At 40.3% G+C, this 72,089-nt stretch overlaps 2 protein-coding genes and 2 non-coding genes across 4 annotated transcripts in view; all 4 read left to right on the top strand.

Moving 5' to 3' along the window:
* The window catches only part of LOC124289889 (codanin-1-like), a 53,752-nt gene extending 25,361 nt beyond the window's left edge, over positions 1-28,391 (top strand). Inside the window, exons 12-28 of the mRNA XM_046726561.1 lie at positions 6,265-6,424; positions 7,403-7,477; positions 8,747-8,890; positions 10,071-10,237; positions 11,481-11,562; positions 12,064-12,156; positions 12,458-12,512; positions 13,660-13,784; positions 15,222-15,422; positions 16,837-16,919; positions 18,117-18,262; positions 18,742-18,905; positions 20,349-20,450; positions 20,806-20,869; positions 26,239-26,384; positions 26,918-27,025; positions 27,696-28,391. Of these exons, the coding sequence (XP_046582517.1) occupies positions 6,265-6,424; positions 7,403-7,477; positions 8,747-8,890; positions 10,071-10,237; positions 11,481-11,562; positions 12,064-12,156; positions 12,458-12,512; positions 13,660-13,784; positions 15,222-15,422; positions 16,837-16,919; positions 18,117-18,262; positions 18,742-18,905; positions 20,349-20,450; positions 20,806-20,869; positions 26,239-26,384; positions 26,918-27,025; positions 27,696-28,358 (2,578 nt within the window). The 3' untranslated portion in view covers positions 28,359-28,391. The remainder of the gene's footprint in view (positions 1-6,264; positions 6,425-7,402; positions 7,478-8,746; positions 8,891-10,070; positions 10,238-11,480; positions 11,563-12,063; positions 12,157-12,457; positions 12,513-13,659; positions 13,785-15,221; positions 15,423-16,836; positions 16,920-18,116; positions 18,263-18,741; positions 18,906-20,348; positions 20,451-20,805; positions 20,870-26,238; positions 26,385-26,917; positions 27,026-27,695) is intronic.
* Positions 1,174-1,366, top strand: LOC124289899. The gene has a single exon (XR_006901780.1). It is a non-coding gene; the product is annotated as a U2 spliceosomal RNA (small nuclear RNA).
* On the top strand, positions 5,397-5,589 carry LOC124289900. The gene has a single exon (XR_006901781.1). It is a non-coding gene; the product is annotated as a U2 spliceosomal RNA (small nuclear RNA).
* A 17,585-nt stretch (positions 28,392-45,976) lies between the features above and the next one.
* On the top strand, positions 45,977-61,215 carry LOC124289886 (circularly permutated Ras protein 1-like). Its single transcript, XM_046726558.1, is given in 17 exon segments — positions 45,977-46,083; positions 48,476-48,577; positions 48,967-49,152; positions 49,353-49,535; positions 50,941-51,169; positions 51,760-52,045; positions 52,245-52,270; positions 52,273-52,464; positions 53,063-53,141; positions 53,633-53,836; positions 54,219-54,405; positions 55,287-55,532; positions 56,371-56,487; positions 57,294-57,389; positions 58,129-58,220; positions 59,294-59,417; positions 60,512-61,215. Coding segments are annotated over 16 exon segments (2,511 nt in total). The 5' UTR covers positions 45,977-46,083; the 3' UTR covers positions 60,674-61,215.
* The last annotated feature ends 10,874 nt before the right edge of the window (positions 61,216-72,089 follow it).

Here is a 72,089-nt window from a genome sequence, read left to right as displayed (position 1 = left end):
CCTCAATTAATGACGCAAAGATTCAGGCAACCCATCTTGTCTGACAGATGATCGGTACCAGAATGATGCACCTAATTACATATGATTACAACAACTATTAATAAACAAAATATGGAATTCAGGGCTATGACATAGACAACCCGGAACCCTATGAACTGATGTCAACATATATTTAAAATTTAGTTCAGAACATTATGTACAGATGCTACAATTTTGAACAAAGAAACTTTTTTAAAAAACATGGAAAAATTTGGTCAAACATAGCAGGAAAAATAATATTGTATACCAAAATGGAGTCATTTCAACTTCAGAAAGCAGGAAATTCCATCTTCTGAGAGCATCTAATTTTTAAAGATTCACAGCATCGAATGTGACATAAATGAAGCAACTGATTGGTATCTGAGTAATTCTGACTGGCGTAGCAGCAAGATTTTAATTTCTCCATGATGTTGGTGCCAATTAGTATTTTAAGGATTTGTGATTTTAGGTTTACTTCTTTCATTTTCCATGGGGTTGTCTCCCTTGAAATATTGCTATATTTAGAATTCCTTTGTTTGACTCGTCAACAAACCAAGATAGAATATGAGTGTTTGATCTCAAATTATTTTCTATATTTAATTTCATACAGATATACATATCTACAGTCAACATAACAATACATTGCCTTCACAAATATAATGTCAGAAGTTATTTTAAGTTTAGCTAAAACACATATAATTTGAAGAAAATGTATTTAGTCAAACTCTATCACACACTTGCATTTAAATTTCAGTTTGTTATTTATTATAAATTACACAAAATATATTCTCAATTTTGTTCTGGTTCAGTTGGTATGAAAAGAGAGGTATTATTTTTCCAGCGTGGTTGATGTTAAAGTAGGTCATGAGCTATTTATAACACAATGGCTGCCTACGCTGTATGCTGTACGTCCAAACAAGTTGGCCACAGTCAAGCAAAGATTCATATATTTCATTAATTTTTGCCTTCTGTGTGAAATCCAAACATTTTCAAATTTGATCATAATTTAAATATAATTTCTGACAATTTAGGGTATATATATTGACCAGTTTATCATCCTTTGCCTAATTTTAAATTTGAAGAAGAAAACAGGAATGTACCCACGTTCAGAAACATTGGCAGGCAGTACAACTGTCAATTTCGCCATATCTCGGTATCGCTTCTCGGCCTTTTGGCTAAGATCAAAGTGTAGTATCTGTTCTTATCAGCTTAATATCTGATACGTCCCCCATTGGGGGACATCGATATTAAACTGATTTTTGGTACTCGGCGAAGAGTCAGGGGCTTGCTCCGCCTTTGCCACGGGTTGACCTGGTATTGCAGTACCTCCAGGACCGGCCCACTCCCCCTGGGGAGAAATAAATAAATAAAGAATAGAATATCCCCCTCCCTAAGGATATTCATTCCCCTGTAAAATGGTTAAGTTGTCTCACAGAGAAATCTAAGTCTGATAAAGACTTTTCAGGAGAGGCACTTGGTTCAGAAAAACTGTTACTGTGGCATGAAGTAATATATTCTGTTCAGAGACAATTTCCAATATTTCTGTTCCTATGTTTATTGCGTTATTGTAAGACTGTCTCAATGTAAGTCATAATCTAAGTAAAATGTATTGAATACCTGAAAAAAAATCCCAACCCTATCAATACCCAAAGTAAATGATCACGTATTGGTAACTACTCAATGGTTAAAAAATATGATATGGAGGCCTACTGTACTTATGAATACTTGAAACCAAATATTCTGCGGAAACAGTTTTATGAGAACCATGTTACAAGTGGAAAGAAAATTAGAAGGTAGTGATTAAATGGATTTGTAAATTTTGAAATATTTGTCATACCATAGCAGGAATTCATCAGGCCATTTGTAAAATGTCAAATTGCATTATAATGCTAAACCTATTTCAGAGCTGCCTTCATGTTTGACATAAAAGATGGCATTTGCTAGATGTTTGTGTTTTTAAATTGATGGATAATTTACTTCCACGTTTCATTCAGAGGTAGACCCATTTGGCAGACGACTTACAACATGGTATACAGGACATTGATTGTATTAAATAACACCCTAGATTCGATGGGGATGATGCGAGTGATGTCATACTGTTTGTTTGTTTGTTTGTTTATTGTTTAACAACACACTCGTCAATATTCCAGCTATATGACAGTGTCATACTGACAGTTCTGTACCATATATACAGTAATGTTGGTTGTATTAAACACAGCCCCAGCTATATGACAGTGTCATACTGACAGTTCTGTACCATATATACAGTAATGTTGGTTGTATTAAACACAGCTCCAGCTATTTGATAAGAATCACTGTCCCACCTCAGTTATTCTCTGTAGTCTATTTATAGACATTGTTGTTGACGTTCTCACTACGTAATCAGCATGGCTTGTGGGTACAGATTAACTTAAACGTAGGGTGAACGTTTCACAGATTTAAAAGCTGATCTCAATGACAATATCTTACTGTTGTTTTGGTTAAAGGTCACATAAACCCTAGGGGGTACAAATACATAAATCACTGACTGGCATCGTTATAAATGAAACCCCGTCATTAAAACTACTCATTTCGACCTTTAATTGGCTTAAATCGACCTTTTTGACAACAGTGCACAATTCTAACCCGCGAACGAAATTTCAACCAATCAGAGCGGCGCGCCTCTGTGACGTCATATGAGGAATAGCTTTGAGGGCCGATGCAGAATTCATCTACATTTTAGGGGTTAAATTATCTTGTTTACAGGCTTGTATAAACCTGAAATCGTGACAATTGTTGTGGAAAATTAAAGCTGTATGTTCTCACAATCTACTGTCATTTAATTTTGTCTCCTGCTTTGCCTAGTTTCCAAGTTACAACTTGTTTTCATAGACGATTCTGTCAAAATCGATTGGTGTCGTTAGGCCCTATTTGTATAATGACTGATCCAAATTGATCCCATTTCTGTGTTTTTTTACCTCGATAATTAATCATGTCATGTAAAAATCTGTTTGTATTCTCAAAACAGTGTCGGCCCATAAGTTTTCACATGCAATACAGCAATCAATACTCCCTTGTTGTAACCCGTGTTAGGTGGTATAAACCTACACATGTTATTTGTCATCATTCATTTGATGGTCAGTTAATGAATTTATAACAGGTATAATTAGTGGTAACACACTTAGATTACCCGACAAAGGTTCCCATTTGGCATTTCTTGTGTCTGGAGTAAATATTCAACATTATAAACATCGATCAAAGGATTAACCGATAACACCCGATTGATTAATTACTTTTATCTTACACAGCGGAATTGTCAAAAGGTAGTGTTTATGTATGTAGATTTACTAATCTATACTGAATACACTCTGTCGTGTCTGTGTCTAGCGTAAAAACAACGTCCTTCTTTCAAAGGATTAACCGGCAATACATTGATTGATTGCCCATTATTGGCTAACTAAATTACTGTTTTTAAGAAGGCGGACATTATGCAATTAGTTGCCAGGTGTGCTATCTTGGGTGACCAATGAGACTATACACCAATACCTGAAAAGATTGATCACTTTTTGTATATTAAACTGTTAAAAGACACATCATTTGGAACAGTTTTGTGGATATTGATGGATACATTCCTCGAACAAGGTAATGGCCTGATATTGTTCCTATAACTTTAATCTGTTTTAATTTTAATATTTGCATTTTGTTTTATTCATTTGTCGTAGCATTCAACAGAATCATTGTTTTCGCCGTGAAGTGTAATGAGACAGACAACATGCACTAGGGTGTGTGTGCGAATTATGATTCACATTGGCAAACTATAAAATGTCTAGATATTACAGTTCTGTTATAAATTCACTATAAGTATCAGCAGATCGTCTGCTTTTATTTAGTTTCAAAATGCATACAAGTATGATAATAAACTAATTAGGATTATAAGACCAAATATACAGACGCACATTGACTATTGACTAGGTATGGACATTAACCATGGGAATGTAGAAGGAATTTGTCTACATACCTGGTGATGGACAAAATCCGTTAACCATACATATTTAACTACTTGTGGAATGTATTTTCTATCTTGATGAAGGAATTTGTCGCCCTGTCGGGAACATCCGCCAGTCTGAGGATATTATTTAGGTGACTTACAAAATCAAAACTACTTTCCTGGTAGTAAAATATGTATTTTATTGATGGCCAATAGGATTTTGCAGTGTGAAGAAATCGTTATCGTTATAAGTTGTGTCATGCAAAATCCGTTTGGTTATGATTCCAATACATATTTAACTCATGAGTAGAAAGTAGTCTTGATTTTCTAACTTGATGAAAACAAACTACAATCTCATTAATTCTAACAGATTTTTTATTTTTAAAATGGCGGTACTTCTGTCGGGAACATCCATCCAGTCTGAGGACTAATGGTATTTAGGTTTGTTTTCACCGAGGTACAAAATCAAAACTACTTTCTACTGGTAGTAAAATATGTATTTTATTGATGGCCAATAGGATTTTGCATGACATAGCGTATAACATAACAATTTCTCGTGGCAGCCAGGTGGGTGTGAATATAATACTACTTACAATATTATTGTTACTTCGACCACAAACTCACTTCGAGGAAGAAATCGTTATGTTACAAGTTGTGTCATAGAAAATTTTTATGGTCATCAATCATATGCATATTTTACTAGAATTAGTAAGTAGTTTTGATTCTTTAACTTCCGTGAAGCGATCTGAACACAAGTAAGATGTCGCTTCAGGCTTCCACAACGCCGCTTAGCACTCACAAACATAACCCATTTAGCACGAACTGCGGGGTCCTGTGGAAATCTGTGCATGGGGACACCATCGCCCGACCCTAGGAGCAATTGACGACAAAGCAACGATTCGGCATGTTGTCGTTGATGTCGAGAAATCATCAAGATGATGAGCGTGCTACACATTTTCTGTACAACTAACTGAAAATCGTTCCTCATATGACGTCACTGCAGTGCTCTGGCGACAGAGTTACGTAACCTGTCTGTGGTTTCGTTGGCGGGCGAGAGGGAGGCAGGCGACTTTTTGGCCACTTTTAATCGCTCGGTATTAATTAACCACAAGTTTTTAAAGAATAAATTTGGTGTTCCGCATAAGACTAACCACAAATCTTTCATATGTAATGGTTAAAAGAGTAACAAAAAACAAAGTTTAGTGGTTCTTTAAACTTTGTTGAGTTTGACCAAATTCTTCCAATCTGATGAGATCACATTTATTTCTGACCAGTTGTCAAGGTGATTTGACAGGTTAATGTCATGTATCACTGAATAGACATTTATAAACTTCATTCTGATACTACGAATACACTGCAAGTGAGGTTGCCTGCCATTGACAATATAGATGTCCATTATTTTTGATTGGGTTTCGCTTCTCGGCCTTTTGGCTAAGATCAAAGTGTAGTATCTGTTCTTATCAGCTTAATATCTGATAGGTCCCCCATTTGGGGACATCGATATTAAACTGATTTTTGGTACTCGGCGAAGAGTCAGGGGCTTGCTCCGCCTTTGCCACGGGTTGACCTGGTATTGCAGTACCTCCAGGACCGGCCCACTCCTCCTGGGGAGAAATAAATAAATAAAAATCAGAATATCCCCGTCCCTAAATGTATCACAGAGTAATTGCCATATTTGCATTATATTTTTCTTTAAGTATATTTTCATGAGTTTATAGCTTTTGTATATGGCTAAAAGTAAAATACTGCCAGGACCTTAAATTTGAACTCAGTCACCCACTTGAAGGAAATTGATTTGTGCCATGGACTATAGATATATATGTGCATTACCAATTGATTGCTCTTAAAATGTGGGGTTTTAGGCTCATGTTCTGGAACACAATGGAAAACAAACACAGTATGTTTATCTAATAAACACACTAAGGCCAGACCAATTTAATTTCTTGTTTTACGGATTCGCCGGTCATATTTTTCAAGAATACCCGCTGAAACAATAAAATCTTCATGTTTTTATTGGCCAAAAATGTAAACTTACAAAAAAAAATTGATTGTTTTTTTGTTCCATATACACTTCATAAAGTGCCCAAAATAAAATACTTTTAGTATTTAAAAGGAATATTACTTTGACTGGTGATTTTTATTTTTTTCCCTCCTCCCTTTAGGTTTTCTGAGGACAAAAATCCATAAAACAAGAAATGAAATTGGTCTGGCCTAAACATAAGTCATTTGATCTGAAGATTGCAAGACTTATGAACATATTTTTTGTTTAATTTTCCCAGACTACAGGAGCGTTTCATCAAACCCTTCAGTCTGGGTGGCCCATGTCCAACACCAAGTTTTACAGGGTACCAGGAGTTTTTCCGGGATTTCATCACGGCTGCTGGCAATGCTGTCTTCAACCAGCATCTCACTAACACCCTTGTTGCCAAGGTTACTGAGGTATGATCTTCTAATACAGAATTTCCTTACCATAAGAACATCTAAAATGTTTCTTCTACTGCTTAAGCTGAATTTTGTGCATATTCTGAACAAAGACCCTGTTTGACTTGTGTACTCTGCTTCAGTAATTCTTGTTTTAATATAGAATAACAATGCTCACATCACATCTCTCAATGGAACAAAACCCAGAATGGGATCCCATACCACTATCTGTGTCCATAGAGGGCATGGCAGCCTGGAAGAGACCTGGATGCCGTTGTACAAAGCGATCTTAACGCTAAGGTGACCGTAACTCCCATTCATTAGCATAGACTTAAGGTAGCCTTAGTGCTAAGGTCGTTTTGTACAACGGCACCCTGGTATTTTAGCATGATCTTTCCAGTCCTAGAATACCTTTGGACAACAAAAAAAATCAAGGAAAACTAGTGTTTGAATACCTTTAATATCTATATAGTGATATATCAGCAAAAAATATCCTATTCATGTAAATCTGTTAGAGTTTGTTATTATGTTGTGGCTTTGCTGATGAAATATCATGGAAACTGTCATAATACCCAGGAAAAGTAATGAAAATTCATCACCCATGAAGATCTGGGTTAGAATTGGTCTTGAGTAACCAAAGCTTGTCATAAGAGCGACTAACGGGATCAGGTGGTCAGGCTCGCTGACTTGGCTGACACATGTCAATATATCCAAATTGCGTAGATTGATGCTCATGCTGTTGATCACTGGATTGTCTGGTAGAGACTGGATTATTTACAGACTGCCACCAAATAGCTTGAATATTGCTGAGTGAGCTGCTAAATAACAATCAAACAAACAAATGAGTGTTTTGTAAGATCTGACTTGGATGGTGACAAAATGTAGGCATTGAGGGACTAACTGTATCATCATCATGCTATGATACTTTGCTGGGCCCAGACTTTGATATCCACAAGCTTCAATGATATTGCTGATCTCTCACTGTATTGTGTACAGCTGAACAGTACTGAGTTTGGAACTCCTGGCAGTGTTCGCGCCAAGTCGACCAGCTCCGAGACTGAGGAAGAGGAGGTAAGGAAGTAGACATGAATTTCTCGGGATTTGTTTTGAGAGTGGGGAGTGGGGGATGTATGTATCTAATACTCATGATATGTTTGGGGCGGTGGGGTAGCCTAATGGATAAAGCGTTGGCTCGTCACGCCGAAGACCAAGGTTCGAAATCCCCACATGGGTACAATGTGTGAAGCCCATTTCTGGTGTCCCCCGCCGTGATGTTGCGGGAATATTGCTAAAAGTGGTGCTAAACCAAACTCAGTCAGTCAGTCAGTCAGTCAGTCATAATATGTTTAGTAACATCCAATTCTTATTTTTATATATCAATATTTTTAATGTCATAGCATTATTACAAAACAGTTGGGCAAGTGTCAATAAATAACTTGAAGTTTTCATGTCTCACTACATTACTTCAAGTTTTCATGTCTCACTACATTACTTCAAGTTTCCATGGTAAACTGTGTCATTATCACTTCCAAGTTTTCAACGTAAGGTCTTTATATACTGCTTCTGACCCGTGAAGATCTTAGTTAGAATTGGTCTTCAGCAACCCAAGCTTGTTGTAAGTGGCTACTAATGGGATATGGTGGTCAGGCTCGCTGACTTGGTTGACACTTGTCATCGTATCCCAATTGCGCTGATCGATGCTCATGCTGTTGATCACTGGATTGTCTGGTCCAGACTCGATTTTTTACAGACCACCGCCATATAGCTGGAATATTGCTGAGTGCGGCGTAAAACTTAACTCACTCACTCGGAGTGCCTCCGTGGTGTGGTGGTTAGAGCCTCCGCCCAGAGAGTGGAAGGTCGCGGGTTCGATCCCCGACCGCGTCATACCAAAAGACGTTAAAATATGGTACTTGTTGGTCCCTGTCTGGCGTTCGGCATTTATGGGTACGACAAGGACTGGTCGGCTTGGAGTCAGTATAATGTGTCTGAGTGGGTATTCATGCTTCACTGCGGCATGGTATCTCAGTGGGCTAGCACTATAAAAGCAGCTTAAGTCTGGGCTAGTACAAGCAGCCGCACATACACATACACACGCATGCACGTTGTCATATGAGCGAAATATTCTCCAGCACGACGTTAAACCCAATTTCACCTCACCTCACCATTGCGTAGATCGATGCTCATGCTGTTGATCACTGGATTGTCTGGTCCAGACTGGATTATTTATAGACCGCCGTCATATAGCTGGAATGTTGCTGAGTTCGTTGCTAAACAACAACCAAACCAAACTATACTGCCTCAGCCATACTAATGAAAAGAATTTGATTTGTGATTTAGGATCAACATGAGTTGTTTGCTTCCTGTTTGATGACACTGCGGCTTCTGGGGAAATTCCTGGGATTTCTAACATTCCTGCCATACCAGACCACGGAACCACTGCCAGACTCCATGAGGGTCAGCTATGCTGCTCACAGGAACACAGTATGTTGAGAGCTACTAGTTTTTGATGGTATAAATTACTTAGGCCTGTAATGCCTATGTTTACTGACGTTATCATTAACATGTTATTGTACATGTAGTAAACTTGGACAAAGTACTGTGACTATTTGTCCCAGTCCACCCAGCTGTGAATGGGTACCTCGTAAGGATGAGAAAGCTGCAATAACTTGGTGCGCCTAGTGGCTGCAAGAGTTGTATACTCCCCAGGGAGTTGAGATTGATAATAAGATGTGCCTTTGAGATTGACATCCAGTGATCGAGGGAAACAATACCAGTGCCTTGAGCATGTACTAGTTGCATGGATATGCGCGATATATAAATATCCTATAATAATGATAATAATAGTAACATGATAAATATGCGGACCTCGCCTTTGAAATGTCTCGCTTGCATCCCAAGTACACTGTCGTCAGGCTCCCCATTGTTCTCGGTGCCCTTGGTTTGGTACCTCCTGATCTCTTGGCGCAGATCAGGAGAGTGCCCAGGTTCTCCACCAGGAGCACAGCCCTTCTGACACTCTGGGTAATGCAGAAGGCTGCAGTGTTGGAGAGCCTTCATATTCTCCGGAAAGTTCTTGGTGGGTTCGACTAGGCAGTATTTTCTGGGAGAAGTCCCATTCGCTGTCTGGGCTGCGTGTAGAGGGGGTGAGGGCCCTGAGCTGATGATGAGCCTTACCAGCCTGACTGTGCCAGGATCACCCAAACCCTCTCTGCTGCATTTTCATCTTTAATCTGTTAAAAATAATAATAAATAATACTAATAATACTTATGCTATGGACATGTTACTGGATTTAAACCATGGACATGTTATTATGACAGAGGGTGACGTCATAACTGTAAACCATTATGGCATCATACGTCTAGCGGTGTTACACTAGTGTAATATTGCCGTAAAAATATTACACTGCAGTATCTTCCACGGGTGAGTAATAAATTCTTGTACTTAAACCATGAAGTTGTTGAGTTTGGGCAAAATATTTTTCTTTTCGTTTATTTTATGCAGCTTATCTGGAGCTGTAATTGCCAAGATTGGTGAAGGTGTTCAAGAGAATGTGCGATGTCTCTCATCCAGGTAGAGAGTATTCAGATCACAGAAATCTGTTTTATGTTGTGGACGTTTTTGCTGATGACCACAACTTAAGTCAACAAATTGTTTTCCCAGATTCCATCTCCTCTGGACTTTGTTGCCACAGTACATTGTGCCGTCACCTGCCGGAGACTTGTCTTCACCATTCCATGGCTGGTGGAGTTTGCCTCCCAGATGGACCCTCTAGCCCCCACAGTGCCAGTGTACCAGGGCTTCCTCTCCTGTCTTAGACATGTTCTCAGGTAGGGGAGACAACTCACAAAATTACAGCCAACACTACCATTTTGTTTTGCTTTGGTTATTCAGAAAAATCAGATTGGTATTTTGTTTGGTAAGACCATGTTTTAAAATGAACCCAACAAACAAAACTGGTAGAAACCATATGCCTTTTCTAGTCAATTATTTCAACCATATTTGTTGATACATTCAGCAAACTTTTGCAATTTCTACTATAGTGACTTGTATGGCTGTGAATTGGCAAATATTTTTATTGTAATATATTGTGGTACAGCTGTTTGTGTTGCGATATATTGGGAGCTAAAGTGTATGACAGTGTGTGACGCTGATTGTACACACAGATCCTATTTTCTACATACTGAGGCCGTAATTATCAGTTACATGGTTCTGAAAACTGGGATCTGAAACTTAGATTGGATAGTTAGGGAGTTTTTCTTTCCTTTTTATACAACTTACACTGCATAAAGTATGCCGTTTTGTCAATTGATTACGGAGCGAAACATCAGTGTAGGTCTTAACTTAAACCATAGAGATTATCTGCTATATCAGAGATAAACTTGCCACATTTGTTAACCAATATACCAGTTCATTTGAAAGTCGCATTACGGCATTACTGATAGACCGGTAGACTGGTAATACTGTGCCGTCCTTGAAGCATTAAGGGCGGTAGGGTAGCCTAATGATTAAAGTGTCAGCTCGTCACGTCAAATTCCCGGTTTCGAATCCCCATATGGGTACAATGTGTGTAGCCCATTTCTGGTGTCCCTTGACCCATGAAGATCAGCAACCCCTTCTTGTCATGTCACTGAAGGCTACTATGCTTGTCGTAAAAGGTGACTAACGGGATCGGGTGCTCAGGCTCGCTGACTTGGTTGACACATGTCATCAGTTCCCAATTGCGCAGATCGATGCTCATGCTGTTGATCACTGGATTGTCTGTGCCAGACTCGATTATTTACAGACCGCCGCCATATAGCTGGAATTTTGCTGAGTGTGGCGTAAAACTAAACTCAATCACTTACTCTGGTGTCCCTTGCTGTGATATTGCTAGAATATTGCTGAAAGCGGCATAAAACCATACTCTCACTCACTCACACACTTGAAGCATTGACTTGGGCATTAAACAATATTCACTTAGCCTTTCAGAACATCTGATGGTATTTATAGGGTGATATGTATGAGGATTAATTTGCATGAAAGCAGTTTGTACTTCATCTACCTATGGACAAACTGATCATTGTATTGCAGCATAGCCTGGGAGAGAGCATCCACAAACAAGTGTTTCTATGGAAATCTGATGGTGGTCGTGTTGATAAGCTGGCTGTTTGATGTAAGTTGACCTGTAATGGTGATGTTCTTGTGGTTCTGTGGTCATATTGCTGTATGTAGTCTAAAGCCTTACCTCACTCACATATTTATATGAGATTTAGATGAGTAGTTATGTACCACACACACACACACACGCACACACACACACTCTATCATAAGAAGCCACTTATTGAGTTGGGAGGTCAACCTCGTTGATTTAGTTAACTGCATGTTAATGTATCCATATGGAGCAATGTTCATGATGTCAGTCAAAGGATGGTGTGCTTCAGACAGGATAGTTGGGTAGCCCAGTGGTTGAAGCGCTGTAGGGCTGGGTTCGATTCCCTACATGGATACAATGTGTGCAATCAATTTCCAGATTCCCCAGCCATGATAGTGCTGGAATAGTGATACAGGTGCTTAAAGCTCATCTCTCCTTGTCTGTCTGTCTTAATATAACTTGAATGTTGCGGAGGTTGGCAGGAAACAACAAACTCACTCACTCACTCACTGACACTTTCAGACTCCAATGATGCCTGATGGACTGTTCTTCAAGGAAGTAAGTGAAGAGGAACATGGGACCGACAGGGGAGACACCATACAACTCCTACCTCTGGTGAGTAGCAACACACCTTGTACAGGGATACAGTCTATATTGGGTACAGTAAACGTGAATGTCAGGTTGCATCACCACAGAATGTAACAAAAATAGTATAAAACAATGCATTGTACGAATTGGATAGGTTATGAAAACACTTTTATGTTTTTTCTGTCAATAAATGCAAAGGACTCTTGAATTCTGTACAAATGTAAAACCTGCAGTGATGGGTATTGTTTTAGACAATTAAAGGAACCAAGGGTGTTTTGTATCATTTTACAGCCGTGATTGTTGTGATGTGTTGATCTTTTGTTTTCAGGATGACCTTGACCTTGTGTCTCAGGATCTGCTGTACACATGTTGCCCTTATGTTGGTGAGTAATGGCAATGCAGTTATCTGAAAGAGTTGGTTGTATTTTGTTCAGTTTTATTCTCACTATGTTCTGAAAGTTTTAAATGAAACAACTGGAACTGTTTTCAATGATAAACACACTGTCATCCATTAGTATGCCTGGCCAAACGTCACTTATTTAATGGCTGCAATGTTGGAATATTTCAATCCAAATCATTTATTCATCCAGACCTGGTTAGAGACCAAAATTTGGCCAAATAAGTTTGAAGCAAATATCAGGAAAAAATAAATCTGAAGTTGACTGGTCAACTTGTTCAACAACTTATTGTTTGCATTTGACAGAAAATAGAACCGATAAAACAGAAGTGACTTGAATTTTTAGATTTAAATGCTTGCTTTCTGTGATAATCCTTGGTCCCTGTTCCACAAAGGCATCTTAACGCTACCACTGTCATACGTCTATGTTAAAGTTTGGGCGTTATGATGACCTTAGAGCTCTGGTAACTTCATGGAATAGGTCCTTGAGTAGTCACTTCCTAGTGGACTGGCCTGTGAATGGTGGAGTAAGAGTGTGAAGGTTTCTCAGAAGTGTCATGGTCTGTTATTGAGTAGTCACTTCCTAGTGGACTGGCCTGTGAATGGTGGAGTAACAGTGTGAAGGTTTCTCAGAAGTGTCATGGTCTGTTATTGAGTAGTCACTTCCTAGTGGACTGGCCTGTGAATGGTTGAGTAGTTTCACATGGTCTGTTATTGAGTAGTCACTTCCCTAGTGGACTGGCCTGTGAATGGTGGTGTAACAGTGTGAAGGTTTCTCAGAAGTGTCATGGTCTGTTATTGAGTAGTCACTTCCTAGTGGACTGGCCTGTGAATGGTGGAGTAACAGTGTGAAGGTTTCTCAGAAGTGTCATGGTCTGTTATTGAGTAGTCACTTCCTAGTGGACTGGCCTGTGAATGGTGGAGTAACAGTGTGAAGGTTTCTCAGAAGTGTCATGGTCTGTTATTGAGTGGTCACTTCCTAGTGGACTGGCCTGTGAATGGTGGAGTAACAGTGTGAAGGTTTCTCAGAAGTGTCATGGTCTGTTATTGAGTTGTCACTTCCTAGTGGACTGGCCTGTGAATGGTGGAGTAACAGTGTGAAGGTTTCTCAGAAGTGTCATGGTCTGTTCCAGCTGAGATGCGCAACTTGATGATGGAGTTTGCTGTGGGGACCAACACTCGAGGTACCATCAGGAAGATCACCCCTACGGCTGCCAACACGGGGCAGACGGCAACATTCACACAGAAACAGCTGCAGGTGAGAACTATAACTGAAGGATGTACACACAGGACAGTTCATGCAGATGAATTAGAATCCCAGACTACCCTTGTGATGTTTGAAGCCTTTCCTTCAACATTAAGCTGACATTGTGAGAATGCCCTTCAAGTAAGAGCTGAACTCAAACCACTCATTCATGTTGATTAATGTAACAGTGAGTCAGTGAGAGATGATAAGCCTTAGCATTAGTGGTGATCCGATTAATTGAAATAATCGAAGATTGGTCGCAGTCACTAAAGGACCAAGCAGTCGATCATGTTTTCTCATAATCGAACACAAACAATTCTGGAACACTTGTTTGCATTAACAATATTTTTCACAAGGTTGGTTTTGTCTGTTACATTTCATGACCACTACAAGCTCGTTCCAAGTCATGATTGAATTTATCTTCAAGATTCCAAGAAATTAATGTTCCTAACCTACTACTCATCCTTTAAAGATGTGAAATTTGCAAATGCATTTTGTGCAATTTGCAAAAAAAACACGAAAGAATTACATGTTTTTTTCTGCATTTTTTTGTACATTAACAAAAATAATCAGGAAAATTTCATAAATGACGCTTACCAATTATTTTCGGTGATTGATCGGTTGTAATGAACCAATCATCAATTATGAGATTTTTACCAATTCCCAGCACTACTTAGCATATTTGTCAGTTTTGTATGCACTAAACACACTTAAACTTGTTCTTCCCACCATTTGTAATATCGACATTGATACCAGCCGCCAAGATTCCATACCAGTGATCTGTTAATTAGAAACTATGTTGGAGCAAGAGGACTCCACTGTACCTAGGTCATGATCAGTTGATATTCGTAATTTGTTTATCTGTGCAGGTTGTTTCCTTACAATATACTTTTACTCTTCAGAGTTGCGTCTCTTATATGCACCAGCATGTGCTGGTTTTGTTACAAATATGATCCTGGTTCTGTCAGCTCCATATCCATGGATGGGTTTATCAGAAATTGTAAATATTTTTGCATCACTTTTCAAGGGGAATACAAGTGTTCTCTTATAACCTCCTGAGACCGCCTCCGTGGTGTAGTGGTTAGAGCGTCCGCCCGGAGAGTGGAAGGTCGTGGGTTCGATCCCCGACCGCGTCATACCAAAAGACGTTAAAATATGGTACTTGTTGGTCCCTGCCTGGCTCTCGGCATTAATGGGTACAACAAGGACTGGTCGGCTTGGAGTCAGTATAATGTGTCTGAGTGGGGTATTCATGCTTCACTGTGGCGTGGTATCTCAGTGGGCTAGCACTATAAAAGCAGCTTAAGTCTGGGCTAGTACAAGCAGCCGCACATACACATACACACGCATGCACGCCGTCATATGAGCGAAATATTCTCAAGCACGATGTTAAACCCAATTTCACCTCACCTCACCTATAACCTCCTGACAATCGATACTTAATTACAGACTCAGCTAGAAGAGAATTTCTTCCACAACCACCCGTCCTCTCTCAAACGTACTGTGGAGTTTGTAGGGGAGAGAACTGCATCCAACTTCATCAAACTGTTCCGAAGCTCCATCCTCCCGAAGCAGCTGATGGCAGCTAAAATGAAGGTCAAGGACCTGAAGGAAAGACTAAAACTCCTGGACCAGGACAAGAGAAAAATTGTAATTTGTTCAATGAGTATAATGATATGTGTAATGAGATATAATATATAATTACCAGTGAGGTTATGAATCCTGTTGGCTATGCTGAGTTGCTTCCCTTGAGCGCACAAGAAAGAAATGATTATTGGGTGAAATCTCAGGTTATGTTTCTAGGTTTGTTAGCTCCAAAGCTGTGCTCATGGGTTTTTAATCAAAGTAATCAATGTCGCAGATCTGCATCACTTTCAGCTTTCCTCCCACATTCAGCTGATGTACCTTAAATTTTTACCTTGTCAGACTACCGCCTCCGTGGTGTAGTGGTTAGGCGTCCGCCCGAGGCGGCGAAGGTCGCGAGGTTCGATCCCGACAGCGTCATACCAAAAGACGTTAAAATATGGTACCGGTACTTGTTGGTCCCTGCCTGGCGCTCGGCATTAATGGGTACAACAAGGACTGGTCGGCTCGGAGTCAGTATACTGTGTCTGATTGGGGTATTCATGCTTCACTGCGGCATGGTATCTCAGTGGGCTAGCACTATAAAAGCAGCTTAAGTCTGGGCTAGTACAAGCAGCCGCGCATACACATACACACGCATGCACGTCGTCATATGAGCGAAATATTCTCAAGCACGACGTTAAACCCAATTTCACCTCACCTTGTCAGACTTCTGTTTTTGTGGAAATTTGTGGCTGGGTGGGTTGAATCCCTGACTTTATGTGCTGGCGATTAGGTGCTTTACTCTGAGAGTGTGGGTTTGAATCATGGCTCGCTGACATGGTTGATGCTTGCCATCGTATTCCAATTCTGTAGATCAATACTCATGATGTCAGTCACTGGATTGTCTGGTCCAGACTCGATCATTTACATGTGGCTGTCGTACAGCTGGAATATTGCTGAGTGAGGTGTTGAACATCAACCATACCAACAAACATAGCCTCAACAGGGGTGGATATAACCCATTGCCCGATGTCCGATCCAGTGTTTTTTTTCTGTCGGGCAAGCAAATTTGTATATCACACTGTACGGTGTCAGTTGATATTCCAATGTTAATTATGTTGTTTATTTAAAAAATCAACAAGAAAACGGCCGGTATAGTGGAAAAAATTATCAGGGCAAGTGATTTTACATGTGCCACTGTACTTGTAGCAATTTTAAAGTTATTTCCACCCCTGCTCAATAATTTGGTATTTTCACCCACGCATCACTACTGAACCACATATCATCCACATGTATTTACCAGTAATGAAAGAATGTAGTGTATACAAACCATTGATCATGTTGGCTTGTCGTGATGATGTTGCTGATGATGGCTTGTCGTGATGATGTTGCTGATGTTGGCTTGTCGTGATGATGTTGCTGATGTTGGCTTGTCATGATGATGTTGCTGATGATGGCTTGTCGTGATGATAATGCTGATGTGCCTCTGCCTCTCCAGGGTCTGCAGTCGGAGGAGGTGAACAGACTGGTGCCGCACATCTACACTGATCTCAAGACACTGGTCAATGAGGAACAGAGAGAGTTAGTATTTGGGCAAAATGTCCAGATTTACATGGAGAAATATAAGTGTTATCCTGGTTGTGTGATGGACAACAGGGTTTGATTCACAAATATTGATGCAGTTTTCATCGTTATGTGGCGAATATTAATGTGGCATGGTTAATGTGATGTAAGAAAAGGAAAGCTGCTTGTTTCTTTCCCCAAATAATAATGTTAAATGTTCTTGCTCTTAAATTGATCACACTGAATAATTGACTTATAAATAAGGAATTAACCTATGAACAATAAAGCCAAAATGTTGAATCGTATCGACAGCAAGACACCCACAAATCCATCATTTCAATAAGATGTCAATGTTCATTCACCTATTGACTTGTTAGACGAGGGCAATACAAAGCAATCCTTGAGCTAAAACAATCATCGCTGCCTTTCTTTAACATAGATTTATGGCAATCATACTGCTAAGATTGCTTCGTGGTACAGGCTTAGCAGTTTGTTGCTTTTCATAAGAGGGTAAGATGTGTTAAATAGTATCCCGGTGTCAGGTGTTTTTGACGATGTAAGACAAAACATATTTTTTTTCTTAATATCATTTAAAGTTTATATTTTACTAAACGTGAATGATGAAGGATATATTCATCTATTTCACGCCAAAATATCAAGTATTCCCTACAAAAAATAGAGTCGATAACATTGTATCGCCGAAACTATTGCCGCTCTCCACATCCAGGTATTTTGTAAGGGTTTTCGACGATGAGGCATACTTTTCGCTCCGCACTGGCAGGGAAGTGTTGTGATCACGTGGCTTCCTATTTACTGCCTGTCACAAGCAGACGACTGATCTTACTGAAATTTTGCTTATTATTTCTTTATTATGTAGGCAATTGATTTTGCATCTGAAGTGGTATTGCTGATCTCGGGTAAATAATATTGATGTTTGTGTGCTTTTTATATAACTTAACTTCCGGGATTTCCATTGTCAATAAAACTTCTCACGACAGCAATTAGGCACCTGCCTTACCGATGAAACTGCTTTTGCACTCCGATCACGCACCTACTCCCCCGATATAGCGCAAGCAATGCAATCGTCAAAATCACCAGAACGTCGACAGCTCGCTTTGGGACATGATCTTTACTTCCAGCCCCATGGGTTTTGCTAATACTCAAAGATGTGTTCTTGAAAGAGATAGATTTGAATTAGTTACAATGTTTCCTCAGATTTTGTCAGAAGAAAACACTGGCTGCACTGAAGCTGCTGTTGCCCGAGGAACAGTCAAGTTCAGTGGTTGCCATGGCAGCAGATATCTCAAGTCATCAAGCAGAAAGTCGAATCACACATTGGATCAGCACCAATATCACTCTAGGTGGGTATCTGTGATGGTAGTCAATGAGTTATATCACACATGGGATCAGCAGTAATATGACTCGAGATGGGTATCTGTCAGTACTCAGCTGTATCACATATGGGATCAGCACTTACATCACTCTGGATGGGTATCTGTGATGGTAGTCAATGAGTTGTATCACGCAGGGGATGAGCACTTATATCTAAGTAAATTGGTATCCATGTTGCTACCACACATGGGATCAGCAATTACATTGTGCAAATACTTAGGTACATCTTGTATATTTTGGGGAGCGGTGGGGTAGCCTAATGGTTAAAGCGTTGGCTCGTCACGCCGAAGACCCGGGTTCGAATCCCCACATGGGCACAATGTGTGAAGCCCATTTCTGGTGTCCCCCGCCATGATGTTGCATATTGCTAAAAGCGGCGTAAACCCAAACTCAGTCAGTCAGTCAGTCAGTCAGTCAGTCAGTCAGTTGTATATTTTGTCAATTCCAGGTATGATCCAAACTGAACTTACAGGATCCAGCAGCCGGATCCTCTGTACCCACCTGTTGCTAGGCAACCATAATTCCCAGACTGACCCTGCCACAGAGAAGGCAGACATCAGTCGACACAAGGAGAATGCTCGTGGTCTGTCTGACATCATCTGTGACATCAAGGTATAACTTCCCTACACTGTGAAAAACAGGACGTCATATAGGTGTTTTGTGTAGCAGTACTCACCCTTATACTCCATGTTATGACAACAGCTGGGTTTCTGAGTATTGCATTGCATGTCCAAACATTTGTCACTCCACTGGAGGTCATAGTTCAAATATAGAATATAGATGCTTAATTATGCATTGTACTGTGTTGTGACTGATCAAGTTTCTTTAATTAATACTGCGAAACATTTTAAATGCTTCTATCACAAAAAGAGTGCTTGAAGTACTACTGTAAAATATGTTTTGGTTCAATACATTTATTGTTCCTTATCCTGACTCTTACTTATTGCTTATCTCCCCTTTCTCCCGAAGTACATTGGAAACTTCTGTCCTATGTTCCCAAGAACAGTAAAAATAGCTAACCCCAAATGGGCCTCTCCTTGCGCATGCGCACCAGCAACCCACTTGATCAGCGGTAGCTCATCACTCTATCCATTTTCGCCCTACAGGATGGTCGGGTGGATTACCTCTGTTCACCATCCAAGTTAATCCTGTTCTATTTCGACCCTTCCATAATAAAAAAAATATGCTTGGTTTTTAATCATATATCCTTTTTACATCATAACTATTTTGTTGATATACACTTGATACAGCTTTTCTGGGTTTTTCTATTTTTAAGTTTGAAGTAGCTTTCCTGTTGATTATAGACTGATAAGTGTCATTTAGATGTAAACGCATTGTAAATCTCATGTCTATGAGAAAATATCCTTTGCCTTATCCACCCTAGGTTATCAGGCTGTTGTGAAATAGTGATGATATTATGATATACCCAGTATAGCTCACTATAGCTTACTGCGGTAACATTCACCGACTCATTTACTATAACGTGTTTGAGTGGCATTTACTATAGTCTGTTTGCAGTGAAAACGTACCGATGAATTTCACCTTAAACAAATCGGTAAATCAAATTATATGAAATTAAGATTGCGAATCCTCATAATTTTACCTTGCCAAATGAACATTTAAATCTCAGAATTTTATTCAACTTAGGATAAAAGTTGTTTAGCAAATGATCATAGTTTCAAATCGCTATTATTGGTTTGTATTACAAGGGGGTAAATAGATGGAACAGTAGATGGAACAGTGAAACAAATGCACGTGCTGTACGTAATGAGTGTTAACTTAGACCAACCCTACTTGTTCTTGGTGTTTCATCTAAAGTGCATAACCCCTTGTAATACAAACCAATAATAGCGATTTGAAACTATGATCGTTTGTTAAACAACTTTTATCCTAAGTTGAATAAAATTCTGAAATTTGAATGTTCAATTGGCAAAGTAAAATTATGAGGATTCGCAATCTTAAGTTCGCTTTAATCAATTTACTTTTTTATTTAGAGTGAAATTCATCGGTACGTTTTCACTGCAAACAGACTATATAGCTGACCATCTGTTGCAGGATATGATAAGATGTCTACTGCTGTCCACCTCCACCCAGTTTGACCTGCCCAGCTGTCTGGACCTGCTTTCTGAGTCGAACACAGCCCTGGTGGAGAGACAGGTAGGACTGGGCCAAAGTGGGATGTTTGTTGAAACAGAAGGGAATGAAAGAATGACCTTTTTCTGTATTCATTTACTAACACTGTATATTTGTTGTCATTATTTATGGAAGATTGGGCTGGTTAACTGGTCTGAGGTGCCACATTTTGCTGTACAGAGTTTTGGACCTTAGCTGAACCAGGATCCTGTGGTCTGTCAGTAAATGTATGGAGAACAAAAGAATGCTGGTGACATCTATGAAACTCTGCTCCTGTTCTTCTCCAGACTTGATTATTTACAGACTGCCACCATATTGCCAAGTGTGCCGTTAAACAACATACAAAACAGTTCTTCAGCTTGTTCAATATTTGTTTCAGGATCTTGTGCCACTTGTTGTCAAATCCTTAGCTCAACTGATCTTCAACCTAGCTCTCACAGCTGGTAAGTCTGGATATAAATGTCTAAACAAGCACTATTTTTCCTTATCCTGACTCATGCTTTTTTGCTTGTCTTCTTCTTGCGAACATAGTGGAACGCTTGTATCTCCTTAATTGAAGCTCCCTTCAATGTAAAATCACTAATTGGTACTCACCACGAGTTGCCTCCCTTTGCCCTTTTGGCGGGAACAGGTGTCGCCACCCTCTGGCCTCATGCTTCACTCTCTCCTTCTTCGCCCAGTGAGCAGGATGTGAGAGCGCCTGTGTCTCCTTACACACTATATCCTTTGATTTTTCTTAGTTAGTTACCTCTTATAGTTTACTATAAAGGTATAGCTAGTATTCTTCATTAATTTGTATTGATAATTAATCGTATTTCTACTGTTTATTCACCTGAGTTCGTGATTGTTCAGCTAGTATTACGTTGATGAAAATCTGTACTATTTGTAGATTACGTTTTTCCGCTTCCGATCCGCATGTAGTATGCCCTAGTTGTTCTACGCCTTGTGCGTTTGATTCACGTTGCAGTTACTGCATTAATTTAACTAATTCTGCCTTTAATAAATACCATCTTTGCGTCTTGAGGCGTGCTGCAGATAGATCCATAAACAAGGTTTAGACATGGCGATACATCGAATTCCCATCCAGTCAGCTGCTGTCGATCGACCCCCTCCCGTCTGGTGTTCTGCTAGAGACCCCATCGGAAGAGGGGCGTGGGATGCAGTCCGTCACCTCTAAGAAGCGACCGGCCTCCCCAGACATCCCGTCATCGCAGATAAAGTCCAAGAGGGCCTCAACGTCTTCTCAACGCAGACTTCGTACCCCCAGGGCAGCGTCATCCTCAAAGGAAATCTACGAAGTCGTCAAGAACTTTCTCAGCCGAGATCGTTCCAGCCGCAGAATTGGGCCTCTACGATGACCAGCCGATCATCATCCCCGACATAAGCCACAAGAAGAGACCGGTGACAGCTACAGTGACTTCAGCAGAGATCACCATGCAGCCTGATGCCTCTACACTGATGTCAGACGAGATCCTTGAGGGCCCCACCGTTAACATCGCAGAGAGGGCACCGTCTACTTCGTCGCAGACCATCCCAGAAGATCTGATGCGGCAAATCATGATCATGATGGAGGCCACTACAGACTGGAGAAGCAGCCAACCCAGGGTCGAGCCTTGCGAAGGCTCCAACGTGAACAACACCCCAGAGGCACACCCGTCAGCGTAGCAGCCACGGCAAGCCACCTTCGCGAAGGAAGTCTGAGACCACCTCGGCGAAGGACCCAGATGTACAGCCTTCGGCCTTAGCGGAGATCATCACTTCTTCGGTCATCCTCGAATCACGGACTCAGACCACCAGACCTCCACGGAAGCCTTCGCGAAGGTCATATCACCGTTCCCCAGGACCGGACGCAGAGGAAGCTTCGCGAAGGCATTCGCGAAGGACACCTGAACCCAGATCGTCATCATCTAGAAAGTCATCAAGGGACTACACAAGAGCTTCGCGAAGCTATCAACGTTCCCCTCACAGGTCTCCGAGAAGGTTAACCCACAGACGTAGATCACCAAGACGATCTCCTCGCCGTTCACCACGCCGATCTCCGTGTACATCACCACGTCGATCACCACACAGGTCTGCACACAAGCCTACAACCAGGTCTCCACAAGCTCAAATCTGTTAATACATCCACACACCAAACAGGTGCACGGAAGCCCAGAAGTATTCCAACTTCACGTATGGACTGTATTAAAATGTGTTTAAACAAGAGAGGATATTCTGCCAGGGCGGCAAAAGCGGTCACGCTTGCCTTACGGTACTCTACGCGAAACTTGTACGACGACAAGTGGCAGTTTCGAAAATTATGCAGCAAATAAGGGATTTACAGCGAGAGATGCTACACATCCTCAAGTGGCAGACTATTTGTGTTACCTTCGTCAAAACAAACATTTAAAAGGCTCGACATTATCAACATATCTTGCCGCGCTTAGTTCTGTGCCTACGATGAGAACGGGTGTCAAATTGACTAAGTCGCCAGAGTTACTGGCCTCACTACGTGCTTTCCGATTGGAGGACCAAAAGCGAAAGTTCCACGCCCCAGCTTGGGATCTGAATGTAGTGCTACAACACCTCACAAGTGAGGCTTATGAACCATTGGAATCGACAACCTTTGAATTTCTCTCACAGAAAACACTTTTCCTGTTATCTCTAGCCACGGCAGCCAGAATGTCCGAAATTCACGCTCTAGATTATGAGAGGATACAGTTTGATGACAATCAAAACACAGCGCACCTGGGATTAAGATGGGATTTCATCGCCAAAAATCAACTACCAGGTCAACCAGACAGGTTATTCCACGTCCCGGCACTATCTTCGATTCTCGGATCTCAAGATACACTAGACTTATCGCTGTGCCCAGTCAGAGCTCTCAGAATCTATTTACGACGTTCCAAAACAAGGCATAGATTGCTCAAACGATTATTCATCCCCTTGTCGACAACAACTCAGACAGAAGTCTCTCGTACCACCATATCTATATGGATAAGGACTGTCATACTTCGTGCCTACAAGGCAGCAGGCTTGGACCCTCCAACAGCATCAAATCCCCATGAGATCAGGGCATTGGCTTTCACTCTCGCCCTACACGGTAACTGCTCATTGAACACAATTATGGAAGGATGCTTTTGGAAATCTAACATGGTGTTTGCTAATCACTATCTGAGAGATATCACCACCGAGGACGTATCTGGCATTCACCATTTCGGTCCCTTGGTCCTCGCTCAGCAGCTGACAGTCCCTCGTAGGCGTTAAAAATTACCCTCAAGAGATTATTATGTATGGTATACATACATTATCTAGCTTATAACTCTACGGAGTTCTAGGGCTATGTATATACTTAGCTTAAGTTATTCAGCCTTAAGCTTATCCTGATATTATGGTCAGTTGTACAGCGTCTCTAGCAGAGTCGCTTTTATATTTCATTATTTATATCTATGTAATATATCTCAGTATATTATTAATGTAATACCCCAGTTATGGCATTATATAACCTATGGTTTATAATAGAGGAAATATCCTAAGTCTATGCCTTCATGAAGTTCCCGTAAGGGGTTATTACAGTTATATCTATTCAAATCACTAATTATAAATCCAAAGTATTCTGTTTTCCCACCTCCGGTTCCGTCAGTTCTACAAGCAAAAAGCATGAGTCAGGATAAGGAAAAATATGTAATTTTTAGAGTAAAATTGATATTTTATACTTATCCTGACTCATGAGGTAAGCCCTCCCATCCTCCCCACATAACACTTTGGATTTCCCTGTAAATTCAAGTGTTGGGCTCGCAAAATCAGGAGAGAGTGAAGCATGAGGCCAGAGGGTGGCGACACCTGTTCCCGCCAAAAGGGCAAAGGGAGGCAACTCGTGGTGAGTACCAATTAGTGATTTTACATTGAAGGGAGCTTCAATTAAGGAGATACAAGTGTTCCACTATGTTCGCAAGAAGAAGAAGACAAGCAAAAAAGCATGAGTCAGGATAAGTATAAAATATCAATTTTACTCTAAAAATTACATTATTATCCCCTGCAACGCGTTTGGCGGGGGGGTGGGGGGTGTGTTATATATTAAAATGGACTCCGTCCGTGCACATTTGTCTTTTCCGGAGCAGAACTCTAAAACCGTTCAATATTTCTCCACCAAACTTGGCACATAGATAGATCTGGTGGTGTACTGGTGCCTTTTGGTAGTTTTGGAATTCTGAATAAAATATTTTAGGCATTTCCATGGCAACAAGTTGGACTAAAACAGAAATTAGTGGTAGTGCACTTTTCCGGAGCAGAACTCTAAAACCATTAAATGTTTCTTCACCAAACTTGGCACATACATAGATCTGGTGGTGTACTGGTGCCTTTTGGTAGTTTTGGATTTCTGAATAAAATATTTTTGGCATTTCCATGGCAACAAGTTTGACATAGACTGAAATTGGTGATAGTGCTCCTTTCTGGAGCAGAACTGTAAAAACCTTTCAATACTCTCCTTCCACTTTTCTATATACACACCTAAATATTTGACATAATCATAACTCGTAGACATAATCATGAAGAGTATTTTGCCATTGCGGGGGATATTGATGACTTTGTCTTCTTGTGCCTTTTGTATGAAGACACTTTTGAGACTAATAACTAACTATAATGCAATGTCACCTTGAATCATCCAGCACATTAAAAGAGTATCAGTATTCATGTTATATCTTAATGGTGTGATGCAAGCAACTGCTTGTCATATTTAAGGTAGCAATCAGCATACAATGAATCTTGTTTAAAACAAGATTAATGGTGTAATGGTCAGCTAATGTTTATGACCTGGATACAGATTTGACTTGATGATTAGATGGACAGACAGACAGATATATTATTCAGTTACAAAGGTTAAAAGAATGTCCTCACATGTTAAGTAATTGAGGGTTCTATGTGAATGTTTTCATTATGAATAAGTCACATATAATGTGCTTTTTAATATATGTCATTCCATGTATACTTTATATGCAATTATTTGTTACCTGGGTAAAATTGTTTTACCTAAACATGGACAAAGATTTTTAGATAGAACAATATGCACAGTTAGATCACACTGACACAGTTGTTCTTCCAACACATAGAGCCTTACAATCATTTTTTATCTCACCTTTTTTAACTACTTCCTTCGATATGCTGCTATTTCGATGACCTTCCCTCAAAACAAACAAAGCTTGACAGTCTTTCATACCATTCAATATGCGTGAATGCAACAAACGTTTTGAATCTTCATCAACAACTACTAGAATTATTCGGCCTCTTTACCTATGTGGTTAATGTGTATTGAATCATATCAGTTTTATTGTGTGTATATGTGTGTAACCAGCATTCATTTTGTACATGTAATTATTGTGTATATTTTTGTAAATTGTGTGCATAAGAATTTCTTCAAGGATAATGAAGTCTTGTCTCATCTCGTCTTAGGTCAATTTTGGCATAAATCACTGGATTTCAAACTGAGTTTGACAATTTGAAACAGGTGAATTTTAACTGCATTTTTAAAATAAAAAAGCCCAAACAACTTAAGTAATCTATCCACCTAACTCAAATTGTCTACTATTTTTGAGTTTAATATCGATTTCAGTTCATTCCGGGAAATGCATTTTCCTGCGTTTTCTCAAATTTGAGTAAAAACTCAAGCTTAAGTCAAAACTTTGACATAAGTTTGTTTCGAGAAATCGGGGCCAGGTCTCTGTTAAAAGCTGCAATATTGCTGATTCACCATTAAGGTATAATCACATCAGGACAGACTGAGCGTATCTGTGACCTACCTATTGTGTGTTGAGAGTTATTCCCCCTTCTCCAGTGCTTGAACGGCCAGGGACTGTGTCTACAGACATCTGTACAAGGTGCATCAGTTTGTGGAAGCTACAGCTGGGAAAGGAGACAGAGTTTGATGGGTTGTGTTACGCCAGAGTCATCAACGGCTTGTCCAAAAGTCACAAATCGCAGGTACACCTATAGTTCTCAGATGTCAATTTTTAATCTTTCATTTTGTCTTCTTCTATCATGTGCATGTAGATAAGTGAGGAATTCACAATAAAGTTTCATGTACTGACATTGTATGAAATAGCTGGCTGTCTGCTTTCCAGTAGATGGGATCATATCTTTAAGGATATGGGCAATTTATTCCTGCGCCTGATGACCCAGTAAACTATGTCAGTATTTGCATTGTGGGTTACATGTGAAAACTCCCATGAAGCACAGAAAAAGTTTATTGGTGCAAACGGTTTACTCAGGCTAGAAAACATCATATATTTGTCAACCTGGACTGGAAAAGAACCAATATTTGACAGGCCTGCTCTGTAAATCAATCAATACTAGCATGCACAGTTGGGGGCCTGAAGTGTAAGTGTCCTATAAATTCTATTTAAAGGCATGTTTAAGTATGAACATATGTGATCACTACCTGTGTAGAAGGCCTAAGGTTTGAAAGCATGTGTCTACTGTTTACCATATATAATTAAATCTTGTATTTTATTTAGCATGTCAGGTCCTGCTACACACAGTTTGTCATTGCTCTCTTGGAGGAGAAGATTATCGAGCCAGCCACTTTCAGGGATGCTTGCCATAGGGTTATCAAGATCTCACAGGTGAACAATGTAGGAAGGGTTGCCAAGTTGTCTGGGGTCACACAATTCCCTTTGCAAGAAATCTGTGATTGTAGGTTCTTGTTAGTTAGTTGTGGAAGATCTCTCAGATCTGTACCACAGGTGTGCCACTACCCATGCACACATTGTTCGTTCTTGTTGTGCAGAAAGCCAGCCAACTAGTAGCACCTTGGTAGTTCGAGTCTACCACATCGTATCCGAATTGCATAGATCGATGTTCATGCTGTTGATCCCTGGATTGTCTGGTCCAGACTCGATTATTTACAGACTGCCGCCATATAGCTGGAATATTGCTGAGTGTGGCGTAAAACTAAACTTACTCACTCACCCAGTCTACTAACTTTACAAACTCAGCATTCCCAAGTCTGCCCATGTTGATAACTGTTCTATTTGGAGATGTCAGTTAATAATCCCAAATCGATGTTTAATGTTTCGCAATTCAAGTTGCTGTTTGGCTGATATTTAGCGTCAATGTAGAGGGCGTGGCTTCTGTGCATTCTATGTAAAATGTTTGCATTTAGAAAAATAACAGAACAAAGAAAATCACAAGTTTGAAGAATTTTGCATGCCAGAGATATTTTGGGCAAAACTTGTTAACAGAATGCTTTCACATTTGAAGATTTTCTTTAAGATCATCCATGTTTTGTTTCAGTCAGCTAATCTGGACTTGGTGCCTCTAGGACAGGTGGTTGGGGACATTTTTCAGCATTTCCACAAAACAGAAGCCATGACTTCCTGCTTTTGTAAAACTCTGGAACGGCTGTTTCACATCTCTGCTGAGGGCTCCCAACTTGCAAGGACAATTCTACCCCTGCTGGACAAGTATGTCCCATTGAAGGGGGAGGAGGATACGAAGCATCCAGACAAAGAACCTCGAGAGATTGAGGGAGGAGAAAATGATGTGTTCCTGGTCAACAAACGGGATCGTGTTCCTGGTGATGCTGTTCATCTCCAGGATCAGCCTGGTCAAAGGAAGGGCATGGGGGCAGATCATGTCACAGATGCTGATTACGTAACAGATGCAGATTGTGTCACAGATGCAGATTGTGTCACAGATGCAGTAGAGTTGTTAGAGAACAATTCTCAGTGTGACAGTGTGGAAGAAAGTGATTCTAACACAGGACATTCAGGAAATACAACAAAGAAACTCATACAATTGACAACAGGGAAAAATCATGTTGAAGCGGTGAAATTTGTAAAACAAGTATCATCGGGGATCTCTGAATCTCAAGACGAGAATGCAAACAGAAGTAAAGGTGCAAAGGGACAGAGTCTGAAAACTGATACACCCAGCCACTGTCTGGAAACATCTTAACCCCATGTTGCTTGTAGAATATGAAATCTTATAGGAAAGGAATTATGTAGTTAAAATTAACAGTCACTATTGAGTATAATTGTTATACAGACTAATTATTTCCATATTTAATTGCTCGTTAATATAGTTACTAACAATGTACATCGGATGTTCTTAACTTTCAGCTCTATTCCAAACTTTTCTCACGTGGTGTATGTAGGTAGGCAGATTTTTTGTCGATCAACTCTCAATCACAGATGGCGGCGGTGGGGAAACCTAGTGGCTAAAGCATTTGCTGGTCATGCTGAAGACCCGGGTTCGATTCCCCACATGGGTACAATGTGTGAAACCCATTTCTGGTGTCCCCACAGTGATATTCTTGGAATATTGCTAAAAGCGTTGTAAAACTAAACTCACTCACTCAATCACAGATGATCCAAGGACATTTGATGTTTGAATGTTGTGTGGATGCAAGATTTGATGCCTTTCTTCATCCTTGTTGTAAGAGCTGATTAGGGATTGGAGTGCCTGGCTCTGTGCTGTGTCTGATTAGTGCTGGGTATCTCTCACAATATGAAGGTCGATAATCAGAGCAATCGATCAATGATCGATTGTAACTGTAAATCCCACCACAAAACTCATAGCGGCAATAACATTACACAATCATAACATCCAAATGAAACAAGCAGTGATTGATACTACGATCAATATGATCGACTGAACTTCCTGTTGAGATATGCATGCAAATATGTTGTTTATATTGCAGCTTTACGAGTCAGGAAACTGCATCGGTTGTTAGTGTCTCAATTTAACAAACATATCAATAAGAAATATACTTTATAAAGTTTAACTTGATTTTATTTGTTCATGAATATCGATTAGTCTCCCGACACAATCCATAATTGTGGATGCAAGCCTGATCAATCGATTGACTGATTATTCTATCAGTTTCTCCAGCACTAGTCTTTGTACCCAGATTATATGAAACAGTGAATGTTCTCAGCCACAGATTTGTCGGATTCCATTATTGATGGGATTTCTCTGTCATATATGGAAGTGAGAGAGTATTCTTTAATACTGCTTTTAGCAATATTCCAGCAACATCACAAAATGAGATCAACCATTTTATCTTTGTGGAATCAAACCCGGGTCTTTGGCATCGCAAGCAAACGCTTTAACCACTAGACTACCCCACAAATACAGGTGAAAGTTCTGTGAATGGAGTGACTGATATGACATAGCATGTGAATAATAAAATATATTTTACCTGCAGTTATTATTACAAGTTACAAGTCAGGCACCTAATCACCAGCACATAAAGTTAGCCATCTAACCCACTCAGCCACAAGGGGAAATAATATGTTACATTTGCCCACTTTCTATATGGCATTGTGTATTCGTAATATTGACCATGTTAGCCTCCTGTTTTAGTGTATCAGAAATATCGTATATTAAGAATAAAGTGCTATATGTATTGGATTGGTTTATGCAATGATACCATTCATGATAAGCCTCACAATCTGTTTTAATTTACTTACCGGTTACTGCAAGATGTGATGATCTATCTTGTCTTTCCTACTCAACTTTGATGAGGATATTCCAACTGATCCTCTGTATGAGAGTGTGGGTGGGTTGGGAAGGGGAAAGAGAGAGAAAACAACATAAAATATTTTACAACAAATGAGCTATGATTAGTTACGGTTTCTCTGTCGCTGGTGAATGAATGGTGTTGATCTTTAGTCTTTTGCAAACTACTTACTGGATTCAGTAACAATGGTCACAATCTGTACCAGTAATTCTGAGTATAAAGTGGGTTGTTCCATATACTTATGGACATTTGAAAGTTGAAAGTATCAAATATCATCCCAACACAGAAACTCATCTGAAAGCAGCCAGTTTCTCTGATGACATAAGGGTGGTGGGGTAGCCTGGTGGTTAAAGCGTTGGCTTGTCACGCTGAAGTCCCGGGTTCGATTCCCACCATGAGTAAAATATGTGAAACCCATTTCTGGTGTCCCTGCTGTGGTATTGCTGGAATATTGCTAAAATCAGTGTAAAACTAAACTCACTCCCCCACTCAGATGCTGTAATGTATTCAATGTGCACCAAGAACAGTGGATGATGTCATATTCTATTTTTCTCAAGAACAAAGAACTGTGATGTCATGTGGTTTCAACTGACCAATCAGCATTGAGAATTGTTAAAATGTGCATCCGAACTTGAAAGGTATTGCAGTTGTTCTTCCCATGTTTGTAATGAAGAAGTATCTGTATCAATATCGAGCAGTGGATTAGCATGAATGGGTTTGACTAAATAGATTTTGTATTCATATGTTGCGATGGACTAGCTCACCATGTATATATACAGTTGTATGCCATTTCTTTCTACCACAGATCTTTCATAAGGTAACAACAACACAATAAACAAGGATCCAGTTACTTCTGAGTTTGTTGCTTTGTTTTGTCATGCTCTTCTTCTGCCTTAAGAAGCAGTGAGGTGGCACAGTGGATATGGCAATCCTTGCCAGGCCTGACATTGTGTGAAACCGAATGGCTAGAGTGATAAGAACCTCAGGTGTTCATAAAAATGACATCTTTTATAGTGATACAGTTCCTGATTTGATAAATGACAGGTTACTGTGGTGATCATGGAATATTGCTGGATTTGGATTTGCAATGAATATATGTTAGCATCATATGGTTACTCCTTAGTTTCATGGTATAAATCTATAAAATGAACCTGTGTCACTGGAATTTCTTCCACCAGTAATGTGTCATCTGCTTAACTGAAACAGTCCCTAAAGTGTCTGGCTCATTCCTTGGATTAATTGGTGTATATATCTCTTCAAGAATTTGGGTGGTGGGATAGCCCAGTGGTTAAAGCATTTGCTCATCATGCCGAGGACCCGGGTTCAATCCCCTCATGGGTACAATGTATAAAGCCCATTTTTGGTGTTCAACCAGTGACAGCTGATCAACTGAAATAGTGCTGAAAGTGGTTTAATCAGTGCTTGGTTTCTCTAAGATATTTTACTAAAACAATGAGCATGTGTCCCTTAGGGATTCCCCCACCAGGTATGTGACATAGTCCCTTAGATCGTTAATGTAAATCGTGCTGAATGCTGCTCCTTCGGTGCTTGGTTTCACCTGTGTAGATGTGTCACAAGTCATATATAGATCATCGTCTGAAATATACTACCCATCAAAAGTTTAGACTCACTTAAAGCACTCACTATATGTTATGTATATGTATGTGGTTACATCGAAGATGAATTTCTCCACCAACTTGGGGGAACCAACTGAAAACCTTATGCAGATGAATTGCACAAGGATGATGCTTCAAATTGAGAAAGGCATGAGCAAATGTCGTGCATGTGAACAGATTCGTTTTGGTGTAAAGTTTTGTTAAGAATTCGCCAATTTTCACAGATTTTAATCATTTACTGAACTCATGACAATAATCTTTTCAATGTTACGAATATGTTTTACAATACACCAGTTCATAACTAAACAGTACCTTTAAACAGTATGGAATATTTTGCAAAAAGCTAGTTTAGAACAGTGGACAAGTAAGTGGCTACATTTACACTAGTGAGTCTAAACTTTTGATGGGTAGTATATAATGTAAGTCATCCCATAAAGGGAACAATGCACAGACTGTGTATGCTCGTGTGCGGCTTATTATATCTGCGAATCGAAGTACAATCAGATAGCCTAATGATAGAGCGTTAGTCTGTCTCACAGTCCCTGAACCACATTATCCCCCTCGTGCCTAGCCCTCACTACAACGCTAAAGCCCTAAATGAAGCAAGTCTAGATTTCCTCCTGAATCTCCCAACTCACTGGGGCTCCTTTTCAATTTAAATGGGTTTATTTGTTACTATCAAAATTATATATATTCAGGGACTAAGCGTTAGTCTATTAGAGCCTCTGCCGGATGAGCGGAGGATCGGTGGTTCCATTCAGTAATTGCATTATACCAACAGGAAAAAAACAAGATATCTGTTAGGTCGTCTAGCTTTCCGCTGGCTCTGTAAAACTTCCAGATTTTATTGATTGTTGTTTAATGCTGCAGTCAGCGATATTCCAGCTATATGGCGGCGACCTTCAAACAATCGCGCCTGGACCAGACAAACCAGTGATTGAGACCATGGGCATCGATCTTTGCTGTTGATGTTCTGTCAACGTTCTGACACGTGTCAACCAATTCAGCGAGCCTGACCACTCGATCCCGTTAGTCGCCTCTTACGACAAGCATGCGTTACTGAAGACCAGTTCTAACCCGAATCTTTTATTTTATTTGTTTATTTGCACATTTGTTTTCAAAGTATATAGTGATTATTAACCGAGTGTGTTTCCGCACACTCGGTTAATAATCTCTTATCATATAATCATTCTTAAAATAACTCTTAAAAAGAAGCAAATCGTACGTGAATTTATATATGAAGAGAATCGAGCATTCGCGTAAGAATACTTAGCGGTACACCAAGGTGAAGGTCGTTCATGACGTCGGCATATGGTTGTGACTAATCGCTAATACAGTGCAAACATAACTCGTGCTTATAATAAGATCTTTCTGTCTAAAAAGATCAACAAAAGGGTTTGCTTGGTAGTGTTTCTATTTTCATTGCGGGTAGTCACCTCATCAATATCAGTTTCTGATATCTGACGGAATCGATTCGTAGTCCTCTTTGTGGTGATGGATAGATTGAAATCCTTAGTTGGTACCTTTCTTAGACGACAGCCTGTCACTCGTGCCTCATAATCCGTACCTTCAATTTGAACGAAGTTCTCCGTTTCATGGTTTCCAAAGTCAATTACTGCATTAACGACTCCAAAACCTCTGTCATCAAATTTTACTGAATCACCAATTTTGATGATGGGAGCAGCCATGTTTGTTTACAAACTCGTCCACGCAACGTAAACTCGCGACATCAATGAAATGTTAAACGTTTTAGGATTCGCATGACATGTATGGAGTTTTGAGAAAGAGGTTCGTGGATTCACTTAATTTGCATAGTTATCAGATTTGGATACCAAGTTTATCAGCTTGCTTTATTGCACCGATAGCACCCTCCATTAGATGATAAAATACTATCCCGAATCTTCACGGGTCTGGGAGGTCCGGACTACAGTACAAGTATCCACACACACGTGCACATATACGCAATAATCTCATACGCAACGTTAGCCCCTTGTCACCTAGCATTTTAAATAAGACATGATAATGCTAGCCTCCCAGAGCTCATTGAATAGGCTGTATTAATATTTTAGAATCTTAAATTCATCAGGTTATGATAATATGTAGAAGTATCCACACACACGTGCACATATACGCAATAATCTCATACGCAACGTTAGCCCCTTGTCACCTAGCATTTTAAATAAGACATGATAATGCTAGCCTCCCAGAGCTCATTGAATAGGCTGTATTAATATTTTAGAATCTTAAATTCATCAGGTTATGATAATATGTAGAAGTATCCACACACGCACATATATACGCAATAATCTCATACGCAACGTTAGCCCCTTGTCACCTAGCATTTTAAATAAGACATGATAATGCTAGCCTCCCAGAGCTCATTGAATAGGCTGTATTAATATTTTATAATCTTAAATTCATCAGGTTATGATAATATGTAGAAGTATCCACACACGTGCACATATACGCAATAATCTCATACGCAACGTTAGCCCCTTGTCACCTAGCATTTTAAATAAGACATGATAATGCTAGCCTCCCAGAGCTCATTGAATAGGCTGTATTAATATTTTAGAATCTTAAATTCATCAGGTTATGATAATATGTAGAAGTATCCACACACACGTGCACATGTACGCAATAATCTCATACGCAACGTTAGCCCCTTGTCACCTAGCATTTTAAATAAGACATGATAATGCTAGCCTCCCAGAGCTCATTGAATAGGCTGTATTAATATTTTAGAATCTTAAATTCATCAGGTTATGATAATATGTAGAAGTATCCACACACACGTGCACATATACGCAATAATCTCATACGCAACGTTAGCCCCTTGTCACCTAGCATTTTAAAAAAGACACGATAATGCTAGCCTCCCAGAGCTCATTAAATAGGCTGTATTAATATTTTATAATCTTAAATTCATCAGGTTATGATAATATGTAGAAGTATCCACACACACGTGCACATATACGCAATAATCTCATACGCAACGTTAGCCCCTTGTCACCTAGCATTTTAAAAAAGACACGATAATGCTAGCCTCCCAGAGCTCATTGAATAGGCTGTATTAATATTTTATAATCTTAAATTCATCAGGTTATGATAATATGTAGAAGTCGCATTTTTCTCTAACCCTTTACCACGAGTGAGTATGAAGGAGGTCTCGGACTTTAACCACTTTGGTAAAAAAACTTATCAGTGCTACTATATCAATTGAGGCGGCACATGATATACGTCCCTATCTGATAACAAGTTGTGAGGTATGCATACTGGTTATTTTTTTTGTAATAATGTAACAGCTCAGGTCCTTCGAGTGTTTAACACTTTAAAAATTCCAAGATATATTCTACAATTAAACTGTAAACCAGCTTTGATGAACAGCTATAAATATAAGGAGACGAAAGCTATTAAGTAATTTCATATTATTTTAAAAAAATCTTTAATCCTCGCAATGATACGAGGGCCTGTGGTTAAAGGTCTGGATTTGAGTCCTCACATGGGTGCAGTTTGCCACAATGAAGTTGCTGGAATATTGCTTAAAGGTCACATGCAACCAAAAAATCAAACATAATTAAAACACAATTATCACTTATTCATGACATATAATATACATTGCTGGTTATGAAAAAATATATAAACAAACTTATAAGCGTACAATCGCAAATCAAAAGTGCAAAATTGTGTACTTGGGTTTACTTCCCAAGAAACGAAGCAGCCGGGATACCGAACCCAGTCAGAGCGGGTGGGTGTGCACTCAAGTGTAACGGCTGGTTCATTTGCAGATGCCCTCACGGCTCATTGTGTGTGTACATATAGAGATGTTGGGTTTTGTAAATACATGCTCATTTTTTGTGTATTACATTTTACAATCAACAGACATCATAACATGTCATGTGTTCAAGTATCACACCTGCCTATCTGTGTAATTACATAATGTGACAGAGACCGAACTCGGGCCATAAATCAATGCATTTTGTTTATGGTGTATAGCCTGATTGGTGTTAAGTTCAAATTGCATGTGGTCAGTGATAGCAGCTGTGTATTGAATATTGTCATTAGCAGACAGGCAGGCAGACACACAGGTGTCAATAAAACAAGACATTGAGTTTTGTCTGTGACAACGACATATCTATATTACAGTTAGAAATTCTGTCAACGCTAAATAATGACATTGCTTTTAAGTATCGAACTGAGAAAGTGACTCGGTAAGAAGAACGTGTGGTGAAATAGACAAATGAAATTATATAAACAGTTAATTTACTGTCATAACATATAAAAAAGCTCGCGCCTGTGAGATATCAACAAAACATTAGAAAAATAGCTCACACCAAAGCCTTCACCGAGTATTCACCGGACAACCCGCTTCCAAGCTGCGCGAACCTATTTCACTGCGCACGTGCTATGAGCGCAGCCCAGCTGTTGAAACCAGTTTTCCCCCGAAAAGTCGGGGGAAAATTAGTGAAACGTTTGAACTCCGATTTCGCGCGGTTTTTTTCATCGCGTTATTTTTCAACTTTATAAGTTGAATTTGCATTTTTTGATTTGTTTCGGGAAGTCCATTCCGAAAGGTATCAGAATCTGCAAAGTTGTGTTTTACGTTGCATGTGACCTTTAAGGCAATGGGGCTTAAGGCAATGGGGCGCAACAGGATGCCAACACGGAAGTACCATTCTCAATGGCAAATTATGCTTGTGGTCAAGCCCGTTGTTCTGAATGGCTTTATCCAGAATCGATATTCAAAAAAAGAGAGAAAAAAAGAAAATAAGTGGCGTGTTTGTTTATCTGCTGTGTGCAGTGTTATGGAGGGGTGTAGGGCAGGTGGTGGTTTAAGCGTTCGCTCGTCACGCCGAAGACCCGGATTCGATTCCCTACATGGGTACAGTGTGTGAAGCCGATATCTGGTGTCCCTTGCTGTAATATTGCAGGAATATTACTAAAAGCAGCGTAAAATCTAACTCACTCACTCTCGTTAGGGAATAGTTGTTCATTGATGAGGAGGGGTGGTAAGATTTGGTTAGCACTTACGCCTACCATAACGACCACCCCACATCCGGGAAAAATGCCCGACGTCTATATAATTCTAATAATACAAGTATATCTTAGAACCTGATTATGTGGTAAGAGGCTACTAACGTATCGGGTGGTCAGGCTGGCTGACTTGGTTGACACATGCCATCGTATCCGTGGAGTTGTTGTTGAATCTATTTATAGCCACTGATTCAGTCCAGCCAATCAAATCGCTAGGCTAAATAGACTCGGTTGAAAAGATATCGCCGATCTGTCAAACAGGAAGGAAAGTTTGTGTTGGAGGAAAGATATTCACAGAAACAAGGTATGCTGCATTTACAATTATACGTCTGTCAGATAATAATTATTATACTGCCATAAGCTCACAGTTGCTGACGCGACACTTTAGATTGTTTACCTGGCATAAAATGCTATATTTAGTTTGAAAACAAGAAAAAATTGTGTCCTGGGACACGGATGCCCCCGCCGACATTCATAAGACATATAAAGATCAATAATTGAACAAAATTCACGAACAAGTTCAATAAACATCTACACAACTATGACATGCACACCTTTCGAGTCTCAATGAAACACATGTATAAGCTTAATCAATTCTGTTGAGCAGTTTTTGTGGAGAAGTGGATAGACTTAATCCCCTCTTTCACTATCATCAGAGAGAAATTAAGGAAAATTTATCTAAGTTCAAAATTCTCTAAACATACAAAAAATTATAAAATACGAAAACAAAATATGAGATGCACACCTTTAGAGTCTCTATAAAAGACATATGTAAGCTAAATGAGTTTTGTGCAGTGGTTTTTGAGGATAAGTGGATAAAGTACACCCCCTGTTGTATGGGACGAACTGGATGAATAGAGCCAATTCAAGTTTAAACATCTGTAGAAGTGACAAAATTAAGAAATTGGATGAACAAGGTATGAGACGCACACCTTTAGAGTCCCAATGAAACACACATAGAAGGCCAATTCTGTTGAGCAACTTTTGTGGAGAAGTGGATAGACTTCATCCCCTACAGCACTATATTCAGAGAGAAATGAAACAAAATTTATCTAAGTTCAAACGGCATTAAAATTGGAAAAATAAATAAAATACAAAATCCAAATATACGATGCACGCCTTTAGACTCCCTATAAAGCACATGTGTAATCTAAATGAATTCCATAAAGTAGTTTTTGAGGAGAAGTGGATAACGTACACCCCCTGTTGGATGGAACGAACAGACTGAATAGAATAAAATTCAACTAAGTTCAAACATCTGTAAAAGTGACAAAATTAAGAAATTGGATGAACAAGGTATGAGATGCACACCTTTAGAGTTCCAATGAAACACACGTAGAAGCTCAAGCAATTCTGTTGAGCAGCTTTTGTGGATGAGTGGATAGACTTCAACCCCTACAACACTATATTCAGAGAGAAATTCAACAAAATTTATCTACGTTCAAACGGCATTAAAATTGGAAAAATAAATAAAATACAAAATCAAAATATGAGATGCACGCCTTTAGACTCCCTTTAAAGCACATGTGTCATCTAAATGAATTCCATAGTGTAGTTTTTGAGGAGAAGTGGATAACGTATACCCCCTGTTGGATGGAACGAACACTGGCTGAATAGAAAGAGATTCAAGTAAGTTCAAACGTCTGTAAAAGTGACAAAATTAAGAAATTGCATAAGAAATTATGAAATGCACATATTTAGAGTCCCTACAAAAGACATGTAGAAGTTCATTCAATTCTGTTGAGCAGTTTTTGTGGAGAAGTGGATAGACTTCATCCCCTATTACACTATCATCATAGAGGAATTCAGCAAAATGTACCTAAGTTCAAATGTCTCTAAACTTACAAAAAAAACCAATAAAATAAAAAAACAAAATATGAGATGCACACCATTAGAGTCCCAAGAAAGCCCATGTATAAGTTCATTGAATTCCACAGAGCGGTTATGGTGGAGAAGTGGATAGAATATATTCCCTGTTTCGTACGGACGGACAGACAGACAGACGGACAGACACCGAGGGTAACCCTATATGCCCCTGCCATATATGGCGGGGGCATAAAAACCCCAACACTGTCCGTAACATATGTTATTTTTGTGATTACACTTTCTCAGTAAAGTACACATTTGAGTACTTTTTGGGTTGAATCCCCTCGGACAACTGGTAGTCTAGACTGCGGAGATTTGTGATCCCCTCCGGGATTCGAACCCACACCCTCAGAGTCAGGCACCTAATCGCCAGCACACAAAGTCAGACGCCTAGACCGCTCAGCCACGGCGGCTTCCACGAATGGAAGTCGGACAACTGGTAGTCTAGACTGCGGACTTTGTGTACCCCTCTGATAAGCGTTAATTGGCACGGCTCCCACGGCTGAAATCTATGAAAATACACAATGCCACTTTAGAAAGTGGTCAAATGTAACATATGTTATATTTGGGATTACACTTTCTCAGTAAAGTACAGATTCTAGTACTTGTTTTGGTGGAGTCCCATCCGGGATTCGAACCCACACCCTCAGAGGCAGGCACCTAATCGCCAGCACACAAAGTCAGACGCCAAGACCGCTCAGCCACCGCGGCTTCCACAAAAACGGAAGTCGGACAACTGGTAGTCTAGACTGCGGACTTTGTGTACCCCTCTGATAAGTGTTAATGGGGAACATTCCTGGAGTTGTGCCCCCTTGCCCGCTAGGAGCAAGGCGGTAGCTACGGTCCAACAGTAGCTGTCACTCTGACACTGGCATATATAGGCCTGCCTATCGGCCAAGCTTAAACTTCAATCGACATTAAACCTACTTTTTACTTTGTGGTTCGAATTACGGAAGCTGGAAGTTGCCCCGACTGAAGACTGTTGTCAAAGCCACAGGGGCGTGTCACGCTTAGAAACAGCGTTAGAAAGACATATAGGTATATAGACCCTACCCTAGTACTATATAAAAGGAAAGGGATGTATTGACGGAACCACCCCCTCCTCAATCAAAGTTATTAGATTTCACCACGTAAACTATTTTAAGGCCCCGTCGAAAGCGTGATGATTTCCCTACAAAATGAGCTATAAATGGTCACAATCGGATCATTATTTCAAAAGTTATAAGCCACGACTCACCGAAAACAGCTACCTCCGCAATTCCAAGCCAAAATCATGGATCACCCAAGACTACGAAAACCCACCTTTTAAATTCGTTTATTAATTCGAGCCACGTTGACAGCACCTATGTAGGGCTAGATTCGATAGGCAGCGGTATTCCACGGGTCTAAAAATTTATTGCAACATCTACATATCATTTCCTCGACAGTAAGCAGGCATTTTCACCAAAATCATTAGAAATCATACTCACTTGTCGGTCATAGGTGACCTTGACATTCAAGTGACCTAAGCAGTAAATTTGTAAGAATAATTTTAGAGGTTAAATATTTATAAATATAATTTCCTAAAAATGAATCAATATCGAATGCATTTTACGAGTATAAAGTGGGTTGTCCCATATACGTATGGCCATTTGAGAGTTGAAAGTATCAAATATCATCCCAACACAGAAACTCATCTGAAAGCAGCCGGTTTCTCTGATGACATAAGGGTGGTGGGGTAGCCTGGTGGTTAAAGCGTTGGCTTGTCACGCTGAAGTCCCGGGCTCGATTCCCCACATGAGTAAAATATGTGAAACCCATTTCTGGTGTCCCTGCTGTGGTATTGCTGGAATATTGCTAAAATCAGTGTAAAACTAAACTCACTCCCCCACTCAGATGACGTAATGTATTCAATGTGCAACAAGAACAGTGGATGATGTCATATTTTTCTCAAGAACAAGAACTGTGATGTCATGTGGTTTCAACTGACCAATCAGCATTGAGAATTGTTAAAATGTGCATCCGAACTTGAAAGGTATTGCAGTTGTTCTTCCCATGTTTGTAATGAAGAAGTATCTGTATCAATATCGAGCAGTCGATTAGCATGAATGGGTTTGACTAAATAGATTTTGTATTCATATGTTGCGATGGACTAGCTCACCATGTATATATACAGTTGTATGCCAATTCTTTCTACCACAGATCTTTCATAAGGTAACAACAACACAATAAACAAGGATCCAGTTACTTCTGAGTTTGCTGCTTTGTTTTGTCATGCTCTTCTTCTGCCTTAAGAAGCAGTGAGGTGGCACATTGGATATGGCGTTCTTTGCCAGGCCTGGCATTGTGTGAAACCGAATGGCTAGAGTGAGAAGAACCTCAGGTGTTCATAAAAATGACATCTTTTATAGTGATACAGTTCCTGATTTGATAAATGACAGGTTACTGTGGTGATCATGGAATATTGCTGGATTTGGATTTGCAATGAATATATGTTAGCATCATATGGTTACTCCTTAGTTTCATGGTATAAATCTATAAAATGAACCTGTGTCACTGGAATTTCATCCAACAGTAATGTGTCATCTGCTTAACTGAAACAGTCCCTAAAGTGTCTGGCTCATTCCTTGGATTAATTGGTGTATATATCTCTTCAAGAATTTGGGTGGTGGGATAGCCCAGTGGTTAGCCCAGTGAAAATATCAACAGAATGAACATGCACCACTGTGGAATTTGCTTGGTTTCTCTAGTGTAAATCTCTGCAGGATCAACATGCATCGCTGTGGCATTTGTTCCACCACTAAAGTGACAGCTGATCAACTGAAATAGTACTGAAAGTGGTTTAATCAGTGCTTGGTTTCTCTAAGATATTTATCTAAAACAATGAGCATGTGTCCCTTTGGGATTCCCCCACCAGGAATGTGACATAGTCCCTTAGATCGTTAATGTAAATCGTGCTGAATGCTGCTCCTTCGGTGCTTGGTTTCACCTGTGTAGATGCGTCACAAGTCATATATAGATCATCGTCTGAAATATAATGTAAGTCATCCCGAAATGGGAACACATTAAGACTGTGTATGCTCGTGTGTGCGGCTTATTATATCTGCGAATCGAAGTACAATCAGATAGCCTAATGATAGAGCGTTAGTCTGTCTCACAGTCCCTGAACCACATTCTGCCCCTCGTGCCTAGCCCTCCCTACAACGCTAAAGCCCTAAATGAAGTAAGTCTAGATTTCCTCCTGAATCTCCCAACTCACTGGGGCTCCTTTTCAATTTAAATGGGTTTATTCGTTACTATCAAAATTATATATATTCAGGGACTAAGCGTTAGTCTATTAGAGCGTCTGCCGGGTGAGCAGAAGGTCGGTGGTTCCATTCAGTAATTGCATTATACCAACTGTAAAAAAACGAGATATCTGTTAGGTCGGCTAGCTTTCCGCTGGCTCTGTAAAACTTCCGGATTTTATTGATTGTTGTTTAATGCACAGGGGCTTGTAACGCTAAAAACTGCCATCAAGGCATATACTGTCACTGACGGCGTCTTAAAGACGCCGTCAGTGACAGTATATGCCTTGCCGTCAGTGACATCCTTTTATACAGTACTAAGACGCCGTCAGTGACAGTATATGCCTTGATGGCAGTTTTTAGCGTTACAAGCCCCAGCACAACCCATCCCTGGTTTGAGAAGGATTTCCGACCAAACTGTCAGAATCGTTTGCGTGGAGTGACCAAGAAGGCCAGTTGTCGCCCCTGTTCTAGCGATATTCCAGCTATATGGCGGCGACCTTCAAACAATCGCACCTGGACCAGACAAACCAGTGATTGAGACCATTGGCATCGATCTTTGCTGTTGATGTTCTGTCAACGTTCTGACACGTGTCAACCAATTCAGCGAGCCTGACCACTCGATCCCGTTAGTCGCCTCTTACGACAAGCATGCGTTACTGAAGACCAGTTCTAACCCGAATCTTTTTATTTTATTTGTTTATTTGCACATTAGTTTTCAAAGTATATAGTGATTATTAACCGAGTGTGTTTCCGCACACTCGGTTAATAATCTCTTATCATATGTCATTCTTAAAATAACTCTTAAAAAAGAAGCAAATCGTACGTGAATTTATATATGAAGAGAATCGAGCATTCGCGTAAGAATACTTAACGGTACACCAAGGTGAAGGTCGTTCATGACGTCGGCATATGGTTGTGACTAATCGCTAATACAGTGCAAACATAACTCATGCTTATAATAAGATCTTTCTGTCTAAAAAGAACAACAAAAGGGTTTGCTTGGTAGTGTTTCTATTTTCATTGCGGGTAGACAGATCATCAATATCAGTTTCTGATACCTGACGGAATCGATTCGTAGTCCTCTTTGTTGTGATCGATAGATTGAAATCCTTAGTTGGTACCTTTCTTGGACGATAGCCTGTCAACCGTGCCTCATAATCCGTACCTTCAATTTGAACGAAGTTCTCCGTTTCATGTTTTCCAAAGTCAATTACTGCATTAACGACTCCAAAACCTCTGTCATCAAATCTTACTGATAATGAGTTTACAAACTCGTCCACGCAACGTAAACTCGCGACATCAATGACATGTTAAACGTTTTAGGATTCGCATGACATGTATGGAGTTTTGAGAAAGTAGTTCGTGGATTCACTTAATTTGCATAGTTATAAGATTTGGATACCAAGTTTATCAGCTTGCTTTATTGCACCGATAACACCCTCCATTAGATGATAAAATACTATCCCGAATCTTCACGGGTCTGGGAGGTCCGGACTACAGTACAAGTATCCACACACACGTGCACATATATGCAATAATCTCATACGCAACGTTAGCCCCATATATGTCACCTAGCATTTAAAATAAGACATGATAATGCTAGCCTCCCAGAGCTCATTGAATAGGCTGTATTAATATTTTATAATCTTAAATTCATCAGGTTATGATAATATGTAGAAGTCGCGTTTTTCTCTCACCCCTTTACCACAATTGAGTATGAAGGAGGTCTCGGACTTTAACCACTTTGGTAAATAAACTTATCAGTGCTACTATATCAATTGAGGCGGCACATGATATACGTCCCTATCTGATAACAAGTTGTGAGGTATACGTACTGATTATTTTTTTGTAAGAATGTAACAGCTCAGGTCCTTCGAGTGTTTAACACTTTAAAAATTCCAAGATATTTTCTACAATTAAACTGTAAACCAGCTTTGATGAACAGCTAAAAATAAAAGGAGACGAAAGCTTTTAAGTAATTTCATTTTATAATCGTGGTTCTTAAGGATTCTTCAGTGTTTAGCAAACAGAGGAAAAAGTAATTCTAGGCAATTATATACAAGTACCGTCTCCTTGGCAATGCAGGGGGCGTTTAGTAACATAGTAATTCATTGTACCGTGAAGCATTTCGAGTCGGGTTATCTAATAAAAATGTTATTATTATTTTTTAAAATCTTCAATCCTCGCAAGGACACGAGGGCCTGTGGTTAAAGGTCCGTATTTGAGTCCTGACATGGGAACAGTTTGCCAAGCTCATTTCTGGTACCTCGGGAACCACAATGATGTTGCTGGAACCTTGCTTAGGTTGGATTTACACTACGTCCGATTTTGTCTGCGTTGCGTCATGCGTTGCGTCCGAAAAAACGCAAGCAGTCCATTTTCCATTTAGACAATACACTAGGTGCGAATTTTGCATGCGGTGCGATCCGAAGCGATTTAGATAGGTAGGCCTCCTATTTTTGACGCAACGCAAATGAACTCGCATGAGGAATTCCCCTGATGACGTCATTCGAATAAGGTATTTCCCCAACACGTTGACAATCAGGTAAGGTTATTTCCTCATCTTTCGATAAAAATACGCGATTCCAATTGCAGACAGGCTGTGTTTTTGATGAGATATTATTTATAATGTGTTTCTGCGCCTGTCTGTGCATAACATATACAATAATATGACAAACCTTTGATAAATTTCATTCTCAGAACAAGCTTCTTCAAGATGCTTATAAAAGTCTTATGAAAAATGAAATTGCCCAGATATTTCATGAGGCTCAATTTGGTTCACGTCAACAGAACCCTCAGAACTATGTTCCCCAGGGAAGTCAGTACTGCTCAAATTCTATATATGTGGAATTTGTAATGCCTGAGTCTATGAGAGAACAATGTTGGTATGAAAGTAAATATTTTCCACATACTCTTAGTTCAATATTTCTAAAACACATAAAAGATTGATGTTATTTAATTCCCTAATAATTCCCTTATAAGGCGATTATAGGCTCCTTTAAGTAATCTTTGTTTGTTTAAGGGATGTACCCACCATCTCCGTGTTCTGTTCTCTTCCTCATGCACAGAAACTGATAGGATTTTTCCTCCATCTTATATTCATCCGTCTTATATCGCAGATGATCGCACCTAGTGTATTGGAAAAAACGCACTCGGTAACGCATGCGTCAAAAAATGCGGACGTAGTGTAAATCCAGCCTTAGGCAATGGGGCGCAAGTGCGTCTCAAGCTCCGGTTTGCTGCGCACTGTTCAAATACATTAAGGGGAATCCCCTTCAGGTTTCCGCAAAGCCGCAGGCAGGAAACATCGCACAACAGGGCTGAGGGTGCCAAAACGGAAGTACCATTCTCAATGGCAAATTATGCTTGTGGTCAAGCCCGTTGTTCTGAATGGCTTCATCCTGAATCGATATTCAAAAAAAAAGAGAAAATAAGTGGCGTGTTTGTTTATCTGCTGTGTGCAGTGTTATGGAGGGATGTAGGGCAGGTGGTGGTTTAAGCGTTCGCTCGTCACGCCGAAGACCCGGATTCGATTTCCAACATGGGTAGAATGTGTGAGGCCGATATCTGGTGTCCCTTGCTGTAATATTGCAGGAATATTACTAAAAGCAGCGTAAAATCTAATTCTCTCTCTCTTTAGGGAGTAGTAGTTCATTGATGAGGGGCGGTAAGATTTGGTTAGCAATTACTAGTATTCCTACCATAACGACCACCTCTATCCGGAAAAATGCCCGACGTCTACATAATTTTATTAATACAAGTATATCTTATAGCCTGATTGTTTGGTAAGAGGCGACTAACGTTATCGGGTGGTCAGGCTCGCTCACTTGGTTTATATTACACATTCCATCGTACCGCAATAGCGTAGATCGATGCTCACGATGTTGATCACTGGATTGTCTAATCCAGACCCGATTATTTACAGACCGCCGCCATATAGTTGGAATATTGCTGAGCTCGGCGTTAAACAACAAACAAACAAAACCTTCTTATTACAGAAAATAATGAAACAGACATGTTCATGTCACAACACGTCGCAGTCATTAATTCGTTTACAAAAGTTTCAAATAATGTACTGCATCTATTGCAAGTAACTACTATAAGTTCGGTTCGAACACCTTGAGCGAACACATATACCTTTTACGCACGCTGACACTATTTGAACCGGATTCGATTTAGCCGAACACGTGGAGTTGTTGTTGAATCTATTTATAGCAACTGATTCAGTCCAGCCAATCAAATCGCTAGGCTAAATATAACTAATGACGAGCAGTATATATATGCGCCACAGACAACTCGGGTGAAAAGATATCGTCGATCTGTCAAACAAGAAGGAACGTTTGTGTTGGAGGAAAGATATTCACAGAAACAAGGTATGCTGCATTTACAATTATACGTCTGTCAGATAATAATTATTATACTGTCATAAGCTCACAGTTGCTGACGCGACACTTTAGATTGTGTTTACCTGGCAAAATGCTATATTTAGAACTTATTTACATGTGATCTCTATGGGCCGGCATATTAATCAGTAAGCAAGGCTTGGGGTGGGGCAATGCGGGTTTATACTCTAATTCTGTAAATTACTCTAGGAAATAATCGCATGTCTTTTGACAGTAAATGTATATCGATCTACGTTTAATTGTTTTCGCATTATCTTGTTCAGTTTTTGAAGTTACCTTCTATATTTGATGAAATAAAAACCAAACACTGTCCGGACTTGTCTTCACGCGTGGGTCATGTCTTGACTGTATATAAGACCGGATCGCGGCTCTCGGCTAGTGGTGACATATGCATAGTTAAGAAAATATTTGTCGTTATGGTAACTAGGCTCCAATCAACATGGCATGCTTCCACTCCACGAAACACTTCCGGGTTGTTGTGAAATCGACATGAATGTTTACGGTAGATACTATATATAGGATCTTGGCGCAAGATCAAATATTATGTTAAATCTTCATGGAGTAAACAACGTTGATAAACGAACGAAGATATGTATGAATCATAAACCTTTACTGATCCATTTATGTTGCTGGTCGTGTTATGGGCTGTTGACTACAGTGGTGAAACTATTGAGCCCAAGGACAGTTGGGTCTAGTATAGTACTGTGTGTGTCAATTGAATAGAGAGGCTTTCCGATATGGGCGTGACGCATACCATAGCGTTAATTTGTATATCCTTACTGTGTATTACACCCTGTTTAAGATGACAGGGTGGAGAGTATATCTGGGTGAACAGATTGCGGGTAGGATGACCTACATGGTCATGTATCCATTCATATAACAGCAGGGGAACTGGGAGTTAACAGGAGGCATATAGGTGGTGATGGATAAGATGGGTAGTGGGTGGAGGGTAGGATCGGTTGTCAGTGGAAGAGGGTAGGATCGGTTGTCAGTGGAAGAGGCTAAGATGGATATTTGGTGGAGGTAGCTAAGATGGATAGTTGGTGGAAGAGGCTAAGATGGATAGTTGGTGGATGTAGCTAAGATGGATAGTTGGTGGAGAGGTTAAGATGGATAGTTGGTGGAGGTAGCTAAGATGGATAGCTGGATAACAAGACGAAGGTGGAGGCTATGGACATGGATAGTTGGTGGAGGTAGCTAAGATGTATGGTTGGTGGAGGATAGCTAAGATGGATAGCCAAGATGGACAGGTAGCTAAGAAGGATAGTTGTGGAGGTAGCTAAGCCAAGACAGATACGAATGGAGGCAGACCACAGATGGATAGTTGGTGGAGGTAGCTAAGATGGATAGTTGGTGGAGGTAGCTAAGATGGATAGTTGGTGGAGGTAGCTAAGATGGATAGTTGGTGGAGGTAGCTAAGATGGATAGTTGGTGGAGGTAGCTAAGATGGATAGTTGGTGGAGGTAGCTAAGATGGATAGTTGGTGGAGGTAGCTAAGATGGATAGTTGGATTGGAGGTAGCTAAGATGATAGTTGGTGGAGGTAGCAGAAGATGATAGTTGGTGGGAGGTACTAAGACGGATGGATAGTTGGAGGGAGCTGAGATGGATAGTTGGTGGAGAGGCTAAGATGGATAGTTGGCGGAGAGGCTAAGATGGATAGTTGATGGAGGAGGCTAAGATGGATAGAAGGTGGAGAGAGGCTAAGATGATAGTTGTGGAGGACGATAGGCTAAGAGGATGGATAGTTGGTGGAGGTAGCTAAGATGGATATTGGTAGAGGAGAGCTAAGATGGATAGTTAGGAGGTAGGCTAAGATGGATAGTTGGTGGAGGTAGCTAAGATGGATAGTTGGTAGAGAGGCTAAGATGGATAGTTAGTGGAGGAGCTAAGATGGATAGTTGGTGGATGGAGGCTAAGATGGGTAAGTTGGTGGAAGAGGCTAAGATGGATAGTTGGTGGAGGAGGCTAAGGTGGTATAGCTGGTGGAAGAGGCTAATCTGGATAGTTGGTGGAGGAGGCTAGGGATAGTTGGTGGATGGGTAGTTGGTGGAATAAGGCTAAGATGGATAGTTGGTGGATGAGGCTAAGGGGATAGTTGGTGGAGGAGGTTAAGATGGTGTATAGTTGGTGGAAGAGGCTAAGATGGATAGTTGGTGGAGGAGGCTAAGATGGATAGTTGGTGGAAGAGGTTAAGATGGATAGTTGGTGGAAGTTTTCTCTTTTGTTTAGGATATTGGGTATTATTTGTCCTGGGATTTAAGGCAGAGACTGGGGTTAAGTAAGCCTTTGAAATAATATATATTATTGTGTAATAAATATTCATCTGTGGAAATTTATATTGCTTCATTAAATATTTACAGATGGATTTCGGCAGCAATTTTGTGTATCTTGGAGAAGATGAAGAAGAAGTAATCAACTCAAATTCATCTTCAGAGGAAGAGGAAACAGAAGGAGATGCGAAGGTGAGACATCTGGGATGGATTACAAATAAATATACAGAATAAAAAACTAAATTTGCATCAGTTAATGTACATATGTGATAGATCCTACCTAAATGATATATTAATTAATGCCCACAAATGATACTGTCACACTGAACAAATATGAGGCTGTAGTTGATTGTTTCATGATATTAAGGCCGCCTTTTTTCCAATTTTTTAGATTTAGATTCAAAATCAACAGAAACAAACTGAATTTTGTTTTCTGTCAAAATGATAAGTACGCTTAAAAAAAGCATGTGAAAGTATCAAAGTTTTAATGATGCATTTTCAACTTGTATAATATTTACAAAAATAACTGTTTGACTTGTTTTCTTCTGTCACAAAAGCGTTACAAATTTTAATTGGTTTAGGAATGTATGCTGGACATTCTGGACACAGCTGGACAGGAGGAGTATTCCGCAATGAGAAATGTTTACACACGGTCAGCTCAAGGCTTCATCATTGTGTATGACATCACGAACAGGGAGTCCTTCGATGAGGCAAAGGCCATGTTTACTTTCCTGGAAACATGCAAGCAGGGAGAAAAGTTTTACGCTGTAAGTATATATATATTTTTAAATAAATAATAAATGTGTTTAACTACTGGGAGCCACATTATAGTGATGTCATGATACTGCTGAAGTATTGGTAAAAGTGTAAAAATACTAAACACAGTATTTCTCAGACACACTTTCACTTTGTAAACAGGGGCAAGTGGTCTATATTTTGTTTTTAACTGATTGTTTACATTACACAGGTCCTTTGTGGCAACAAATCTGACCTGGATGCCCAGCGAGTTGTTTCCACAGCAGAAGGTACCGACCTGGCCAGCCAGATGCATGTACCCTTCAGGGAGACGTCAGCCAAAACAGGGGACAACGTCAAGGAAGCTATTGATGATCTTCTCAGGACAATCCCTCGCCACGGAATTGAATATAAGGTACAGCATGGCTATTTATGTACAAAAGAGAAATCCTATCTGATCTGATCATGTCACTGAAAATCCTCAGTAATTAGGTGAAACACAGAAAAGATACCTTGTGATAAAATAAGGATTAACATAAAGATGATAATTTTATCTCTTTTCTGGAAATGTCAAAGTTTAAATTTTTTAAGGCTGAGAAACTTAAAATGATCTGACAACCATCCCTTATAATTTCAACTTATAATATTGTCAGATACAATATATATAGCTTACACCATGAAAAGGAGCTGATGTTTTTAACTGCACTAGAAGATCGAAACATTTGGAAATTTGTGACTGAAGATGATTTTTTAAATACATGTTTCAACTGTTTTATTCTACATTCATTACAAAAATTCAGCTTTGATTAAAAACTTGCTCATGTTCAGAAATTAAGTGTTTGGCCTCAAATTTGATGTTGGTGATGAAAATATATTTCATTTTTCACATTAATACTGCAATTAAAGATAATCAGATGCTACAGGAGATTTTACTCATCTTCGTTGGATTGATGTTGTTACTGTGGGAATATATTCCTGATTGGTTGTGCTGGTATGACAGACATATTCCATAGCATGGCAAAAGTTAAAAAACTTAAAAGTAGTTGTTATAGTAGAAAGGAATATCTCAAGAAGATAGTGTTCAACATTTAGTAACGATTTATGTGAAGAATAATGGTTGCAGTTAGACGTTACAAGAAGCGAGGTATGCCAATTTGAGAGAGGCAGTCATAAAATCTTCGTTTCAACTGAAAAGAAACTTTTTGGTATCGCTTATCGTTTGACTCTTCCATACAAAACCAAAACCATTCAGAAACAATATCATTCTGATATATGATGCCCATATTGTCATTATGGGACTTAAGCATACAGTGAAGTTAAAATGTGAGTCCATATGTAACTGGTTATTTTTTTGTATATATTCCAAATTTGAGCCATGCTTGACTGCTGTTTTCTGATTGGCTGACAACAGAATGAGAAGGGCTTATGTAATATTATTGCAAGAAACGATGTAAAATATTTTGTACTGTTGCTCGCATTGTCCTTGGTTGAACCTGTGAAGGTCCAGGTTAGAATTGATCTTCAGTAACCCATGCGTGTCGTAAAAGGTGACTGACGGGATCGATGGTTAGGCTTGCTGGCTTGACGCATGTCATCATATCCCAACTGTGTAAGTTGATGCTCATGCTGTTGATCACTGGATTGTCAGGTCCAGACTCGATTATTTACAGATAGACGCCATAGAGCTGAAATATTGCTGAGTGCACTCTCTCACTTGCTCAATTGTTTTTGGTTGAGGTTGGAGATGAGAAGTGCATAAACTAATACAGGTGGTGTAAGAGGGTAAGTCCCTTCAATGTGATTCCACTTTAACATTGCAGCTGGCAACACTTGGTTCGGGTGGGGTGGGCAAGTCGTCGGTCACCTTGCGTCTTGTGCAAGACTCGTTTGTTGAGAACTATGACCCCACCATTGAAGATTCCTACAGGAAGATGATCAGTGTGACAGGCCTTCCTAAGATGGAGGCAAGAAAAAAGAAAAAGAGGTTTTCATCGTCTGCTCAATCCCAGGCATTTGGTGGACTACAACAGAGTGCTGCCTCATTTGGTGGTACGTTAATTACCTCCCTTGTTTCTGAACATATAATACTTGTGTTGACAGGCTTTGAATGAAAACTGAGAATGAGACGTTTCTGAACGTATAATACTTGTGTTGACGAATAAAGTTTGGATAACAATATCATTGAAATTGTCAAAATGGCAGCATGATGGCTGTATCAGTCACATTGAAAGGAAGCTCATACCATCAAAACAGTATATTGTTAAAATTACTCGTTTCTCATTCAATGCCTGTCATTGTTGTAGTCAATGTTGTAAATTGTAAATAATATTTTTACAGCCTGTGCTATAAATTGTAAAAAATAATATTATATATTAATGTGTGCTAAAATATGTATATTAAAGACTGACTGTGACTGAGTGTTTACTGACTGACTGACTGACTGACTGACTGACTGACTGACTGACTGACTGACTGACTGACTGACTGACTGACTGACTGACTGACTGACTGACTGACTGACTGACTGACTGACTGACTCACTCACTCACTCACTCACTCACTCACTCACTCACTCACTCACTCACTCATTCACTCACAGGGATAAACATATAGGTCCATCTGAACTTATTTCCCCTCAGCCAAGAAGAAAGGCGGTGTCATGTCTAGCCTGAAGAGAGTGTTCAGTGGAAGAAGGCAGGCCCAGGCAACACCCAATAGAGCTTCACCTCCACCTCCACCGCCATCGAGTAGGACACCCATGAAGACAAAGAAGATTGATGGTAACATCGTGCACATCCCCCTTGGTTCACTGGCAGATGACCCACAGCTTGTGACGGGGGATCCAGTTCGGTGCAGCAAGTGTGATGCTGTCCTGTGTCAGACGTCAGTCCTCGTAGACGATGGAGATACACGACAGTGGACGTGGTCAGTATGGAGCAACTTCTTCATTGACACATTTTTCAACAGTCTTCAACATTAATATCAGTAAGGTTATTTTCCCCAGTCTGGTTGTTTTTAGGGGTCTGATTTACATTGAATATTTTTTCTGACGGGATAATATGCCATGTTTCTACAACATAATTTGCATTGAGAATTACATGACATATTGTGTTCTACCTTTCAGTGAGTACTGCGGCAAAGAGAACAAAAACTAGAAGTTACAGCAGAGGAGATACCAAAAGAGTTGATGTTTGACTACATGTTGAGTCCAGCAACCGAGAAAGAAGAGGAGGAGAAGGAGGGCAAGGAGGAGGTTGTCCAGAAGGTCACGCCAGGAATTATTGTGTACTGCATGGATATCAGCGGCTCAATGGACTCCAAAGCAGATGTCCCTGAACTACAAGGTGAGAGTTTCATCAGGCCTTGTCCATCAGAGATTGCAGCTGGTGTTAGATCAGGCCTTGTCCATCAGAGCTTGCAGATGGAGATACAGAAGGCCTTGTCCATCAGAGCTTGCAGATGGAGGTACAGAAGGCCTTGTCCATCAGATTGCAGATGGAGATACATCAGGCCTTGTCCATCAGAGCTTGCAGATGGAGATACATCAGGCCTTGTCCATCAGAGCTTGCAGATGGAGGTACAGAAGGCCGTGTCCAGCAGAGCTTGCAGATGGAGATACATCAGGCCTTGTCCATCAGAGCTTGCAGATGGAGATACATATGGAGATACATCAGGCCTTGTCCATCAGAGCTTGCAGATGGAGTTATGTCTGCCGTGTCCATCAGAACTTACAGATGGAGTTACGTCCAGCCGTGTCCATCAGAGCCCTCTACATATTTTCCTCTGTATTCTCATCTGTAGTTTCCTCTGTATGTGTTCCTCTGTGCATGTGTTGCTCTCTACGTATGTTTATCTGTATATGTATGTACCCTTTTGGAACTGAGCAGTTGCGATAGAAGATTTATATTTGTCTAAATATCTGTTTCTGTGTCTCTTTAATAGCGGCATGGAAGCAGGCTCGAAGTGGAGAGGAGCTGGAGGCAAAATCTCGGCTGGAGTGCATCAAGGAGGCCGTGATGAGGTACATTTCATGACAGTGAAACAGTAATTTCGGATTTTTGTATAGATATGGTATTTCATCATGGAAAACATAATAACTGGCAGATATTTTTATTTTGAGTCAGATAACATGTGATCTGTTTAAGTTAATGTCTTGCTATCTGTGAGTGAAAATGTCAACTTGATCCAAATTGATTTTGAACCGAACACAAAACTTAAGACGCTATGCATTGAAAACACAAAGTAAATACTGAAACATTATTAAAACATGTGTTTGCGTTAACTGAAATTTGGAAAAGATGTGTTTTTGTGCTTTAGGGATTAGAACCCATACAATGACATTGTTGCTGTTGACTATCTCCCGACTAAATATTCAAAACAGCTTAATTATATTTTGTGGCCATTTTGCCAGACATTAAACAGACATATATGCAATTTTTCAGTTTACAAGTATAAGCATTTGGAATAAAGTGACAAACATATTTTTAAAATTTAATTTCTTATCTGTTACAGACAAGTAGAGCTGTTGAAACAAGAGCAGCCTGAAAAGCAGGTCATGTTGGTCCTCTTTGACTCGGAAATTGAGATTGTAGGCGATGGGACTGGAAGCAGCAAGACGGTCACTGGAGTTGATATGAATAACTTTGATGCCCTCATCAAGGAGGGCCAAAAGCAAGCAAAGAAAAAGGAGATCAAACCTCTGCGACTTTCTCACGAGTGAGTGTTGGTCTAACCATTTTAGTACATGTAAGTTCTATGGATAGTCAACTTCTTTACTGCAATGAGTGCGACGTTTCGGTGTAAGTACTAACACCGTTATAAAGCAAGTGATGGCTTAGTACCTACACCAAAAGGTCACACTCATTGCAATAAAGAAGATGACTATCCATAGAACTTGGTTTTCCTTCAGTCCAGTGATTGTCTCCACGCAATACAATGACATAGCATGTAATATATGTTTTCCAAGTGTTACGTTAATGGATTGTTTGATGGAGAATATGTTAAATTCAAAATGAATTGTGGATAATTTCTTGCATGATGAGATTGATGATAGAAAAGTATAAGGCTTAATTTAAGATGAAATTCATACATTTTCTAGCAATTTGATGGAGAAGGTGGCAGATCTTCACACACGAGGATGCACAGCTCTCGGTCCAGCGCTAGCAATATGTGCTGGGTTTGTGAGTGATGTGCCTTCGTCAGAGATTGTGCTATGTACTGATGGAGCGCCAAACTCTGGAATTGGTTCCTCGACTGGCAATACCCGTGACTCATTCTATACAAAGGTAAGCTGTGAATCAGCTTTAATAATTACTGGTAGTAGACCACATTTTCCATCTCTTTAACCTCAGATTTTTTAGTGTTTGTGAAGAGTGAGTGAGTGGGTTTAGTTTTATGCCACTTATAGCAATATTCCATGGATATCAAGACGGGGGACATCAGAAATGGGCTTCGTACATTGTACCCATGTCGGGAATTGAACCCGGATCTTCAGCGTGATGAGTGAACGCTTTAACCACTAGGCTACCCCACTGCCCCTGTTTGTGAAGATCTCATCACAGCAGATCACCTCATCAGGTGAACTTTATCAGCGTTCTTGGTATGCAAAACAGATTTCAGACAAGAAGATCTGATTTCTGTATCTGGAAACTCTTAAAACTGAATATTATCAAGGAAATCCAAATTTGAAAATGTATTGCTAAGTTACTCTCTCTTGCTCTGGACAGACATGTTGAGGTATATTTGTGTTCCGTGAGGGTTCTTTTGGCATTGAACTAAACATTTGATGAAGTAAAGAAACACATACATTCTGTGACTGATTCTAGTTACCAGTGGATCATAGAACTTTGGTTTCTGAAGTCTTTGATCAGTTGGTGGAACGGAAGTTCATTCTTGAGCCCGATCAAAATTTGTTTTTTAACAGGTGTACTATATTTTCAATAATGAGCAAAGTAGTGGTATTAATTCTTCATTGATTCATTTTTCATTTTTTGAATACTTTGAAAAGTAATGTAACCCTTTTAATTTTATCCACACTCCTAATTTAGAATGTTCATGTTTCACAATGCCGACTAAAAGTGAGGCAAGCGTGAACATAAACATTACACGTCAGTCTAGCTCCTGCTTGCTGTAGTTTCTCTATTATACATTTTCTTTGTAATTCCAGATCGGCGGATATGCACGTTCAAAGAACATTGTCATCAACATCATGGCAGTGGAGGGAGAGGCTGTTGGGATGCAGTACGTTAGTCCATGTGCACTGGCTTCAGGCGGCACCATCAACGTCCTCAACCCCATGGAGATTGTTAGGCAGCTGCGAGTTATCTGGCAGAACAAGGTCGTGGCTTCATCAGTTCATGTCACCTTCCTGCTGCATCCATCGCTTGTGTTTGTTGAAGAAGGATATCCAAAGGTAAGGGGGACCTGTCATGTTCTAGAGAGTGTGTTTAATCATTTGAGGACACTGTAGTTCCGCGGTATGTTCCTCTGCAAGCATGTTTCTCTGTCAGTGTGTTCCTCTGCAAGCATGTTTCTCTGTCAGTGTGTTCCTCTGCAAGCATGTTTCTCTGTCAGTGTGTTCCTCTGCAAGTATGTTTCTCTGTCAGTGTGTTCCTCTGCAAGTATGTTCCTTTGAGTATGTTTCTTCTGCATGTGTCTCTGCTTGAGTGTATGTTCCTCTTACATGTGTTCCTCTCTCTTGTAGTTCCTCTGTGCACATGTACATGTGTTCTGTACATGTGTTCTTCTGTACATGTGTTCCTCTATACATGTGTTCTGTACATGTCTTCATGTCAACTTTTGCTCTATACATGTGTTCTTCTGTACATGTGTTCCTCTGTCTATACATGTGTTCCATGTGTTCCTATACATGTGTTCCTCTGTCCATGTGTTCTTCTGCACATGATTTTCTGTACATGTGTTCCACTGTCCATTTGTTCCTCTATATATATTCCTCTGTATATATGTTCCTCTGTACGTTTGTTCCTCTGTACATATATTCCTCTGTACAGACGTTGGTCTGTCCGCGTGTTCCTCTTTGCATGTGTTCCTTGGTAATTGCTTCTTTGTACATGTCTTCTTTGTACATGTGTTCTCTGTACATGTGTTCCTCTCAGTGTATGTTCCTCTGTTCCTCAGTTCCTCTCCATGTATGTGCCTCACCTTGAAATCATCTGCATGTTGCAGATGCTTGAATCAAAAAGAAAATGTTGCATTTTCACCCATTGTTATCCCTTCTTGTTCTGTTTCAGGACTGCAGTAGGTTGGTGAAGGAGGTGGGCAATGCCTTGAAGGACTCGGACCTCACTTTCAACTTCAAGCTCAAAGATCCGAACAATATCCCAGACGTTGAGGAACTGCCTTTCCAGGTACTTTTTAATTCAGAACGGGGACTCCAAAGCAGAAACCTTCCCTACTCTCCCACGCTGTTTTGACAAAAGACGAACACACGTATTCATACTTTCAAAGACCAAGTCTTTGACTCTCTCCCTTTAAAAAAATTACTATTCCCAAAATTACAGTTCAAAGTTATCATTACACCCTCATCCCCTCTCCCTTTATCACACCCCTTAATACTAAAAAGCAAAAAGAATCCCCAAGTTCAACATTTTTTCCTCAGGATTTTCTAGTAGTGAGTTCATACATTTTCAGTGCTCTGATGTCCACCCGTCAAGATCCGGGTTAGAATTGGTCTTCAGCAACCCATGCTTGCTATAAGAGGCGACTAACGTGATCGGGTGGTCAGACTCGCTGACTTGGTTGACACATGTATTGCGTGCATCAATGCTTATGCTGTTGTTAATCATTGGATTGTTTGGTCCAGACTAGATTTTTTACAGACCGCCATATAGCTGGAATATTGCTGAGTGCGGCGTTAAACAACAAACCAACAACCACCATGTCCAAGGATCCCAAAAGGCACACTTTCACACATTTGTTACAATATTTTGGCCTATATTGTACATAATGGGACATATGCACTCACTTTAGCTACCTACTGATGCAATAAAAGACTTATTAACTTCGAGGCGAACAGCTTCCAAACAGAGAACTGCTTAAGGGGTCTTCTTTGACAAGGACCTCTTGACCTTCACCCTCAAAGTAGAACACTGCAGATCCTACTACTATCTTGGACCTAAGGAACTGAAATTAATATCTCTTTTCTCTGGTTTAGGTTCAGATCACCTACACCCGCAAGAACGGTATGAAGTGTCTCCGTGTCATGTGCAAGAGCCACAAGTTCACCAAGGACAGGAAGGTGATGGAAGAGGTAAGGAAATCCTTTCATGAAGAACATGCGTAATCTATGGAGGAAATAGCAAATAATACCAGAACAAGAGAAGTAGTTGGTTAGTTTAGTTTCTCAGTGAAGTTTCCCCTCCAAAACTATTTGAGGTGGAAAACTGATAAATGTCTAAAATGAGTTAAAACTGGCATCCCAAGTTATTTTATTACAGAGTTATGTCCCTTGCTCTGTTTTCCTTAGTGTAAAATGTGTGAAAGGGATAAGTTTTCTTAAATTCTATTTGAATTTGATAACTTAACACACTGTCACTTGCTCGTTCGCTCCAGCCCAACCCAACCCAGCCAAACCCAACCCAACCCAATTCAATCCAGCCCAGCCCAACCTAACCCAACCCAATTCCCAGCCCAACCCAACCCCAACTTCCCAACTTAATCCAGCCCAACCCAACCCAACCCAACCCAACCCAATTCAACCCAACCAAGCCCAACCCAACCCAATCCAGCCCAGCCCAGCCCAGCCCAGCCCAGCCCAACCACCCACCCACTCACTCAGTCACTCCCAGCGATCAGGTAATTAGAACACAAACAGATTGGTATGTCAGCTAGAGAGGCCCGAGGCATGCGACATGGCTTTAATATTGTCTGTGTTTGAATACGCCTTCCTCTTGTCATACCTGGTCACATGCTTCCAGTCATTTGGTGCACGGCATAAAAAGTATTTTGCTATAGAAGGATGATCACATCTTTCATGTTTGTGTTGCCAGAACATCAACGTGGCAGTTGTTGGATTAGCCACGATGCAGAAGACAGCTGAGATGACAAAGAACAGAGCTCCCCTAGAAGCCAGGGCACAGTTGTAAGTAACTACATTCAGTGAGTGAGTTTAGTTTTACGCCGCACTCAGCTATATTCCAGCTATATGGCGGCAGTCTGTAAATAACTGAGTCTGGACCAGACAATCCAGTGATCAACAGCATGAGCATTGATCTACGCAATTGAGTGAGTGAGTGAGTATGGTTTTACGCCGCTTTCAGCAATATTCCAGCATTATCACGGCGAGGGACACCAGAAATGGGCTTCACACATTGTACCTATGTGGGGAATCGAACCCGGGTCTTTGGCGTGACGAGCAGGCGCTTTAACCATCAGGCTACCCAACAGCCCTGATCTGCGCAATTGGGATATGATGACACGTCTCAACCAAGTCAGTGAGCCTGACCACCCGATCCCATTAGTCGCTCCTTACAACAAGCATGGGTTACTGAAGATCAGTTCTAACCCAGTCTAAGTAGTTACAAAATATAACAACATAGAAGTGTTGTGTGGTAGTTAGGCATTGTGTTTTGATGGTTTCAGTAAGATGTGTGTAGTCACGTACAAGAGATTCTCTCTTCCCTCGCCCCACCTCCCTAATTCCACACTCTTATGGAACCAAATTATTTTTTCACCACCCCTGCCCACCCTCCTGTGCAACAAATATCACTGGTACCTTTATTTACGGTGCTTCACTTTTCTGTCCACAATGTACAGGGTCTATATTTTTATGGAGGGACAACTTCTTTGTTGCAATAGTTGCGACGTAACTACGGTGTAGATGCCAGATTCAGACACGTGACTTGTTTGATTACGGTGTTTGCATCTATGTCGAAACATCTACACCTGATTTGTAACCTGAGCTCTATGCACAGGACCACACGCCGCCACATAGAATATGTTGTAAGACTAGATTTCTGCAGTTGAATTGACAGTCCCTCGTCTCCTTTATATCCTATTTTAACAACATTACATAAGAACTGTATTTTCTGGTAGATATATTGATATTAGAGGCTAGATGGTACTGTGAGCTGAATGCTGTAATGTTTGTGAAATACTATTCAAAGCAGGAATCAATCCAACTCACTAGCTCACTGTTCTGTAAATTTGATCCAGATTGGCAACCAAGAATATGCTGAAAAGAGGTGCAAAGACTGTAGAGCAACGTGAAGAGCGATATGCATTCCTGAACGAATGCGAAGAATTTGAAGATGACATTTCCTGCAATTTGCATCAGTGGGTAAGTAATCAAGTTAAATGAATGATAATTTGGGGACAAGATTCTATTAATGCCTGGTCATCCAACTGGGCAGATATGGGGAAGGTGAAGGTCACCAGACTGAAACAGGGTTGTTATTTAAAAAAGGTTTGTATTTAGGCTGGTTGGTTTGTTGTTTAACACCACACTCAGCAATATCCAGCTATATGGTGGCGGTCTGTAAATAATTGAGTCTGGACCAAACAATCTGGTGATCAACAGCATGAGCATCGATCTACACAATTGGGATACGATGACATGTGTCAACCAAGTCAGCGGGCCTGACCACCAGATCCTGTTAATCACCTTTTATGACAAGCAGAGTTTGTGATGACCAATTCTGACCTGGATCTGGTGTTTAGGATAATGGCGAAATCGGATTGAAATACTTGACATAAAACATACGATCATGTTTTTGTTACTTCACTGACTTTTCCAATGATTGGAGGCTTCAGTTAATCAAAGAACTACAGCACTGAAGTGCTGAAATGCTGGAATATTTTCTCCTGGGCAGGAATATTCAATATGGAGTCACTTTATTCTAATCCCTTTGTTTGGATTTATTCAAATGGTGTCAGTTGTTTCAGTTTGAATAAAAATTACAATGACGCCATAGAAAACAACAAGTATCATGAATGAAAAGGACACCAATTTCATAACACAATATTTTAGATAACCAATCTTTAAAAATGTTGAATCGGAGAAATTGAAAAACATTGAAAATTTATTTTATGTTATGTGAGTATACCCAGTATAGTTTGGTTTTAATACGAATTCGCTGCTTTAGGACTCATTGGACAATATTGTTTGTAGCATGACCCAACTCACTCACTCAGTCACTGAAACCAGTGAAGATCCGGGTTAGAATTGATCTTCAGTAACCCATGTCATTGGGTTGCCAATTGCGCAGGTCGATGCTCATGCTGTTGATTTCTGGATTGTCTGGTCCAGATCCGATAATTTACAGACCACTGCCATATAGGTGGAATATTGCTGAGTGCGGCGTTAAACTAAACTCACTCACTCTGTCACTGCGGTCAAAGATATGGAAACTCATTACTTGTATATTTTTCCAGCAATTAGGTGAAGCAACTGATAGTTCCCACAGAATTGCTCACCAGTCACACCAGGCCAATGTGCACCGGTTCCACGGAGCAAAGAAGAAAGTGGCAGCTGTCCAGAAGCGCCAAGTCAGCAATATGGAAGCTTATGAAGGGTATCGGAATTATAAGTGTTAAAGTTCATCATATGCAGTCAGATGTCCACATGTATAGAGAAACAAAAACGATGTAATCATTTATTTTGTAGAACTTGTAAGTGTCAAAGCCAACTCGATGGTAAAGATGCTTCCAGAGTTGCCACAACTGTTGTCTGTCAGCTGTTCAGATGTTGTTGTGTGATGCAATGTATGTGTTAGGATATATCTGTCTATGTTCAGTCTACAATATTCACTCATTGTAGGCTAACAGACAAGCCATGTGCATCACAATTACATGATGCAATGTATGTGTTAGGATATATCTGTCCTTGTTCAGTCTACAATATTCACTCATTGTAAGCCAGGAGACAAGCCATGTGCATCACAATTACATGATGCAATGTATGTGTTAGGATATATCTGTCCTTGTTCAGTCTACAATATTCACTCATTGTAAGCCAACAGACAAGCCATGTGCATCACAATTACGTGATGCAATGTATGTGTTAGGATATATCTGTCCATGTTCAGTCTACAATATTCACTCATTGTAAGCCAACAGACAATGTATGTGTTAGGATGTGCATCACAATTACGTGATGCAATGTATGTGTTAGGATATATCTGTCCTTGTTCAGTCTACAATATTCACTCATTGTATATTCACACAATTACATGATGCAATGTATGTGTTAGGATATATCTGTCCTTGTTCTGTCTACAATATTCACTCATTGTAAGCCAGGAGGCAGCCCATGTGCATCACAATTAATTACGTGATGCAATGTATGTGTTAGGATATATCTGTCCTTGTTCTGTCTACAATATTCACTCATTGTAAGCCAGGAGACAGCCCATGTGCATCACAATTAATTACATGATGCAATGTATGTGTTAGGATATATCTGTCCATGTTCAGACTGCGATATTCACTCATCGTAAGCCAACAGAGCCATGATTTGACTTAAACATGCCTACAGCCATTGATATGAAGACCAGTGTATCATAATGTATTCTGACACCCCTTGTATTAGCTGGTCATGTTTACTTACTTATTTACTGATGTATTTATGTCTTGTTAGTCTAGTTCAGACAAGGTATTGTTATGAAGATTAATACTGTTGATGGATTTTGTAAAATAATATTGTTTTTGTGAGATATGTGTTTACAAATTATTCATTACTGTTTACTTGTTACTTTTTTAAAATTCTGTTTTCACCATTTAAGGAAAGTTTTTCATGCCTTATCCTTGTCCCTTAGTGAATTCTTGTATTCATATCTATTCAATGGGGATATCGAATGTGATACTTGTTTTTGTACAGTGGATTTTTAATTTTTTTTATATGATTATGTACATGAAGTTGTCACTTTTGTTCATTAAATCATTTTGCTCATGTTTATGGCATTGTATGGTGTACATTTTTGCATTTATTGTTATTTTTTATATTGTTGCTCAGTACTGACCCAATGCTGTGGGCATATCGTAAAGACCCTGTTTCATGTGTAATATAAGACAATTTAAATAAAAATGATTTTTTCAAACATTGTGTCATCACTTATCATGTATGACTCATATATACTGAGAGAAACAAATAAAGGATCACAGGAAAATTCAAGCGTTCCTTTAATATTTGTCTGTTTTCATCACCCGCTTTGAATAGCGCTGTGGTGATGAAAACTGGAAAATAATAAAGGAACACTTGAATTTTCTCTCAGTATATTTGACCATAAAACATTACTGGTCTACTCGTGTTGAGTTGTTAAGTGTTTGATCGGCGTTGTGGAAGTTGATGAGTCAAACATGAAGCATACAAATTCATATGTGACAACTTTTAGCTTGATAAAGGTTGGTTGGTTGGTTGGTTTGCTGTTTAACACCACACGTATGAAAACCACCACACCTATGAAACAATTAGGGTAACTTTTTGGGGAAATTAGATTGGTTTGTTAGTTGGTTGTTTTACAGCACACTTAGCAATATTCCTGCTGTATGGCGGAGGTCTGTTCATAATCGAGTCTGGACAAGACAATCCAGTGATCAACAGCATGAGCATCAATCTCAAATGTGCAATTGAGATACGATGACATGTTTCAACAAAGTCAGCGAACCTGACCACCTGATCTCGTTAGTCACGTGGGTTCCTGAAGACAAATTCTAACACATATTTTCACGGGTAAACTTGATAAGGGTCTAAGAATCTACACCAAAATGTCCCTCTATGCTTTTTACAGATAAAGACGTTTGTTTCATTGTCCTGTTTTGATCATGCCCCAAACATTTTCAACTGTCAGTACCTCGTTGTTTTATTAGGGAGGTGTTTTTCTGGTCCTAATGGTGCACATTTTTGAAAATGAATGTTTCGAAAAATATTGGGATTGGATTACTAATGAACATATTTTGTACTGGAGACACATAGGACACATCCACTATAGTACTTCATGCTTGTACGACTGTTAACTTCAGAGCTAGTGAGTTTGTCGACATAATGCATCACTTTGGTAACACACATGGCACAGTATGGTGCTTGAAAACCTAAGGACATAATTTGTAGTAACTGGGATTCGAACCCACTATCATAGAATCCTGGCATGTTCAAGGGAAGCAACTCCCCACTGCCATAATCGTAGGCCTTACATGATTGAGCTAGATGTGCCCCTTATTACAAAGTGATCTGGCTGTGTTTAGTCATCCTTGTCGAAGTGGTATCAGGCCTTCCTAGGGTCTTGTGTTACCTACAAGGGTTGTTTACAGTTTGCATTGACACATTGTGAATAGAACCTTACTGCTGGAACAACACAACATACACTTACTTAGAATTAACAACAACACACACCATGTTTATCACAAACCTAGGGCGCACTGAAACTTCACCTACAGTACAGAATCTTATCAGAAATAACACGGAGAGGTGTATCGGCCAGTACACCTACAGTACAGAATCTTATCAGAAATAACATGGAGAGGTGTATCGACCAGTACACCTACAGTACAGAATCTTATCAGAAATAACACGGAGAGGTGTATCGGCCAGTACACCTACAGTACAGAATCTTAGCAGAAATAACATGGAGAGGTGTATCGGCCAGTACACCTACAGTACAGAATCTTATCAGAAATAACACGGAGAGGTGTATCGGCCAGTACACCTACAGTACAGAATCTTATCAGAAATAACACGGAGAGGTGTATCGGCCAGTACACCTACAGTACAGAATCTTCAGAAATAACAGAAATAACATGGAGAGAGTGTATCGGCCAGTACACCTACAGTACAGAATCTTATCAGAAATAACACGGAGAGGTGTATCGGCCAGTACACCTACAGTACAGAATCTTATCAGAAATAACACGGAATAAGTACACTTATCAGAAATAGAGAGGTGTATCGGCCAGTACACCTACAGTACAGAATCTTACAGAATCTCAGAAAAATAACACGGAGAGGTGTATCGACCAGTACACCTACAGTACAGAATCTTATCAGAAATAACACGGAGAGGTGTATCGGCCAGTACACCTACAGTACAGAATCTTATCAGAAATAACACGGAGAGGTGTATCGGCCAGTACACCTACAGTACAGAATCTTATCAGAAATAACATGGAGAGGTGTATCGGCCAGTACACCTACAGTACAGAATCTTATCAGAAATAACATGGAGAGGTGTATCGGCCAGTACACCTACAGTACAGAATCTTATCAGAAATAACATGGAGAGGTGTATCGGCCAGTACACCTACAGTACAGAATCTTATCAGAAATAACACGGAGAGGTGTATCGGCCAGTACACCTACAGTACAGAATCTTATCAGAAATAACATGGAGAGGTGTATCGGCCAGTACACCTACAGTACAGAATCTTATCAGAAATAACACGGAGAGGTGTATCGGCCAGTACACCTACAGTACAGAATCTTAGCAGAAATAACATGGAGAGGTGTATCGGCCAGTACACCTACAGTACAGAATCTTATCAGAAATAACACGGAGAGGTGTATCGGCCAGTACACCTACAGTACAGAATCTTAGCAGAAATAACATGGAGAGGTGTATCGGCCAGTACACCTACAGTACAGAATCTTATCAGAAATAACATGGAGAGGTGTATCGACCAGTACACCTACAGTACAGAATCTTATCAGAAATAACACGGAGAGGTGTATCGGCCAGTACACCTACAGTACAGAATCTTATCAGAAATAACACGGAGAGGTGTATCAGAAATAACACCTACAGAGACAGGTGTATCATGGAGAGGTGTATCAGTACACCTACAGTACAGAATCTTATCAGAAATAACACGGAGAGGTGTATCGGTACCCTACAGTACAGAACACCTACAGTACAGAATCTTATCAGAAATAACACGGAGAGGTGTATCGGCCAGTACACCTACAGTACAGAATCTTATCAGAAATAACATGGAGAGGTGTATCGAGGTGTATCGACCAGAACCTACAGTACAGAATCTTAGCAGAAATAACATGGAGAGGTGTATCGGCCAGTACACCTACAGTACAGAATCTTAGCAGAAATAACGTGGAGGAGTGTATCGGCCAGTACACCTACAGTACAGAATCTGTATCGGCCAGTACACCTACAGTACAGAATCTTAGCAGAAATAACATGGAGAGGTGTATCGGCCAGTACACCTACAGTACAGAATCTTAGCAGAAATAACATGGAGAGGTGTATCGACCAGAACACCTACAGTACAGAATCTTATCAGAAATAACATGGAGAGGTGTATCGGCCAGTACACCTACAGTACAGAATCTTATCAGAAATAACACGGAGAGGTGTATCGGCCAGTACACCTACAGTACAGAATCTTATCAGAAATAACATGGAGAGGTGTATCGGTAGTACACCTACAGTACAGAATCTTAGCAGAAATAACATGGAGAGGTGTATCGGCTAGTACACCTACAGTACAGAATCTTATCAGAAATAACATGGAGAGGTGTATCGGCCAGTACACCTACAGTACAGAATCTTATCAGAAATAACATGGAGAGGTGTATCGACCAGTACACCTACAGTACAGAATCTTATCAGAAATAACATGGAGAGGTGTATCGGCCAGTAACACCAACGTCTGAACACATCGTACTGAGTAGATCATCGTCTGAGCACGATGTACTCAGTAGATCATCGTCAGAACACCGTGTACTCAGTAGATCAACGTCTGAACACATGGAACTCAGTGGATCATCGTCTGAACACGTTGTACTCAGTAGATAATCGTCTGAACACATTGTACGCTCTAGATCAACGTCTGAACACATCGCACTCAGTGGATACACGTCTGAACACGCTGTACTCAGTAGATGAACGTCTGAACACATCGTACTCAATAGATCAACGTCTGAACACATGGAACTCAGTAGATCGTAGATTATCGTCTGAGCACATTGTACGCTCTTGATCAACGTCTGAACACATCGCACTCAGTAAATACACGTCTGAATACGTTGTACTCAATAGATCAACGTCTGAACACATGGAACTCAGTAGATCGTAGATCAACGTCTGAACACGTTGTAATCAGTAGATGAACGTCTGAACACGTTGTACTCAGCATATCATCGTCTGAACACATAGTACTCAGTAGATCATCGTCTGAACACATGGTACTCACTAGATCATCGTCTGAACCCATTGTACTCAGTATATCAACGTCTGAACACGTTGTACTCAGTATATCAACGTCCGAACACATTGTAATCAGTAGACGTCGTCTGAACACTTGGCCCTTACTAGATGAACGTCTGAACACATGATACTCGGTAGATGAACGTCTGAACACGTTGTACTCAATAGATCAACGTCTGAAAACGTTGTACTCAGTAGATCATCGTCTGAACACATGGAAATATGTAGATCATCGTCTGAACACATTGTACTCACTAGATCAACGTCTGAACACGTTGTACTCAGCATATCATCGTCTGAACACATGGTACTCAGTAGATCATCGTCTGAACACATGGTACTCACTAGATCAACGTCCGAACACATTGTACTCAATAGATCAACGTCTGAACATGTTGTACTAAGTAGATCGAGTTTGGACACAGGAGAACTACAGTAGGCACGTAAGACACAGTGGATCAACGTCTGACACAGTGCACATCGTAGATGAACGTGATACGCATTGTAGACAGTAAACTGAAGTTGGGCAAGTTGGACAGAGCAGAGCAACATTGGACATATATAGATGAACGCTGGGCACATTGTTCACAGTAGAACAACGTTGAATATATTCAACACAGTAAATCAGCGTTCGAAACAATGGACAAAGCAGATCAGTGTTGGACAACTTGTATCTGTTTAATCTCTTTGAGAGGCAATTGTAGACTTTTCGTCACTTGCTTGATAACGGTGTTAGTATCTACACCGAAAAGGTGCATTCATTGCAATAAAGAAGTTGACTATCCATAGAACTTGGTTTTCCTTCAACTTGTATCTGGAACCATTGAAAACGACGGACTGACTTTCACATGTTAATACCACAAAATGTTTGGAGTGAGTTTAGTTTTACGACGCACTCAGCAATATTCCAGCTTTAAGGCGGCGGTCTGGACCAGACAATCCAGTGATCAACATCATGAACGTCGATCTACGCATATGGGATACGATGTCATGTTTCAACCAAGTCAGCGAGCCTGACCACCCAATCCCGTTGGTAGCCTTAAGATCTAGCATGGGTTACTGAAGATCAATTCTAACCCGGATCTTCACGGGTCCACAAAGGCCTGGAATGTTGTAACCGTGAACCATCGCCTTCAGAGCAAGAACCGTATGACGTTCTTTGTGGTTTTCTTTTAAAAAAGAACAAACTCGATTTTTACCTGGAAAGATGTGCCACCAAAATTGGTGTTGATTTGTATTCTAGGCATAGGTCCCCAGCTAGGCATGACGGCGACAATGTCCTTATTCTTATAGGAAAGCCCTTGATGGCAAATTAAAACCTCAGAATAGAAAGATAAATAAATAATTTAAACGGTACCAGAGGACATCGCTTTTATAAAGGCGTCCATAACGTCTTCACCACCATGTTCATTTAGGATGACTGCACTGATTGTCACTGTATGGCGGGTCTAGCTCGGTATCCTCTCAGCATATTAACTCGACAGTTTCTGTCTTTTCTGCCTTGATCTGGTGTACCGATAACATTCCCTGCATCATTAATCTGGCCTTTAATGGTGTAAGGAGCGAAGTGATCATTTTAGAGGGGGACCTCTGGATAGGCAGATAGGGTATAACTTGGTCACCGGCTTTAAACTGTCAAGCACAAGCCTTCTTGTAAAAGTGAGCCTTAGCCTTAGATTCAACAGTAAACATGTTGTGCTAAATCTGTACCTTGTCAGAACCTTGGCCCAACAAATCTTCGGATTATCGTCTAAATACTTAACCCTTACCATCTAAAGCAGGCCTTGTGTGTACATTGTATAACCACAGACTATGCAAAATGGGGAATTCGAATCACTCCAAACAAAGATACCTTAACACACTTTACAAACTTTGATGAAAACGTTCTAAAGCCCATTGAGACACGGCAGACCTGACCTCATGCACATTCAATTACAGCATGATCTGTTTTAATAATCTTATCATGCAATTCGTCAAACCAATGATTGATACAGTAGGGCGAATCCAACCCTTCTCCAAGCTGCTGAGCTTCAGAGCCCGACCCTTCCTACCAGACTCAGGATTTCGGAGATCTCTTGTACCTTTTCTTATCACAGTTTGGGCGAATCTGCGATACGATCCACACCTGATTCCACACCTTAGGTATGAGGACGTATGTGACACTGTGCTGTCACGACTGCTTTAGTTGAGTGTGTGACTCGATAGTATATCCTGACACTACTCCTTTAGGTAAGGATGCATCTCCCAGTAGTATATCCTGACACTACTCATTTAGGTAAGTGTGCATCTCCCAGTAGTATATCCTGACACTACTCATTTAGGTAAGTGTGCATCTCCCAGTAGTATATCCTGACACTACTCATTTAGGTAAGTGTGCATCTCCCAGTAGTATATCCTGACACTGACTCTCTTTAGGTAAGTGATGCATCTCCCAGTAGTATATCCTGACTCACTCAATTAGACACTACTCACTTTAGGTAAGTGTGCATCTCCCAGTAGTATATCCTGACACTACTCCTTTAGGTAAGTGTGCATCTCCCAGTTTAGGTCCTTTAGGTAAGTGTGCATCTCCCAGTAGTATATCCTGACACTACTCCTTTAGGTAGTGTGCATCTCCCAGTAGTATATCCTGACATACTCCCATCTCCCAGTAGTATATCCTGACACTACTCATTTAAGGATGCAAGTAGTGCATCTCCCATCTCCCAGTAGTATATCCTGACACTACTCCTTTAGGTAAGTGTGCATCTCCCAGTAGTATATCCTGACACTACTCCTTTAGGTAAGTGTGCATCTCCCAGTAGTATATCCTGACACTACTCCTTTAGGTAAGTGTGCATCTCCCAGTAGTATATCCTGACACTACTCCTTTAGGTAAGTGTGCATCTCCCAGTAGGATACACGTCTGAACACGCTGTACTCAGTAGATGAACGTCTGAACATCAAAATTCCAATAGATCAACGTCTGAACACATGGAACTCAGTAGATCGTAGATTATCGTCTGAGCACATTGTACGCTCTTGATCACGCCCAAACCACATCGCACTCCAGTAAATACATCGTCTGAATACGCTAGTATCACAGATCAACGTCTGAACACATGGAACTCAGTAGATCGTAGATCAACGTTCGAACATCGTTGTAATCAGTAGATGAACGGGTCTGAACACGTTGTACCCAGCATATCATCAAGTTCGAACACATAGTACTCAGTAGATCATCGTCTGAACACATGGTACTCACTAGATCATCAGTTCGAACCCATTGTACTCCAGTATATCAACGTCTGAACACGTTGTACCTAGTATATCAACGTCCGAACACATTGTAATCAGTAGACGTCAGTTCGAACACTTGGCCCTTTACTACGAACGCCCGAACACATTGTACTCAGTAGATCATCGTCTGAACACTTTTGCACTCACTAGATCAACGTCTGAACACATCGTACTGAGTAGATATATGTCTGAACACGCTACCTGTGAAGATGGACGTCTGAACAATATCATCGTATTTAGTAGATCTACATCTGAGAACGGTGCACCTAGTAGATCATCGTTCGAACACATGGTTCTCACTAGATCAACGTTCGAACACACATCATACTCAGATCATCGTCTGAACCCATTGTACTCAGTATATCAACGTCCGAACATATGTACTCAGTAGATCAACGTAGAACATGTTGTACCAAGTAGATCTTAGTTTGGACACAGGAGAATCCACAGTAGGCACGTAAGACACAGTGGATAAGCGTCTGACACAGTGCTCATCGTAGATGAACGTGATACGGTAATAGACAGTAGACTGAAGTTGGGCAAGTTGGACAGAGCAGAGCAACATTAGACATATTTTTACCCTATGGATAGATGAACGCTGGGCACATTGTTCACAGTGGAACTTAACGTTGAATATATTCAACACACGTAAATCAGCGTTCGGAAACAATGAACAAAACAGATCAGTGTTGGACAACTTGTATCTGTTTAATCTCCTTGAGAGAGAGCAATTAGCCAGACTTTTCTTCACTTCGCTTGATAACGGTGTTAGTATCTGCACAGAAAGGTGCATTCATTGCAATAAAGAAGTTGACTATCCATAGAACTTTGTTTTCCTTCAACTTGTATCTGGAACCATTGAAAACGACGGACTGACTTTCACTACGTTAATACCACAAAAGCGTTTGGAGTGAGTTTAGTTTACGCCGCACTCAGCAATATACCAGCTTTAAGGCGGCGGTCTGACCAGACAATCCAGTGATCAACATCATGAACGTCAATCTACGCATATGGGATACGATGCCATGTTTCAACCAAGTCAGCGAGCCTGACCACCCAATCCCGTTAGTAGCCTTAAGATCTAGCATGGGTTACTGAAGATCAATTCTAACCCGGATCTTCACGGGTCCACAAAGGCCTGGAATGTTGTAACCGTGAACCATCGCCTTCAGAGCAAGAACCGTATGACGTTCTTTTGTGGTTTTCTTTAAAAAGAACAAACTCGATTTTATGTGGAAAGATGTGCCACCAAAATTGCGGGTTGATTTGTATTCTAGGCATAGGTCCCCAGCTAGGGCATGACGGCGACAATGTCCTTGATTCTTATAGGAAAACCCTTGATGGTGGAATTAAAACCTCAGAATAGAAAGATAAATAAATAATTAAAAACGGTACCAGAGGACATCAAGCATAGAAAGGCGTCCATAACGTCTTCATCACCGTTTTTCATTTCAGATGACTGCACTGATTGTCACTGTATGGCGGGTCTGGCCTCGGTATCCTCCCTCAGCATACTAATCTCGACGGTTTCTCTTCCTTCGGCCTTGATCTGTGGTGTACTGATAACATTCCCTGCATCATTAATCCTACCCTTTAATGGTGTAAGGAGCAGAAAGTGATCATTTTAGAGGGGGGCCTCTGGATGAGCCAGATAGGGGTATAACTTGGTCACCGGCTTTAAGCTGCCGGGCACACGCCTTCTTGTAAAAGTGAGGCGCAGCCTTGGAATTCAGCATAGAGTAAACATGTTGTGCCTCAATCTGTACCTTGTCAGGAACCTTGGCCCCAGCAAATCTTCGGATTATCGTCTAAATGCTTAACTCTTACCATCTTAAAGCAGGCCTTGAGTTGGCACATTGTATAACCACAGAGTATTATAAAATGGGGAATCTGAATCGCTCCAAAACAAATATATCTTTAACACACTTTACAAACTGCATTGAAAGGGGTTCTGAAGCCCATTGAGACAAGGGCAGACCTCCTACCACCATGCATTATCCAATTACAGCATGATCTACAATTTAATCTTATCAAATTGCAATTCGTCAAAACCAATGATTGATACAGTAGGCCGAATCCAACTCCTTCTCCAAGCTGCTGAAGTTGAGGACCTGACAGTATGTCCTGACACTACTCATTTAGGTAAGTGTGTGCATCTCCCAGTAGTATATCCTGACACTACTCATTTGGGTAAGTGTGCATCTCCCAGTAATTATATCCTGACACTACTCATTTAGACAAGTGTGTATCTCCCAGTAGTATATCAGGCTACTCATTTAGGTGTGCATCTCCCAGTAGTATATCCTGACACTACTCATTTGGGTGAGTGTGCATCTCCCAGTAGTATATCCTGACACCTCCCCTTTAGGTAAGTGTGCATCTCCCAGTAGTATATCCTGACACTACTCCTTTAGGTAAGTGTGCATCTCCCAGTAGTATGCCTGACACCTCCCTGGCCAAGTGTGCATCTCATTTAGGTAAACTTCTCCCTTAGGTGGTGTGCATCTCCCAGTATTATA

Source organism: Haliotis rubra, unplaced genomic scaffold (genome assembly GCF_003918875.1).
Source record: "Haliotis rubra isolate DU_JTF1 unplaced genomic scaffold, ASM391887v1 Scf450, whole genome shotgun sequence".
NCBI classification, from domain to species: domain Eukaryota; kingdom Metazoa; phylum Mollusca; class Gastropoda; order Lepetellida; family Haliotidae; genus Haliotis; species Haliotis rubra.
Note: the sequence above shows the minus strand (reverse complement) of the source record. Positions and strands in the feature narration are given on the sequence as shown.